Genomic DNA, 72,089 nt, shown 5'->3' with positions numbered 1-72,089 from the left:
CTTCTTCTAACACTTCCCAACTATTTTGTTCCTCTCTCTGAGCTGTGTCCTTCCTCATCCCCCTCAAACCCCTGCTGTAAATCAATGCTGCATTCTTCTTCTCCTGCCGCATCAGGAGAAGGGGTGGGTGATCTCCACCACTCCTCATCAATCTCACCCTCTTGAGTCCAATCCTTGACACTGCCTCATTGCAATTGCCACAACTTTGGCAGTTAAGGCATTGGACTGGATCCTTAGTTACAGATCCATTAGAGGGGACCACGAGGGGGTGACTCTGTCCAGGAGTCCACAGGGAGACTGATGGGCCAATACACATCTCCTAAAAATGGCCTTTGTCCCCCATGGCATCCATACCATGTCAGGAGCAACTCCCCAGCACAGGATCAACACCACTGGGTTCTTGTCAGGTTACAGGCAGACTGCCTGGTGCTGCACACATGCCCAAGGCCTTAGCAAAGCCTACTCTTTCCTGTAATCAATAAAGTTGTGACCTAATTCAACCCAATACCAGTCTCCTGTGTGCAGTCTTTCAGTCCTCTCTGCACCAGCTGCGGACATCATGCGCCTGTGGCAGTAGTTGCTGTCCCAGTGCTTTTGATTGATTTTATGGTGTAATTATGCTTTGTTTTATGGGTATGAATTGCACAGGGATTGATTGGTGACCAAGATAAAGATAATGCGTTTTACAAATAAGTACGATAAAATAAACAAATGCACACACACACACACACACACACACACGGCATGGCAATTTGTGTAATTAATTTGTTGGCAGAATATTATGCTCGTTGTCCTTCAAATGACTTTCAGAAGTGGTCTTTGCATAGGAAAACCTAAGAGCCAGCAGATCCCAAGAAGACCCAAGCTCCTCTTAAAGCAATGGTGGTGGAGAAACCAGCTTTTCCATGAACACCTCGTCAAGAGTTCTGCAAAAGCAATTCCTCATGTGGGGAAAATGAAATAATTCCCCATATGAAACTTGGAGGATAGAATTCATAGCTTGAGGATTCATTAGGCAGATCAGCACTACCCCACTCAGGAGCAGCTAGTAGTCAGAGAGATGTCTGACCAGTGTATCCAAAAAGAAAAGAAAGGAAAGGAAACAGAGAAAACGGCTGAGAGAATATATTTCCATTCACTAAGCTGTTATGCACACGTCTCCACGTCTTCTAAAGACATTGCAACTGCACAGGTCTGTTTTCCTTCTTTCTGCAAATCAAACTGACAAATCATTCATTCTATGGAACTCTGGTGGAATTCATTTATTCCCAGTGGTATTGCCAATATTTCAACATTTGTGCTCGGAAGATTATTTTTTTAAAAATGTACACATGATTTACTAGAACTCTGGAGTGATGCTATGTACTTTTCCCAGATTCCATGCTACTGTGATGTCCAACCAAGGTGATGCTCCACATGGAATTTACAAATTGAGAGGAAGGGGGAGTTCATCCTATAAGCAACCAGATGTTCCTTGTATCTATAGATGCACTGGTACTAGTTCACATGAATATTTCCCATGAGAGCTGTGGAAACAGCTGCAAAGGTGTGGCTCCAGGATTGTAGGAATGATTAATAGCCATGCATATATATAATTGTATGTTTAAAAGCCAGTTCCTGGATCCTGCCTCTTTGTCACACTTTAGTGTGACATGAGAAATGGAACTCGCTCAGGGCAGGACTAAGTAAATAAGAGACACATCATTTTTCCGTGGTTCACACTATGCCCCACGGGACCATATAAATTGGACCATGTAGAATTTGGGCCACAGTTTTGAGCAGTGTGTGTTTATGTGTGACAGAATTTGCTCCTGATCTCATACAAGAATTACCATTCATTCATCACCATTCATTCATTTTCATTCATTTAGAGGCCCCACATATTGTTAGATATTGTTCTCGGCACTCTGAACATGGGTCATCCTTGGACCCATTGAGTGCTTCAGCCCAAACATCTTATGTTTTAGGCCTACTGGATTATGAACTAGCCCTTCTGCATGGATGTTATTTGTTTGCTTGTTGTTTCCATCCTTGCCCAGTAGCCCTGTGTTCCCACAGCATTTGTCTATCTCACTACTTCAGGGAAGCTTAAGTCTCAAAAGCTATTTTCATATAAATGATGCTTCTGTTGTAGAGGAGCAGGGGAGAGCTGGGAAAAGGAGGGAGGCTAAGTTTGCACATAATCAGGCTTCAGACTATTATGCCCCGAGAGTCTGATTAAAATACTCTGGGTATTATGATTATAGCTTAAACTTGTCACGAAAGATAATGCATTTCCTGTGTTTGGGGGAGGGGGGAATCTCCGAACAAAACTTCTGAGTGTTAGCAATAATCGTGGAAATGTTTAAAATCAGTTCAGTATCTCTCTTAGCACACAAGGACTTTGTGTTACAGTCCACTGATCTAGTCAATCTAGTTTTAATTAAAACTCATTGCTATCCAAAGCTTAGACTAATCCCTGAGAATTTTAGATGCCAAACAAAAGAGGGGGAAAAGGAAAAAGACAGAGAGCGGAAGGGGAAAAAATGTTATTACCCTTGAGACAAAAACTTAGGTCTTTAGTTTATCACATGTCAGTTTTGGATATTTGAGGATGAGTGGATAGGTTGGTTTCCAATATAAGGCTTCCTCCTGATATGAAGTAACTGCCAAGTAGTAATATTTATAGTGTATTAAGCTGTTAAAAGTTAACTCCAGCTATGAGTATTTTAGAAGTACAGTTGGTCTGCATGTTACTTGGGGGTTTGGTTCCAAGGTTAACATGTACAGTGGTACCTTGGTTGTCAAACGCCTTGGTACTCAAACAACTTGGAACCCAAACACTGCAAACCTGGAAGTAAGTGTTCCGGTTTATGAACATTTTTCGGAAGCTGAACATGTTCTGTTTTGCGTGCCATACTTCCATTTTGAGTGTTACACTGAGGTCTGTCTGTTTTTGCTATTTATTTTGCGTTTTTGTTTTTGTGCCTTTTTTGTTTTGTTTTTGTGACTGTGTGGAACCCAGTTCAGCTACTGACTGATTGAGTGTGTGACTGCAGTACATTGTTTATTGCTTTCATTTTATGGATCAATGGTCTCGTTAGATAGTAAAATTCATGTTAAATTGCTGTTTTAGGGGTTGTTTTTAGAAGTCTGGAACGGATTATTCCATTTTGCATTACTTTCTATGGGAAAGCACACCTTGGTTTTGGAACGCTTTGGTTTTGGAACAGACTTCCAGAACGGATTAAGGTTGAGAACCAAGATACCACTGTAGAAGTGAAAATGTTCATACCCTTTGAGCTGCCCCATGGCTAACCAGCCTGCCTTTCATAAGACAATGCCAGACTTTAGAGAATCAGCTTCCTACTCACATGGCAGTAGAACAAATAAAGGAATGCCTTACCAGTAGAAACTTTAATACAGTGGACGTTTAGGTTGTGACCGTGATCCGTGTGGGAAGCACGTTCGCAACCCGCAGCATCCGCAACCCACAGCGCCGTGTATGTGCATGCATGGGTTGTGATTCGGCGCTTCTGCACATGTGCAAAGCATGATTTAGTGCTTCTGTGCATGCGCAAGCACTGCAACCAAGAAGTAACCTGTTCCAGTACTTCCGGGTTCGGCGAGGTGCGCTACCCGAAATCGCGCAACCCAAAGCGTCTATAACCCACAATCCTATAATCACAAAAAACACACCTCCTAGAAATGGCGGTGCTCCCAATTAAGGATCACACCCCCTTCCATCCCTATTAAACTATGTCGCTCCTACGTCTTTTAATCTGAGCCTGTAACCTCTGTGCTTTCTGTTCCAACACTTTCCGAGCTCTTCTTGACCTTGGGCTGAGCGGAGGAATGATGTCTAGAGACTCTGAATCTGTTAACCCTCTCTCATCCAGTGTTTCTTCTCCTAGCTGGTCCCCATCCAGTATTTCCTAGCTTCTGCCTTCTGAACTACAGTATGTCCCTCTGCAAACCACTGTTCCAAATCTATACTGTCCTCCTGCTCCTGGGAATATTCAGAAGCAGGAGCAGGGGGAGGGGGAGGCTCCCACCATTCCTCCTCAGTGCAGCCCTCCTCAGCACGGTCCCTGACAGACAGCTGATAAGGGTGGGGAAAGAGCATAGCTTTCCTAGGAAGCAAGGCTGAGAACTTAAAAGCTCCTTTCATGCCAGGTCTGCTTGGGATTACCCAGCATGAAAAGAGCTTTTAAGCTCTCAGGCTTGCTCTCCATGCAAGGCCTGCTCAGCTCTCTGGCTCTGGCAGTGGTGGGGATGATCTCATGAGATGTCACAGGACAGTCCGACTTCCTGCGAGATCTCCTGAGAGCATCCCCACCTTGGCCACATATAGTTGAAACTGAGCAAGTTAACTGTGCATTGGTTGCAGGAGTACTGTACAAAAAAGATGTCCGTCTTAATAGTTCTTTATTTAAGGGGTATCGTTATTTAGGCCTTCCAGGGCTGGATCCAGACACATCAAAAAAAGTGTTCAGGAAAATGCTTTGTAAACCTCAAAGGGGCAAATCACGCTGGCGAAAAACAGGACTCCACAGCGCCCTCTGGTGTCACAGTATTATAATGAATATAAAACGCTTTTTTTTATTAATGTAGCTGAGTCAAATGTCAAATGAATATCTCAAATATCTAATGGTTCTGTAACAAATATCAGACTGGAATGATCGTCATTCAAGTTAGGCCTCACAAACGTGTCTAAATCACTAAAGCAGCAATCCTTTGAAAATATAAAGGGTTCTATTGCCTTATCCTGTGCTCTGCTGAGCTCAAACTGTTGGGAGGAATTCAGGGTGAAGGAGAACTTTGTTTTCCTTCATTCGTTACCAGGCAGGACTTTTTTTTAAGTTTTAAAAGCACTTCCCCTTGTAAACAATGAGAAGAAAAATGGAGAGATTTGGTGAGCGGAATGACTTTTTTAGTCTCTTCCATTTCTTGGAGCTCCAACTCTGGTTGGGCCAGAGCTTTGGATGAGCTCATGGTTGGTGAGGAGTGAGGCTGCAACATCTGATCTCATATATGACATCAAGTTTGAGGCATCTGAACGGTCTTAGCAGGTGTCTACATTCAGTACATGGATGCCAGGAATGGGGTCCAGCACTACTCTATTCCCAACTTAAAAATGGAAAGTGTAATGCTGGTGGTCAACAAAAAAGGTTTAAAGATTCTCTCAAGTCAAATAATAATAATAAAAAGTAGTATAAACACCGACAACTGGGAAACACTGGCCTGCGAGTGCTCCAATTGGAGAACAGCCTTTACCAAAGGTGTCATGGGCTTTGAAGACGCTTGAACTCAGGATGAAAGGGAGAAACGTGCTAAGAGGCAGGCATGCTTGGCAAATCCTCACCATGATCAACTCCCACCCAGAAACCTATGTCCCCACTATGGAAGGACGTGTGGATCCAAAATTGGCCTCCACAATCACTTATGGACTCACTTTTAAAACCGTGTTTGCCGAAGAAGAAGAAGAAGAAGAAGAAGAAGAAGAAGAAGAAGAGAAGACATTCAGTACATGGATGTGAGGAATGAGTTCTGGAGGCATGGTCTCACTTCCCATCCACATGTTTAGCCCTCTCATGTGGAGCCGGAATTCCAAAGGGGGAGAACAACTCCATCCAACCAGGAGTTGGTTTTTAAAGAAAATAGAAGAGAAAAGATGTAATCACCAATCACATTTATGATAATACTTTCAGTCATTCAGTGAAGGTGGACATTGTTTCACCCCAACCAGACGAAACCCTTAAAAATAAAAAAAATGTCCTACAGTCTACAGGACAGAACACTTGCCTGCTGTCCCTTGGCATTACTGTCCCTTGCTTCTGAGAGATAGGACATGTCTTATTCCTGTTTTACTTCCTCTTCTGGCAGAGAGAGGCAGGGAGTGAATGCAAAAGAGGCCCACAGAGCTAGAAAAAAATGAGGGTAGCAACGTGAGGTCAAGGCACAGCCTTAATGCTTTTGTGGAGGTCACACACTTGACCTGGTAAAGTAAACAGCCACAGTTCAATTCACATGACACCACTCCTCCATATACAGAAAATACAAGGATTGTGTGTCTGTAACAGTACACCAGGCTTTAAAATTGTGGGTTTGTTTTATGTTTTTTTAAAAAAGACTATCATTATTCAAACCTCTTTTTGTGGCATCTTTCATATAGGGAACAAAACACAAAACAAATACATTAATATGAAATGGAGAACATAGCATAAGGTAGTCCCAGAACAGTTTGCTTTAAGTCAAACAGAGTTCAGACTACTCCTTGCTCCCCCTTGTATTCACTTTTAGCAGAAAGTGTGCACATAAGAAAGAACAACCATTTCCTTTGCATTTCCTTCTCCTGGCCGTACTTTATTTTAATTTCCATAGCACAATTTAGTTTCATATCATTAATAAATCGACTACTGTATGCTCACGACATGCACACATTTAACTTGCCTGCATTCAGCTTTACAGATTTGGTAATACAGGTAGTAGTAGTAGTAGCAGTAGTAGTAGTAATGCAGAAAGGGAGTGGGCAGCCAGGAAAAAAAGATCTTTGCAATCCTACCCACCATTGCACCCAGTATGTTTTGTCCATATGCAATTTTAGCTTCAGGTGCAATCCCTGGAATATAAACCCCATAGAAGTTGAGGGCTTAACTGTATATATTTTGGAAAGTGGTTTGCTTTTCTGTTTGCTGTGCATTTGCACACCTTTGAAGATACCAAAAGCCCAATTTACATGAAGGTTCCTGAGATCAAGGAGCAGGCTTTCGTCTGTGTTTGCATACTATTGGAAGCCATCTTGAATAAAGATGGTGGAGTGAACCTTTGGAAACTGCATCAGCTTTAACCAGATTTCGAAAATGAATTGATGCTTTGGTATCTTAGAATTCATAACAAACTCTGGGTACAAGACTGCTAGTAGTGTGTGTGTTTGGAGTGTATGTGTGGAGCACATTTCATGTTTAACCGACTTCTAAAAAATAACATATTTTATTAGTTTACACTGTTGCATTACATGAGCCTACTTAGCAGATTTTGCAATTCTTATATGTTCGGTTTTGCTACAGATATCTTATTCTGGTGACACACTCCTTTCACTTCTGCATATATGTCCATATGGCACAATGACCCATTTGACTGGAGTCTGAAAGTATATATTTTCTGCATGCCTTGGCTCCAGATTAAGCTTACAAGCTACCATGATGCCAGTCATGTCCTAAAGCTCCATACATTTCTTGAAAAAAAATCATTCCTAGCAGAAGCTTAATGCACGACCTCAATGTGAGGCACATTGTGTTCTGCATGATACGGTAGCTTTGACAAAATACCAGTGTCACCCATTCATCTTTATTGCCTGTTTGATCAAGTTCTCCAAAGACATCCAGGAGGGAAATGCAGCCCTTTTACCTAGTGATGCCAAATCTTTTTCATGTTCTAAGTGAAGTCATGCCAGACAGCTTTCATTCCTTAAAAAACAACAAGCTACTTCATTCCTCTTCTTCTTCGTTACTCTTCTCAAACCTTGAAGAAGTGCTGTTATTATATGGTTCTAATATTTGCTCCGGCTGGTTCAGAGAATGCTTATCATTATATCACACAGCTAAGTAAAGCAAAGCTATGATTTATTGCCAAATTCCTGGAAAGTTATGATGATTACAAACTTAATTGGCACAGGGAAGAGGGAGCACGATTTGCACTGCTGGGTTTTCCAGCTAATTTGTGGCACGAGAGATGCAGCAAAGAAAGCATCAGAAAGAAGGTAGAACATCATAGGAACTAACTCCATGGGGCCGAGGTCTCTTCGCACCGCCCCCTAAAATATTTGATGGACCTAGGCCCCAAAGTGGATGGGCATTGCCATTCAAATGGTGCACATGCACTGCGCTTTCTGATCAATTATGTGGGGCAGGGCTTAACACTCCCCCCCATATTTTATTCAAGTTGGCACAATAAGATAGTTATCAATATTGACAGGATCTATGTGTGGGTTGGGAGGGAGAATCCTGCATACGCTAAATAGTTAAGTGGTTAAGTAAGACAGCAGTCTGGCATCTAGAGGTATGCAGTGGGATCCTATTTATTTCAAGAAAAGGTAAAGGACCCCTGGACGGTTAAGTCCAGTCAAAGGTGACTATGGGGTTGCAGTGCTCATCTCACTTTCAGGCTGAGGGAGCCGGCATTTGTCCACAGACAGCTTTCCAGGTCACGTGTCCAGCATGACAAAACCGCTTCTGGCCCAATGGGACACTGTGATGGTAACCAGAGTGCACGGAAACGCTGTTTACCTTCCTGCCGCAACAGTACCTATTTATCTACTTGTACTGGTGTGCTTTCGAACTGCTAGGTTGGCAGGAGCTGGGTCAGAGCAACGGGAGGTCACTCCATTGTGTGGATTCAAACTGCCAACCTTCTGATTGGCAAGTCCAAGAGGCTCAGTGGTCACAGCGCTACTCGCATCCCTTCTTATTTCAAGTACGCGTAACTAGGCACACAATTGCATTATGCTGTCATTCCAGCACAATCCTATATATGTCTACTCCGAAAAAAGCACATTGACTTCAGTGTGATCTACTCTCAGATAGTACTGTGTGTTTTTCTGGGGGGACGCATACCGTTAAATATTTTGTGAATCTAAGTTTGGCCTCATTGAGGGGCAGTATTTCAATATGGGTAGGAAAATGAGAGTACTCCTAAACATTTTCTTAGAAAAAGAAAAAGCACTGGGTGTATATATTCAACAGCAGCAGCAGCAACAACAACCACCAGAGGATTCCAGGGTAGGCTACAACAATTTAAAATTTCAGAAAAATCAAAACACTTAAAACAAATTACAGTCACAGGAATTGGGTACCCATAGGTTGTGAAATCCCCGCGACAGGGTGAGCTCCCGTTGCTCAGTCCCTGCTCCTGCCAACCTAGCAGTTTGAAAGCACGTCAAAGTGCAAGCAGATAAATAGGTACCGCTCCGGCGGGAAGGTAAAAGGCGTTTCCGTGCGCTGCTCTGGTTTGCCAGAAGCGGCTTAGTCATGCTGGCCACATGACCCGGAAGCTGTACGCCGGCTCCCTTGGCCAGTAAAGCAAGATGAGCGCCACAACCCCAGAGTCGGCCATGACTGGACCTAATGGTCAGGGTTCCCTTTACCTTTTTTCTTTCTAGGTTGTGAAAACATGCATGCAGGGTGTTAAAGGGTTAAGTGGTAGTTCTCTGGGATTCTCCAAAAGCTGTATAGGGAAGGAGCCAGGTGCACCTCTGTGGAGAGGGAATGCCACAACTTATGGGGATGCCACAGAGAATGACATCTCCCAGGCCACCCCCATCCCTACTGCCACAAGCTTCTGAGGATGATGGAACTACCAAAAGGCTCTCCTTTAGGGAAGGAGATGGTCCCTCATATAATTGGGGCATAACTCGTTCATGGCTTTAAACACTAGCAAGAGTGTCTTAAATTGGACCAAGGAATGAACTGGCAACCAGCCCTGCAGACTATGGATTTCACGGAAACCTCATAAACATTAACCATCGTTATCTGAAACTGAAACAACACCCGGGTATGTGTAACTGCATTCTGTTTGAACCTTGCTTCATTCTCATTTTCCTTTGTCGTCTACCATCTCCATTACTGTGCCATGTTTAAATTTAAACTGTGAGCTCTTTGGGGCAGAGTCTATCATACGTTTATGGTACTCTATAAAGCATCACATAAGTGGATTGCCCTGAATTAATTCAATACCCTTTAGGGTGGCCATATTTTGAAGAGCAAAAAAGAGGATGCTATGATGGCCATTCAAAGCAAATATATCCAATTTGTCTCAAATTTTACCCCTGAAAAAGAGGACACCTGGCAACCCTACTTATCATAACTGTTTTAGAGTAACTTGGTGAATGTTGCGTTGCTGAATACTGTGGAATAGCTGCTTCACAAGCCTTGTATTGGTCTTAATGAGGGCATTTTTAAGCCAAAACAAAACACAGTCTATATTTTCACCCTGACTGTGCTTTATCTATAGAACTTACAGTGGTTTATTTCGGACAATTTTTTCCAGCTGCTGAGAATCAGTTGGGGTTTGGGGGGAGGGTTTTTTGATAAAAATTATTGGGGACACATATTTCAGTTTTGAAGTATTAATTTAATTGCCTAATGGTAAATGTGGAGAGATTTGACAATGGATATGGCCTAAAAAGGAAAGAGAAGCTGCCCTTTGAAGTTAAAGACAAAACACCCATTGCACTCAAGGGAAAGTTTAATTGTGTTTCAACTCATAGAACTGAAAAGAACATTAATTCAATATCTGTTACTTATGGTCACAGAGTGACTCAACCATCCATGTGCAAAAGGGTCACATTGAAAAGATCAATGAACCAGAGGATGGCTTCTATAACATGCTATCTGGCTATAATATTGAGGAAAAACTGGCATGACCCTGACTATCATACATATAATCATCTCTCCCCCTCCGCCTTTTTAAAAGGCTATGAAATAACAATATTAATGTACTCTAAAAGAACTGCCCGTTTCTCTGCAGACACAATGCTTGTTGTTGTTTAGTCTCTTTGTGACCCCATAGACCAGAGCACGCCAGACATTCCTGTCTTCCACTGCCTCCCGCAGTTTGGTCAAACTCATGTTAGTAGCTTTGAGAACACTGTCCAACCATCTCGTCCTCTGTCGTCCCCTTCTCCTTGTGTCCTCCATCTTTCCCAACATCAGAGTCTTTTCCAGGGAGTCTTCTCGACAAGGCAATGATCCATGAAGGAGACACAATGCTTATCTATTACCAATTATTGGAGAAAGCTGATAATAATAATAATAATAATTATTGGGCAGCTTCCAACAAAATATTAAAATATAGAAATGCATCAAACATTAAAAGCTTCCTTCAGGTGTCTTCTAAAAGTCTGGTAGTTGTTTTTCTCTTTGACATCTGGTGGGAGGGCGTTCCACAGGGCAGGTGCCACTACCGAGAAGGCCCTCTGCCTGGTTCCCTGTAACTTGGCTTCTTGCAGTGAGGGAACTGCCAGAAGGCCCTTGGCGCTGGACCTCAGTGTCTGGGTAGAACGATGGGGATGGAGACGCTCCTTCAGATTCATTGTTTGCCCCTTACCAAGATGTGGACACTGTAATATTAAATGCAGTTATGTTAAATCTGAGAACAAGGACTGCAACCGTTTAATTTGTATTCCTGAAAACATTGACTCCATTTCATATACAGTGGTACCTCAGGTTACATATGCTTCAGGTTACATATGCTTCAGGTTACAGACTCCGCTAACCCAGAAATAGTGCTTCAGGTTAAGAAGTTTGCTTCAGGATGAGAACAGAAATCATGCTCCGGCGGCTCGGCAGCAGTGGGAGGCCCCATTAGCTAAAGTGGTGCTTCAGGTTAAGAACAATTTCAGGTTAAGAACGGACCTCCGGAATGAATTAAGTACTTAACCCGAGGTACCACTGTAGAAGGACTCACTTTTGAATACAGTTCAGCTTTGCACAGTCTATTTATTAGTGAAATTGAGGATGGACAGAAAGTAGCTTGAGATGGAAGCCAGGATGGATTTGAATGTTCTAATTGATCAATCCATATTTAATAGTCAACTGATCATAATACATAACAAAGGGCAGGTCAAAAGAGGGGAAAAATACAGTAATAAATGTAACAAATAAATGGTAATTTGTATCCATCCTTAACCAAGAGGTTTTCCATTTGCAATCCAAGTCCATCCACAAAAAGTAAGGGGAAATGTGGATCTGAACCCCTTCAATGTTAACAGGAGCTTCAGCATAGTTTTTGCATTGTATTCAGCTCCAGAAGCCTATTTACCTCTCCCTTTGATCTCTCTGTCTCCTCTGCAATTTGTATCACTGCTCAGGACAGAACCTTAGACAGAGATAGAGAGAGAGAAAGAAGCAATTGTTCCATGAGCTTCCTACATGACATCTGTGGAACACTCTCAGGGTGGAGCTATAGCCAAAAAATGTCCTTATCTGGCTTGCAACTGGAATCGTTAGCAGTTTGGAGATATAAAGAGAGGAGGCAATGGACAGAAATCAACCGGGAAACATCAACAATAATTGTCCAGTACACAAAAAAAAATAAAAAAAAAATAGTGTTCCATTTTAATTTTACTTTGAATAGTTCCCCTCTTTTTTTGTGTGTGGGTATCATCAAAGTATATTTTAGTGTCGTGTATGGAGAAGAAAATGGACACAAAGGAATGATAAGTCATACAGGACTGGGCTAGAATTGGAAAGTCAGAGTATGATCAAAGAGCTCTCCCTTATCTCATCCTGAGAAAATGCATGAGAAGATTTTTTTCCCTTTAAAAAAAACCAACACCAAATATTAGTAGGTCATTTTCCCAGGGGGCTATGGCTGAAGACATTTGGCACACTTACAAAGAAACTAGAAACTTAGAAAGACAAACATGTTTAACAGGTGCCACAAAGTATTTTAATATTAATGGCGCCTGCTGGGTGCAGAGGAGAGCTATGTAAGTGACTCCTTGAGATGTGCTCCCCCCCCCCCCCGTCCCCATGGCGGCGGCATGAGAGCTATCTTTATTTAATGACAAATAGTATTCAAATCATTGATAGGGATGTGGAGACTTCTTGAAATGAAAGCACTGCTTTAAGAAGAAGATGAAAATGAAGTTTCTCATACCCTTTGGTTAAGAAAACTAGCCCATCTGCTTATCAAAGAACAGTATGGTTGTAGTTTTAATCAGGGCACAGGGAAATGATGGCCTGTCAGGAAGAAATGCTTTTTATGAAGGCCATATTACTACACCAAAAATTAAAGCCAAGCTCTTTTCTATTTGTTAACAATTCATTACTGCACTAATTGGAAAGGAACTTCTAATAATGTAGCTGATTATTTCTACTGTCTGAGTACGGCACTGTTTGGCTCAAATAACTCTTTGGTTTTGGAATATAAAGTTTCTTTGATTAAAAAATCTGGCAAGTCCAGATGATTGCTGACTAATTAAGGGAGACATTTACACACTATATTTTCGAATTCTGCGCATACATCACCTCCATTTATAAAATTGAACATTATACGGATCATTTTATTTAAATGTCTGTGCAAGTTGTGATTGGTTTACACATATATTTCTTTCTACACTTTGTTACCTATACAGTCATACCTTGGGTTTTGAGCAGCTTAATTCTCGAATGTTTTGGCTCCTGAACGCCACAAACCCGGGAGTGACTGTTCCGGTTTGCAAACTCTTTTTGGAAGCCAAATGTCTGACAGGGCTTCCGTGGCTTCTGATTGGCTGCAGGAGCTTCCTGCACCCAATCAGAAGCCGTGCTTTGGTTTCCGAATGTTTTGAAAGTTGAACAGATTTCCAAGGTATGACTGTACCTGAATGGGTGATGTGATTCCATCAAAAAGCATTACCACTGAGGGAAAGTAAGGCAACACAAAGGTTGCTGTCAGTGGTAGTATCTCTGATGACCCATTCAGACATGCCAATCATGTGTTGATCAAATTGCTGTGCCGGCTGGGAATGATGGGAATTGTAGTTCAAAACATCCGTAGGCCACCAAGTTGGGCAAGGCTGCATAAGAAGAAATGAACATGGGCATATTCTCTCTCTCTCTCCCCCCCCACCCCCCTTCTCTCTTTCTCTCCCTCCCCACTCCCACCCCAAAACAATTCAAGAAGCAATTTTGGACAGAAATAGTTAATGGTAGTGTTAAAGGTTCAATAAAGGAAGCCTTCAGAATGCCAGTGTATTCCCTTCCTGCAAGGTTCACCTGGTGGAACATGACTTCCTGAAGGAGTTCATGACCCAATTCATCAGGGAACAGCTTCAGGAGGAAGTTTTATTTACAGTACACAGTCTTCTGTGCCTCTCCACTGAATTTATTGACCAGATTCCTGCCTCCCAAAGCAACCGTCATTTCTTTCTGGTCCTCCCCCTTCTCCCACTTTCTAGTCCAATTCGCTAGTCCATGTCCCACCTGCACCAGGGCTTCTTACCAACCCCGACAACAAGTTCACTGCAGGCTCCAAGTGGGCTCTCAGATACTCCCTCTCTCCTTCTCATCTGTCTGCTATATATAAAGAATAATCACTTAATCCACTCCAATATGACACCCAACAAAACCACTTTCTATCAACAAACAAACAATGTCTCTTTTGTCCAAAGACCATCTTTCATTACAGGGGATTGAACTAGCTGGCCTCGAGTTCCTGCCCCTTCTGCTTTTCAGTTCATAATATTTAGATTATTTAGGATGGAGGCCATGTGGAATAAACTGTGTAGCAATCCCCTCTCTCAAGTAATTAACAATTATGCTTCAGGCAGTGACAAAAGTGAAGCTTATTATCTTCTTCATGATTGCAACACGCCCGCCAGGTTAGCTAGATCAGCATCATTATTCCCATTTTGCAAAGAATGTAGAGAAGCTAGTGAATAATGACTGTCCCCAAGCCGGTGGGTCAATTGCTGTAGTGCTGAACTCTGGTTTCTCAGCTGCATCCCATCCAATAGAGCCATGCCCTTCAACCTTGGGATACTATATGTTGTTACACTACAACTCCCTTCGTCCCTGTAAAGGTAAAGGTAAAGATACCCCTGACCGTTAGGTCCAGTTGTGGATGACTCTGGGGTTGCACACTCATCTCGCTCTATTGGCCGAGGGAGCTGACGTTTGTCTGCAGACAGCTTCCAAGTCATGTGGCCAGAATAACTAAGCCACTTCTGGCAAACCAGAGCAGCGCATGGAAATGCCATTTACCTTCCCACCAGAGCGGTACCTATTTATCTACTTGCACATTGACGTTCTTTCAAACTGCTAGATTAGCAGGAGCTGGGACCGAGCAATGGGAGCTCACCCTGTCACAAGGATTTGAACCGCCAACCTTCTGATCGTCAAGCCCTAGGCTCTGTGGTTTAGAGCACAGCACCACCTGCATCCCCTTTGTCCCTGACAATGGGCTAAATTGGTTGAGGATGATGGGTGCCAACTTGAATTAAATATTGGCAGGGGGGGTGAGATAATCCCCACCCTGCATAATCGATCACATGACATTGCACATGCACACTATTTGAAAGGCAACACCCATCAACTTGGGGGGGCAGCTCCCTCAATTATTTTATTGGGGTGTGCACAAAGACCCTTTGGCCCCTAGGAGTTGGCTCCTATGGATAGGGATTATAGTCTAACAACATATAGGGACCCAACGCTGAAGGACATTTTATGACAGTCTATACATCTTGACTGGGAGGAAGTCTGATGAGATCTACTTCTAAGCATGTATGCTATATAGCGGCTACTATTTCCGAGTAGGCATGTACGCTATAGGATTGCTCTGCTCTCAACATTCTACAATAGGGAGAGGAACCTACGGCCCTCCAAGAGTTGCTAGACCATAAGCCCTATCGTCTCTGTCCATCAGCCATGGTGGCTGAGGCTGATGGGAGTTGAAGTCCAACAGAACTCCAGAGGGCCACAAACTCCCCATCTCTGCTCTGTAACATGGATCCAAAGCAACTACTCTATTCCCAACATAAGAATGGAAAGAGTAATGCCGGTGGACAACAACAACAGAGGTTTAAAGATGCTCTCAAGGCAACTCTAAAAAAAAAAAGTAGTATAAACACCAACAACTGGGAAACACTGGCCTGCAAGCCTCCAATTGGCCGTCAGTTGGAGAATAGCCTCTACGAAAGGTGTCATGGACTCTGAGGAAGCACGAACTCAAGACGAAAGGGAGAAACAAGCTAAAAGGAAGGTACATTTGGCAAATCCTCACCATAATCAATTCCCATCTGAAAACCTATGTCCCCACTGTGGAAGGATGTGTAGATCCAGAATTGGCCTCCATAGTCATTACGGGAACACTGTGAAGACCATATTTGTGGAAGACAATCCTACTTGGCTACAAGTGATCGAAGAAGAAGAAGAAGAAGAAGAAGATGAAGAAGAAGAAGAAGAAGAAGAAGAAGAAGAAGAAGAAGAAGAAGAAGACCTTAGTTCTGAAGTATCAGATGAAACAGATTCAGCACTGCCTGAATGGCGGTCTGTTGTCTTTTCTCCAAGTGACCGTCTCTGGTCTCAGTGCATGCGCTGAGGTCCCTTGAAATTCTACATCAGATCAAGTGGCACTGAGGGAGACACGCATGCATTCCTGTTCCAGACCTGTTCTGAGAAAACCCTGCGACAAAAAGAGAGAGAGAAGAATGAAAAGAGGCCTGCATTTGTTTCTGAGAACATGGCGCCCGTCCAACAATGTGTCAGATTTGTCAAGTGTGTCTGACTGAAGCCCTTGATTATCATATGCTGCTGAAATGATTTGCCCGGAAGGGAAATGGATCATTAATGAAAGGGATGAAGTGCTCTTTGTTCTTATAGGGCTGCATTTCAGGCTGTCCTCCTGTGCCTTGTCCCTTCCAACTCCCATTCCAACTTCATTACCTGGTTGATAATGAGGTTATTAGATCACTAGAGTAAACCTGGGAGCAGGCACAAGGAAGCAAACACTTCCTGAGATATCGCACGGGAAATGAATAATGGCAAATCCGCAAGTCGGAATTGCTAGCCTGAACACAGCCAAAGCAGTCATGCCTCTCCAATCTGCTGTGAAAGATTATTAGCATCTGCTGAAACCTCCTCTCACCCTCTCAGAACTGGCAGCAACACTCGGCATAGGGAAGGCAAGTGAACATCTCTGCCCCCCCCCCAATCTGCTACCTGTGAGGGTCACAGAAGGAATGGTAGCTGGTGGATAAATGTTGGAGGGTATGCTTAAACAAGTCTCACCTGGGGTTGGATTTAGGCAATAATAATTGCCAGTGATTTTTGTTTTACCCCCAGAAAAACAAAGCACTGAAATGGGTGTACCACACCACAATTCAGCACAAATTTAGATCATTTTTTCTAGGAACCTCTATGCCCATTTCAGCATGCTGAATACTTCTGAGGAGGCTTGAACAAGAAATGACTTTGAATGCTTTCAGCATGCGAAGCAAATATTTACCCTTTGCAAGGCAGGAGAGTGGTGGGTGGCCCAATGAAAGTCATCTTTGTTCTGGCGTGGGTTATGTCAATGCTCAAAACATTCTACACATATTCCCACTTCCTCCGTAAAACATTTTCAGGATTCAATTACAGGACATCAAGTTGTCAGGGGAAGTATATTGTGTTCTGAGGCCTCTCTCATTGTGTAACCAGAAACCTAATGAAAACAGCACAAATTACAGGGTTCACTTTGTGACCAAACCCCCCACCCTACCCCTTTGTAAGATTTTGGAAGAATGAAATTAGCACACTTTGGAAGCATATAACTCCTCAAATAAGAACAACTTGGGACAACTCTTTTTTTAAAGAAATACTACATACCATACACCATTTCTTCAATGAAAATAGGGATACCCTATTCCATAATAGTAATAAGTCATTATTACTATTATTATTATTATTATTATTATTATTATTATTATACCCTGCCCATATGACTGGGCTGCCCCAGCCACTCTGGACGACTTCCAACATATATAAAAACAGGGCTATCTTCAGATGCCTTCTAAAGGTTGTATAGTTAACTTATCTCCTTGGCTCAGGGGGTCACATAACTCCATGTCCTCCAACATTTCTCTGATGAAAATAGGGATGTCTTAAGGAAAAGCAGGACATTGCGTGGACAGGCGGAGTCCCCAGATCCCGGGCGCCCCGCCCCCCGTCATGTGGAATAACGACTCAAGACAACGTGCTATGGAATTAAATTGGCCACAACTTTATTGTATTTCAGATGTGGGTAGACCTTGGCTCAGGCATTGGGTGTTATCCCTCCCCGGTCCCCAGCCAGGGACCTAGGGAACATCAGGGTTAGCCAGTGTGTTTGTGGGGGATGGGCCAGCTCTGGAGAACATATGTTCAAGCAGAGATAGCTGCCCCCGTTACGCCGCCGCCACAGGGGAGAGCAATGACGACCTCTCGGCGTACGGTCAAAGCCTCCCTTCAGAAACTCCTTTAACGGGGAACCCTGGTATCGCCGCTGGAAAGAGGAAGATAGACTAAAGGATTCTGCCCAAGGCCTGATACCGCCAAAGTTGTGACGTTTTGCTACGGGAAAGGCAAAACCCGCCAATGCAGGGGAATTCCTTTCCGGCCCTTTAACAGCGACCTTGACATAGCAGCGCCCACATACCTGTGAAGAAAAGTTAACTGCAAAATAAGACTTAACTGAGGGTGGGTAGGGTGACAGAAGCTCTGGAGCCAAGTGAGGATTCCCAGGTAAAATCCTCCCTCTATTGTGTGGGCAGGTAGTCCCTCCCCTACCTGGCATGGTCTCCTTGGCAACGCTTCCCCCAAGTGGGATTGGACAACTGGCTGAGGTAGGCGGAGACCTCCAGGTATCCCACCTGAGGGAAGGCAAAATCAAGCCTGTGTTGTTGGAGCCACTCCAGATCCAGGGGCTGCGCGCGTCCACGCAAAGGGCACCCCCCGTTTTATGTTGGGAACGGTCATTCTGGGTTCCAATCATAACTGGGATGAAGAGTCTGATACTATGATGATGGGGAACGCATACATTGAGAAAAGCTCTATGTCCTGTTCAGTCATTCATTTCTTAGTAGGATGGTGTGTACATGATTGGGGGGTGGGGGGAAGCTAAATTGGCCTCTTGCCAAACAATTTTACCTTCACCCTCAGCAATTTAAAGTATCTGAAATTAAACAAAAATGCCTACTTCAACAAGTTCCTTTCAAAATAAAAAAGCCCAATATAAAAGCCCAGCATGTGAAAATCTTAAAATACGGATCCTAAGGAATCATTTCTGAAGTTGTATGCCGGTCATCAATGTCATCATTCTGGAGTTTCTGTCTTTTGGGCAATTTTTATCATATTTTTTTCTCCATGTCTTTATCATAAAGATATCATGGTGTGACATCATGAAAGAATTTTGCATAGTCTTTACTTTGTGGTTATTGTTTAAAAGCACTTGCTGATCTCTGAGGTGCTTTGCAATGAGACCTTCCTAGCATATTTGAGATAGAGAGAGAGAGAGAGAAAGAGAGAGAGAGAAAGAAAAACTCATTGGCTTTTGTAATGAGAACTCTGCAGTGCATACAAACAGGAGGCATTTAACTATTAACCAGGCCTTGGGTTCACTCACACCAATTATTGCACCCACCAAAGTGTTGAGAAACTGCATGGATCTGAGAACATTCTCTGGAACAACAAGGCTGGGATTGCAAACTGGTCCCTACTACTCTCTGCAGAGTAGCCAGTCCATCTTTCTAAATAAATAGAAGAGACATCACAGTACATGATGTTCTTCACATTCCTCTGAAATTTATCTGGAATGTTTTGTGAGCTTTTCAGCACTGACATATTTCATTTCTGTGCTGTTATCTGGGTAAATGGGATGATTTGGGTGCTTCACATTCAGATATGAATCATTTTGTACATGATAGACTGAAGGCTCTTGGGCACATATTTTTGGACCTTCTCACATGACGCTTGGAGGCTTAATGTTTAAGCCAAGCAAAGGCATGCCTTTTGTCAGCCAGTACTGCCTAGTCTCTCAGATGCATTGCCATGAGCTGAATCGGTCATGTTATGGTCACTAGCCTATGCTTGATTAGCTCAAGCTCAGCACAGGCTGATGAAAACCCCAAGGGTGCTGAATGAACAGATGCCTGAGAAGAAGTCTATTGAGCCTCTCTCCAGGAGCTCATGCACACTTATGTTGTGCTGTGCCTAGAAAGCAGTTTCCCCCTTGTCTCACTCCTTTCCAAGGGAAAACCTGATCTTTAGTGATAGATCGGAACAAATGGCAATCAAGGGTGTAGCAGGAAACCCCCACCCCAATCATTCAGTTTGTACAAACTTCACACACTCACATTCACACACTACATATGCCACACTTCTGTTATAAATTCATAGAAAAATCAACCATGCATTGGATTTGCACTGTTCCATTTTTATTTTACTCCATATGACAAGGACTATCAAAGGGGGGTGGCTTGGTTCTGGTCAGCCATAATCCCTTCACCATCCCAGCACATCCACAGGAGCCCTGCCCAGTTGCTATGCCAACCCTGATGGTCCCAGACAGAAGACCATCAAGATCACAAAGAACTTGCATATGGGAGTGGATTCAGCATGGACTGAAACAAAGGACAATGATCAGATCTTCCCTCTGGGGGCAGGAAACTGCCAACTCCCCTTTGTCTCCTGGAAGTGACTCATGGACAGGGGGAAGGAGGAACCAGCCAGGTGACAGGACACTCAGGTTACCACCACAACTCCTCCCTCAACCCCTCCTTTCTGTAATGTATGCATGATGTTTCTGGGGGTGGGCTTGACCTAGAGGATGGGAATTTCAAAAGTTTTTATAAGGTCTTGCACACCATCTTTCTGGGTCTTTCCTCTCTCCTGCAAGTGAGGGGAACACCCTGTTGCAACAGTTCAATAAAGGCCAAGCCTACAGGCTGCTGTTTTGCTCCAAGTTATCCTGGTTGGTGTCTTTGTTTTTGTCCAAGGGAGCCCTCGGATTTTTCCGGTAACAAGGGAAAACCTGAATTGCCATTTGCTCCGACTGAGCACTAAAGAGTGGTTTCCTCCCGGTGGAAAGCAGTGGCACAAGAGGAATTGTGGATAAGCTCAATGTGTCATTAAAACTGAATATGCACAGCTCATTTCGTTAAGTTAAAAACCTCCAAGGAAGGAGAATCCACAACCCCGCTCCACTGTCAAGCAGCTCTTACTGTCAGAAAATACTTCCTGATGTTTAGTCAGAATCTCCTTTCTTGTAACTTGCAACCATTGATTTGAGTCCTACCCTCCAGAGCAGGAGAAAACAAGCTTGCCCCATCTTCCATGTGACAGCCCTTCAGATATTTGAACATGTCTCTCGCTCTCCTCTTTTCCAGCCTAAACATATGCAGCTCCTTCAAGTGTTCCTCATAAGGACTGGTTACCAGTCCCTTGATCATCTTGGTCACTCTGCTCTGCACACATTCCAGCTTGTCTATATCCTTCTTAAATTGTGGCGCCCAGAACAGGACACTAGTACTCCAAGTGTCTTCTGATCAAGGAAGAATAGAGTGGTACTATTACTTTCCTTGATCTGGACAATACGCTTCTGTTGATGCAGCCTGGAATAGCATTTTTTTGCTGCTGCATCACACTGTTGTCTCATGTTGGTCCATAACTGAGGTGCCTGCTGCACTTTTAAGACAAGGATTCACAGGTAAATTAGGTTTCAGGAGCCTACAGGTTGGCTGGATTCAGACTTGGCCAACCTTCCCTGCTTTTTGCTGTTGTTGGGTATTCCCTCTTTGCCATAACAAAAAAAAAACCCCACCTCCAGTTAAACTACTGAACCTACCTTGATAGATTGCCTCCCAGTCACTCACTTGAAAAGGTTGGCATTTTATTGGTTATTCTTCAGTGCATATTTTACCCTTCTTGTGAACTGTTAGGAAAAGCGAGGGTTGTGTGTGCATGTCTTCCTCCTGCTCAACTGACTTTATATATTGGAAGCAAAAAATTAAAACATGAAGTTACACTTAGCCAGACTTGGAGAATTTGATTTTATTCCTTGATAAGTGATTTTGCAAAAGTTCACAGTTCAGATATTCATGCTTCTGTAGGAATGAAAGAAAGCAGGGTGGTGTTTGGGGGAAGCTTTTTTTGGTGGATATATTCCTTTCAAAACAAAACACAATGGAGAGACCAGCCCCAACCTCTGTTTATTTATAATTGTAGGGAGGGGAAAAAAATCTACTGGCTCCAGTTATTTTCCCTCGTTTATAATGGGAGAGCTTCCCCCTTCCTTTGTTGTTGCAAGCTGGATTCTAAACCATGTCTAAAGCAAAGGTTAAGTGCTATGCATATTTCTCTTGAGTTTTTATCAGCATTAATTTTTTTTTAAAAGTGCTGGGCAGAATGTTCTTCTGCTCTCTGTCGCTATAGCAAACAACTATTTGGGTATATTAAGAGCATTCTATTACGTTTCTTCTTAATGGGGAGAAAACATCTCTATTTTAATGGACAGAAATGCCTGTTTCTCTGTTTTCTAAGATAAAAGCGTAACAAGGGCTGCCATATGTCTGGGATTTCCTGGACATTACTGGGACTTCAAAGGTCAAAGTGATGTCCAGAGGGGGATTCCTAACAAATGCTCAAAAACTTTTGGGGTATCCTGGTTTGAAATATGGAAACCCTCACCTAACTCCAGCTTGCTTCATGTTCTGCTAAGAAATAGGTTTTTAAAGATATGCAGCCAACTACATAAGCATATGAAGGGGCAAAACACAATCTCATACCCTCCAACATTCTTCAAATGAAAATCGGCACTGCTTTTCTTCTAGAAAAAAAAGGTGCAGGTGGGATTGCCACACATCCAGGAATTCTCGGACATGTCCTCTCTTTCTGTGTCCAGATTTTTACCTTTTGAAACATGTCAACCCTATTACCCTTGAGTATCCTTTGGAAAAAAGCACTGAAAATAGGGACATTTCTTTCTCCCCACAACTGACCCAAAATGGCTGCCATGCTCTTGTAAGAAGAAAATGGGAATATGGTGTCCAGGAAGATGAAGTTCCAGATTCTGTTGTCACAGTGTTGGAGGGTATGTTGTCACAATGTTGGAGGGACCCACTCATTTCCCCCAACTGGTTGGGCCTAGGAGCAACCTCTGGAATGCCTCAACGAACAGTGTGGGGAATTTAATGATGGATTCTGGTTTCACAGCACTCTGCTGATGATGTAGGAGAAGGGCCGTCACAGGTATCTTTGCTGAGGGCCCCTGCAAACTTGGAGCTGCCCCTGCAATGGGACACATTGCAGTCGTGTGAAAACAGGGAGCTCTGATTCCTATGGCTGCCTAGGATGGAGATGCAGGTCACATCTCCACTACATATGTGGATGAGTCCATAGTGCCATATACAAGGTGTGACCAGAAAGTTCGGAGAATGTTCACAGAAATCAGACAGTGAGAAATCTTTGAACATACAATTGGCATCAGAAACCCACGAAATGCTCACAATTACGTATGGAGATGACGCTGTAACCCGAAAGACAGTGTATGAGTGGTTAGGCGTTTCCGTGAAGGGCGGCAAACCATCAAAGATGACCCTTGGTCTGGCAAACTGTCAACAAGCAGAAAGGCAGCAAATGTCAACAGAGTTCGTGAGTTACTGATGCGGGATCGGCGTTTGTCCGTCCGAATGATGGCAGAAGAATTGCATATTCTGTGTGAAATTGTTACCGAGGTTACTGAGTTGTCCCACCCTCCATATTCTCCCGATCTGGCCCCACTGGATTTCTTTCTTTTTCCAAAACTGAAATCTGCACTGAAAGGGCACAGATTTTCCAACATTTCACATGTAGAAGCTGCTGTGATGAGGGAACTGGAAGCAGTACGAAAAGAGGACTTCTCCAGAAGTTTCCAACAGTTGTACGAACGTTGTCAATGGTGCATTGTATCAGAGGGGGCCTACTTTGAAGGCCTATAAGGCATGTATGTTCGAATATTTCTCACTGTCCAATTTCTGTAACCATTCACCTAACTTTCCGGTCACACCTTTTACATTGTGAACCAATTCTTATTCATCCCAATGTAGGTGAAACTGCTTTAGTGAAATGAAGCTGCTGAAAACTTTTCTATATCAAAAAGCGGTTCATAATTTGGGTCTTTGTTGAGGGAGGTGAGGATGAACTGTGACTCCTGATGTGCGAACAGAAATAGAGGTGAATAGGTCTTCTGCATATGACTTATGAACAACCTGCTGCAGAATAAACAGAGACTGAAACTTAAGCATGCCTTCGTATTCTCCACTTGCAGAGTTAAATAATTTTCAAACCTTGGAACTCAGCTGCATGAAAGGCCAAAAACAACATGCTAGAGTTTGAAAGTTTTCTATTTGAAACAAGCCAAATCCACACCCTTCCAAGGTATTTGTGTTCCAAAGAAAGTCTCATTTTCAGATCAGATCTTGACTTATCTTAGTGATTAAAACCTATAACTTTTTATAGTGCAGTTTTCTTTTTCTCACCTATTTAAACATTCAACAGTACATTTTTGGCTCTCTTGCATGGATTCTCCAAAGGTACCTAATTTTAAAGGCAAGGTTAGTAATTAGTTGGTAGATCTGTGTCTGAATAAATTATTTTGTGAAACTGGAAAACTTCTAGAAGCCGAATTGTTTTCTAAAAATATAATAAATGCAACAGACTTTTCTTTTGTCTTGATTGTCCGCCAGAAGTTGAAAAGCACACACTGACTTTGCCAAATAGATGTATTTTTAAAGAAATATTGTCTTATGCTTCTCAGACTGATGGTTATGAACTGATGGGTGGCGGATAAGACCCTAGCAAGGGCCTAGCTTTTTTAAAAAAGTTAATCTTTTTTAGTGGAGAACATTCTTCTGACCTATATACATATTACCCTATTGTATATAAGTTAACAATGGGGCAATGGAAATGGATTCCACTTGCTTTAATGGTAGCCAAGAGACTGATATTGATTAACTGGAAGAATAAACAAATGATACTCTCTAATAAATGGATCAACAATATGACAACACTCACAACTTATGAAGAGGCTGCTTACAGATGTAGACTTTGCTTGGATATATATGACAATATTTGGAATGAATTTATACAAAATGTGTAAGCTATTAATATTTACATATCATAATAATATCAACTTTACAAAAGAATGTATGGGTTAGAATATTTTATGTATATATTCATATATTTTTCTATCCACTTCAGTGCCTTTTTGGTTTCTTCTTCTTCTTTTCTTTGTAGCACTTTAATTTGTTTATAATTGAAAACTTTTCAATGAAGTATCAATGCCAAAAAGTAAAATATTTCATTTGGTACTTTGTGCAAAATGGAGAAAACACACTGTCAACTTGTTTTGTAAAATGTGTGCAGATCTAAGAATCAATCAATCAATCAGTCATTATATTTGTATGCTGCCTTTCCAAAGTTAAAATCACGCTCAAGGCAGCTTATAACATATAAAAATTACATAACTGTAAACATAACAAAAGTAGTCATAAACAATTTTTAAAAAACAAAAATCATAAGATCCAAAATTAAGACCCAAAAAGTTGCATCAATGACAGCAACAACTCCCTACAACAACAACAACCTGCCAAAGATTCTGTTCAGCAGCCTCAGCTTTTGTAGCTGGAGTCAGTCCGGGTACCACCCTCCCAGACCAGGTAAAAAGAGCTGCAAGGCAGGGAACAGGTCTTCCAGGACTCACAGCCAATATGGACTGGCCTCTTCAGCAGCCTGGGCTTTTGAAGGAAGCCAGAACTCCCTGTGCCCCAAGTAAAAGTATAACCAGCTAAAATGTCACACACTGCAACATTTCAAGTTACCTGGGATTCCTATTGATTGATGTCCTTCCCAAACTGCAAACCTTCAAGGGGTGCGCAGCTCCATCAAGAACTGGTTGGAACCCATCATCTATGGCACTGCAGTTCCAAGTCAATCGCTCTTCCCAGGGAACTCTGGGAATTGTAGGTTTGTGAGGGGAATGGGAGGTCTCAAGAATTCTCAGCACCCTTAACAAACTACACTTCCCAGAATTCTTTGGGAGAAGCCATGATTGTTTAAAGCAGTATGATACTGCTTTAAATATATAGTGCAGATTGGTCCCAAGTCACTTTCTATCAACCTAACTTAAAGTGGGATAAATTCCATGTACTGAAACCTTGAGCTTTCTAATGGGTGGGTAAAAAAAACTGGCTATATAAAAAATAAGATGTGGTAGCATTCCTGATCTGAATGTATGTCTTTCGTGCTATATTCTTCCTCCTCCTCCTCCTGTTACTACAGGTACAATCCAACTGTTTTCTGGCCACCAAAGGAACTGCTGGTGGTTTGTGATAGTTCCCATTCCTTACACACAGGGCTGCAATCCACACACATATTTAAAATGTTCTGAAAATTCTTTTTTAAAAAAGTGTTTGTTTGTTTTTAAAATTGAATTTTCCATAAGGCTCATTATCACCATCTAGTGTCACAATGTATATTCCACTTAAAGCACACAACGTTTTATTTGCAGCTCTATAGCTGAGCCTGGGGTTACCCAAGGCAGTGGAAAATTTATTCAGCTCCCAGTAGAAATTATGTACATTACTCCATTCGCAGAGCTGGTCAGGTGTGTTCCAAGGTCTCTGTGGCCTGAGAACATGTAATCTGAAATCATATAATCCAGGTAGACAAAGGTGAAGGGAGATCCCATGCTTAGACATGAGGCATACTTAGACTAGCCATATTGAGAAACTAACACACCCCACCCAGAACTTCAGGTGCCTCATCATTAAAATGTTTAAATAAAGATAGGCTGTCCCTTAACTGCTCTTATCTATGTGCAATCACTAGGATTAGCAGAAGCCTCGCTGCAGTTGCTTGTTTTAAGATGATTCTTCTGCACGCAGCCAGACAGGTTTATGATAATCCTTTAAAACCTGAGAATCTTTTAGCTTAGTTGAGGGCTATTATGTTTTAGCAGGTAGCAGTTCGAAAGCACGTCAAAGTGCAAGTAGATAAATAGGTACCGCTCCGGCGGGAAGGTAAACGGCGTTTCCATGCGCTGCTCTGGTTTTCCAGAAGCGGCTTAGTCATGCTGGCCACATGACCCGGAAGCTGTACGCCGGCTCCCTCAGTCAATAAAGCGAGATGAGCGCCGCAACGCCAGAGTCGTCCACGACTGGACCTAATGGTCAGGGGTCCCTTTACCTTTAAACTTTCAATACATGGTGCTTTTTAAAATTTATTTTTTAAAGTAAGCTTCAGACCTGCTCATCTCAAAGGTGTTTTGGTCAAGCAACACACACACACACACACACACACACACACAGGCAAATCAGAAACAAATTCCTTCACTTCATGGGGTTATTAAAAGCCTCCCACTTTTCCCTGTTAAAGTCAGTGACCCAAAAGCCAGCAGATATTGACTTGTTTTTGTAAGATTCCAAATAAGCAGGTATGAGTGTTCCAGACTTCAAATCCTACGTCTCAGGTGATTAGTATTTCCTAATACTAACAGTTTGCAGTGTTCTCACAGAATGAATGTGATTTTCCTCTGATTGTACTCACACAGTTGGCCTGAATACTCTTGCCAGGTGGTGGAGGCGAATCTTCCTGTTAAGCAGGTACAATGGTTAATGTAAGTTAGAATCACAACTCGACCCATAAAGTATGAGTTGAGAAGAGAAAAGGAAGTGTGTTGTGTTGGCTAGAGTAAAGGATAGCTCAGATGGCAAAGCGTGAAACCCTTAACCTCAGAGTCATGGGTTCGAGTCTCACTTTGGGCAAAAGAATCCTGCATTGCGGAGGGTTGGGCTAGATGACCTGGTCCCTTCCAAATCTACAATTCAATGACTTCTGCTATCGTATGTCCCCTGCACAACTGTTTGAAATCTCAAAGCCAGAGGCAGACCATGGGCTCTCAAATTTCAGTGGCGCCTTCTGCAATTCTAAAATCTGGCGCCTCCTGCCTCTCGCACTCCCTTCCACGGGGTTTTTGTGGTGCTCCCAGCAGCTGAACACAGAGCAAGAGGCCCTTCAGCACTTTTTTGTTTTGTTTTAGAGTTTGGATTTGATATCCTGCTTTATCACTACCCTAAGGAGTCTCAAAGCAGCTAACAATCTACTTTCTCTTCCTCCCCCACAACAAACACTCTGTGAGGTGAGTGGGGCTGAGAGACTTCAGAGAAGTGTGACTGGCCCAAGGTCACCCAGCAGCTGCATGTGGAGGAGCGGAGACGCGAACCCAGTTCCCCATATTACGAGACTACCGCTCTTAACCACTACATCACACTGGCTCCCATTGGCTGGCAGTGAATGTCAGTCTACCTACTCCCAGCTCTGTGGTCCACGTGGAGAGTCAGGGCTTTCCTGTCTTTGTGGAGACAAATACCGCAAATGGTCTTGGACCACAAGATTAACAATTACAAGTGGGGCCTGGACAGAAATGTTGCCATGTCACGTGCTCCTGCTCAGGGATTGAGCTCAGCAGCCAAGCCCTCTTTCCCCCAGAATAGTCTCTCCTGTTTCACTTCACCCTTGTTTCCCACTCCTACCAGATGTTCAGTGTTCACTGTGGTTACTGAGAATGCTCAGTCAAAGCCTGTTGACCCCTTACCATTTGTGTATGTGGGGCGTGCCATTTTGGTCGCATAAGGTTCAGCACTTGGGAAATCTGCTTGCTGTTGGAATATATCAGGGATGGGGAATCTGTGGGCCTCTAGATCCTCATCTCAGTGGCACAATGGGTCAGCACATCTTGCTTGGTGGTTCGAGTCCACCCAGAGATGGCTGCGGGCAGGATTCCAACTCTACAATTCTACGATTCTTTGATTTTATGACTACAACTTCCATTGGCGCCAATCAACAAATGGTCAGGGATTGCTGAACAACATCACTGTACAAGCCACAAGTTCCCTTTCCCTGGTGCATACAGTAGAAAAGAAAGAAGGTGTTCATGCATTTAAGGACTGGGTCAAACAATTTACATTTCAAACACTGCATGTATTTAATCTCTGAGATGGAACTACTTACTGAAGGCCAACTATCATGCCTAAGGAAGACTGGAGGTTGCACAGGAAAAGAAAGGACAAAAAGTTAATTACCCCAAATGCGCGTCGAGTTGGGGCTGACACGCCTGGAATGGCTAGATTTCCTACCTGTTGTTAGGTGCTAGATTATGGTATACAGTGGTACCTCAGAACTCGAATGGCTCTGTTCTTTAACGTTTCGGCTCCCGAACTCCAAGAACCCGAAAGTGCTCTGGGTTTTGAACAGAACATGAACGTCCACCGTGGCTTCCGCTGTGCAAAATCCTAGCTGTCAGCCAATCGGAAGCTGCACCTCGGAACATTTCAGAAGTCGAACGGTCTTCTGGAACGGATTACGTTCCAGTTCTGAGGTACCACCTGTACCTGTTTCTCAGGCCTATTGGAATGACTGAGAGATTTCAGTAAGACCTAGACTGCTTCTGGATTATTGACTTTTTCCTTTTTTTGATGGTCTGATGTTTTGTCTTTTAAAATTTATTAATTTATTAAAAACACATTTATTCAAAAGTTGCACTTCAGCTTCGTCCACTGCCGTAACACCGCAGAACGATCACTCCAGTCCTCAGTCCTCCGTCACTGTCATGTCGGCTCACCAAATATACTCAATACGAGACCACCTACTGATATGGCTTACTAGACATTTTCAACCATTATATCCCCCCCACAGACACCTCTGTGATGATGATGGCATTGAAATGCCCTGTTCTTCTTTAATAAAGTAGAAAAAGGAGACCAAATTGTCCCAGAGATATCTTTTTTTGGAGATGCCTTTGATTATTCACCAATTGTATGTGAGGCGTGTCTTTTTTTGATACTTGTTTTGATATTGTTGGTTTTATTTCAATAGTTTGTACACACACACACACACACAAATAATAATAATAATAAATATTTGTATATTTATTATTGTATAGTTTGTATACCGCTCAATCACTGTAGTCTCTATGTGGTTCTATGGTTCTTGTACTGATTCATGTATTTCAGTAGATTGATATGTCCCAGGGGACTTCTGAGTTGAAAGGTGGAGCATAAATTTAATAAATGATGATGATATTTATTATACATGTGGCAAAGAGTGCCACATGTATCATAAATGTGAAGTCCCACAGGGTGGAATCCAATGGCATTCATCTGCCCACAAAATAGATACCATTGGCTCAAGGGATTCCCTGTGCAACCCCCAAATTTGCCGCAGAGGATTTGGAGCCAGTTATGGGAATTGGGGAGCTGCAGGTAAGGGGGGGAGGGGGGAAATTGCACCATGTTAGCAGATGTTTCCCCACTGCTTTTGATGAGGCTTTGTTGTTGTTGTTTAGTCCTTTAGTCGTGTCCAACTCTTCGTGACCCCATGGACCAGAGCACGCCAGGCACTCCTGTCTTCCACTGCCTCCCACAGTTTGGTCAAACTCATGTTTGTAGCTTCGAGAACACTGTCCAACCATCTCGTCCTCTGTCATCCCCTTCTCCTTGTGCCCTCAATCTTTCCCAACATCAGGGTCTTTTCCAGGGAGTCTTCTCTTCTCGTGAGGTGGCGAAAGTATTGGAGCCTCAGCTTTAGGATCTGCCCTTCTAGTGAGCACTCAGGGCTGATTTCCTTAAGAATGTATAGGTTTGATCTTCTTGCAGTCCATGGGACTCTCAAGTGTCTCCTCCAGCACCATAATTCAAAAGCATCAATTCTTCGGTGATCAGCCTTCTTTATGGTCCAACTCTCACTTCCATACATCACTACTGGGAAAACCATGGCTTTAACTTTAATGAGGCTTACTCCCTAGTAAATGTGTTTAGGACTACAGGCTGAATTCTTGAATGATCTTCTATGTCATAATTTCCTGGTATGTGGAAAGCTAGTAAGTCAGGGGAAAGGGTTTGTGGTTTGGCCTTCTCGTTCGTATTTATGTATAGGTTTTTCTTTTTTTAAAGAAACAGATTCCCCCCTCCTGAAATGTGTGATTTCCATTCTGAAGTCAATAAGGCCCACGAGGGCGTTATCACATATTTTCTCTCCTGAATGTGTGCATTGGCTTTATGAGGAGTTTTGTGGCATTTCCTTCTGGCCCATAATAAGCAAACTCCACCAGTCACCATACTGCTTGGCTGTTTCCCTTGACAACTCCCAGCTGAATTATGAAAAAAGTATGTACTTATACCATTAGAAAGGGGGGGGGGGGAGAATTCTTTACCTCCAAATCAACAGATAATAGAAAGTGTTTTATTGTCAATCAGATGTAGAATTCAGCAAAAGTTCATTTCCACACTTTGTGTTGAAGTTAAAATTAATTTCCTTCACCTTTATATATAGATATATTTTTGTAAAAAATGGTCAAAAGTTATATTATAAAAGAGAAGAAAGAAAGAAAGAAATCACAGCAATAAATTAAGATGACAAAGAGAGAGAGAGAGAGAGAGAGAGAGAGAGAGAGAGAGAGAGAAGGAAAACCACACCCAGGAGAGGAAAACAAAATCTAGGAGCAACCGCAGAGAGACTAAAGCAGGTTTAAAATAGATCGTATTTTCAAAAGGTGCTTTCAAAATGCTTAAAACAAATAGCAGCATAGAAGAATCATAAATACAAGTGCACATGTGTCCCTCCTAAAGTTCCCCTTTCATCAACCAAAACAGTAGTACTCATCAGACTCAATCTTGGTATGTTTATGGAGGGACTGTGAGTCGTCTATAAGAGAAGAGTCACTGAACTGGTCCATGTCAGAAGGAGTACGTTGGCCAGGGACATCGTCCGCCAAAGTGTCCAGGTAGCTCCCCACGGAGATTCCATCCAGCCCATCACTGCCGTCTTGCAAACTGTTGTAGCTGCCTCTCAGTGATGTCTCCTGACTCTCTAGCAAGCTGCAGAGACTGCCACTCAAACTGCTGCCCCTGCTGGTGATTGTTCCTTTTTCTTCAATCAACCACTTGATTGATTCGATGCTTTCATTGATGATCAGTAGCTGCCGCATTAGTTTGACATCTGTGGCTCGGAGATCAACCTGCGTGCAGAAGAACAACTCATCAGTACACTGGATTCAGATCAATCTACTCATCTACGGACGCAAACTGACACACAATTGTAAAAACTCAGCACAGGCTTTTCTTAGTAATGCATTAACGTTCAACCCATTGGTTCGAGTCCTCCCTTCCAGAGCAGGAAAAAACAAGCTTGCTCCATCTTACATGTGACAGCCCTTGAGATATGGCTATCTCCTCTCAGTCTCCTCTTTACCAGGCTAAACATCCCCAACTCCCTCAACCGTTCCTCATAAGTGGGAATATAACTAGGGTTGTTGAGCTTTTTGGAGGAAACCTCCCTCCTCCCCCCCCCAAATAGTAACTTTAAGCTTCTGGAGCTTCCCCACCCCCCATCGTGTTGTCATACATCCGAGTTTTCCCTGACATCTGGCCAATTTGGCAACATTCCCCCCTGATGCCATTTGCACACCTGAAAACCAGGACACATCAGGAATTTTCCTGACGTACGGCAAGCCTAAATATAACTTTCTGTGAACAGGACACTAGACTTCTGTTGATGCAGCCTAGAACAGCATTAGATTTTTTGCTGCTGCTGCTGCTGCTGCTGCTGCTGCTGCTGCATCACACTGTTGACTCATTTTGAGTAAGAAAACTAATCTTAAAATGAGTATTTAAGAATAACAGATATGCACTAGATATGCTGTGATTCAGATACATGCACAAACACACGCAAACAATATTTTGTGGCATAGTATAATGGTACACAATACATGTTGATAGTCAAAACGATTTCAGTCAACAAGGTTTTTATATAAAAAATGAATACAAATTATTGTGTGATGTAGTCTTTTATACTATTCGCTTAAGCCTTCTGTTTTTCTATATATGAATATAACATCTGCATTGTTCACTCACAATGAACTGGAGGAGGAAAAAAACATTCCAGACTCTGAGGAAGTGAGCTCTTTATCTTGCTTTGGCAAGCCTCCTCCTTTTTTTTCTTTTTCATATAATTCTTTCCATAGATTCTTTTAAAATCTCAAGTCTGTCAAAATATCCTGAATTACACACTGCCTTCTTTTAAAAATTATTGCTCTGGTGGTTTGGATCAATGGTTCCTGACTGCTGGCCAAAGAACTGGTGCATTATTGCTGTTCCTCCACAATTCCCACATCTGTTGCGCTCCTTCCTCCCTTTATATTCCTCTCACATTTCACGAACCTTCCATGACTGTTCCTCCCTCATTTTCCCTGCCCCACCTTTGTCCTCTGCATCACCAACCCGCCTTTCTAAGGAACCTAGTTCCACCCTACAACTTCCTTCATTCGCCCTGCAAGTCCCTCCTGGATCTAGTCAGTCAGAAAAGCAGGGGTGAAGATTGAACCTCATGCTTAGGGACCCATTGTGGTCCCTTCCAGGTCTTTCCATCTGACCTCTGGACACTTGGTTGGCCAAGCACCTTCTCCAACCACACCTTCTACAGGTCACACCCCAAAATGGACTTGCATGGATGGAATGTGCTCGCCTAGTGGTAAGACAGGGAGGGGTATATAGAAACCAGCCTACTGCAGAAAGGTGACATTTCTATGCAGTTTTGCCCATGTTTGCCTCTGGGTCCGGCCACTGTTGGTACATGGCCCACAAAAAAATTGCACAGCTGGGAACACAGTCCTCAGGCTGAAAAACGTTCCCCATCCCTGTAGGTACTGTGACTGGTAAGGTAAAGGAAAAGGACCCCTGGATGGTTAAGTCCAGTCAAAGATGACTATGGGGTTGTGGCAGTCATCTCACTTTCAGGCCAAGGGAGCCAGTGTTTGTCTGCAGACAGCTATCCAGGTCATGTGGCCAGCAGGACTAAACCACTTCTGGCTCAACGTTACACCGTGATGGAAACCAGAGAGCACAGAAACACCATTTACCTTCCCGCAGCAGTGGTACTGATTTATCTACTTGCACTGGCATGCTTTCAAACCACTAGGTTGGCAGGAGTTGGGACAGAGCAATGGAAGCTCACCCCCATCACAGGGATTTGAACTGCGGACCTTCTGATCAGCAACCCCGAGAGGCTCAGTGGTATAGACCAGCAGTGTGACTGGTGCAGTAGGATGAGTGAGAAAGCAAGGAATTGGGATGTGGGACACTGGTGGAAATGCCTTTGAAGGAGAAACCTACATAATTTCCTTCTTCTACCTTACTTGTTACCATTATTTCATTAAACTGGGCAACTGAATCCTGAAGTCTTGTTTGGGAGACGGTGGCAGAAAGAGGAGCTACAGTTATGTTTCTAGATGCTTTCCCACCTGTTTCCTTGCCACGTAGGACTGGAAATCTTAGACTGCAGAATAATAATAATAATAATAATAATAATAATAATAATAATAATTTATTATTTATACCCCGCCCATCTGGCTGGGTTTCCCCAGCCACTCTGGGCGGCTTCCAAAAGAATATTAAAATACAATGATACATCAAACATTAAAAGCTTCCCTAAACAGGGCTGCCTTCAGATGTCTTCTAAAAGTCTGGTAGTTGTTGTTCTCTTTGACATCTGGTGGGAGGGCGTTCCACAGGGAGGGCGCCACTACCGAGAAGGCCCTCTGCCTGGTTCCCTGTAACTTGGCTTCTCGTAGTGAGGGAACTGCCAGAAGGCCCTCGGTGCTGAGGGCCCTCGGTGCAGAAACACAGATCTTTCAAGCATATCACAAATATCATTTGTATTTTTTTTTTAAGTGTCATTTTTAATTGCCTTCGAACCCTCCTCTATGGAAAATGAATTTTAAACTGCCAACAGGGCAACATCACAAGCACTTAGGTGGATGGTGGATTCCAGAGTGTTGTCAAATGTAGCTCTAATTGTACTTCCAACCTATCATTATGTTAGAAATGCAATGCTATCGTGATTAAAGACTCACCTATCTCTACCCATCTTGCCTAAACAGTCTTGCATGTGCAATCAGTAATACATGTAAAAGAGAGAGAGCGAGAGAGAGGCACCCAAGCCTAAAGGGTGATCATTATCACATTAGCAAATTTCCTCCCATTTGTAATAATAGCTTGGGAGCAACATGAGTACAGTGCATTCCAATACTTGCTTATTCAAAAGACAACCCTACTGAGGTTAAGAGGGCTTACTTCCAAGTAAGCGGGCATGGGATTGGAGCCTAGTTTCTCAAAGGGTAACTACTACAATAACAGCAGCCATGGTATGGCTAGGCAATTAGGAACTGATGTATCTTTTCAATGTTATAAAAGCACAAGAAAAGCCTACTGATCAAGCCAATGGCCCATCTCATTCAGCATCCTGTTCTCAGTCCTCTCCACACCAACTTTGTGTCCATTTCTATGATTAGCAGCACTGAGGGAAAGCCTCATACATGGTCTGAAGTAGGGCTGGGCAATATCACCAGCTAAACATGGTGATATATGAATATGTAACAATGTCTGAAATAAGGATGGAACTATGTGATTCTTGACTGTGATTCTATAAATTTGATATACAGTAAAATGACGCGGGTGGCGCTGTGGGTTAAACCATAGAGCCTAGGACTTGCCCAATCAGAAGGTCGGCGGTTTGAATCCCACAACGGGGTGAGCTCCCGTTGCTCGGTCGCTGCTCCTGCCAACCTAGCAGTTTGAAAGCACGTCAAAGTGCAAGTAGATAAATAGGTACCACTCTGGTGAGAAGGTAAACGGTGTTTCCGTACGCTGCTCTGGTTCGTCAGAAGCAGCTTAGTCATGCTGGCCACATGACCCGAAAGCTGTATACTGGCTCCCTCGGCCAATAGAGTGAGATGAGCACCGCAACCCCAGAGTTGGCCACGACTGGACCTAATGGTCAGGGGTCCCTTTACCTTTACCTTTAAAATGCCTTTCTATATCTTTAACACTAACAAAACAAGATATTCAATATTTTCTTCAAGTTGGTACCCTTGGCAGGGAGCATTTCCTAGCAGCCTTCTGCTGAGCGGCTAAGCACCAGTGAATCGGTCTTGTTTACAGGTGTGGAAAAAAGACTGAAGCTCAAGGTTTCAGCAGGCAAGTGTTTCTGTGGGAGTAGAAGGGTTGAAGAAGGCTGTCCTTAGTCCCGACACACACACACAGGACAATTCTGCTGTAGCAGAGGTATCATTTTAATATTTTATACAGGGTTTTCCCCCCCTTCGACTGTAGCTCACAGGAGCTCAACTCCAGTAACTCTCAGGTGGGCACCGTTGCCATTCTAAGAGAACAAGGCTTCACGGTGAGCTCCAGAGTCTCTTTTTCTAGAAAAATAGCACTGATTTTACCTATTCGTGCCAACATGCCTAAGATGGCTTGGCTTGCTAATATGAAGCTGCCAGGGTCAATTTCACAAAATGGCATGAAATATAGGATGCCTCAAACCAGCACACCCAAGCAGTGGTGGAAACCAAAAGGCAAACTTGAGTTACAATCCACTTTATCAGGCGGCTACTTCCTTGTCACCCTACAAGTTTCCCCTCCACTTCCCAAGTCTACAGAACCCTGCAAAACATAAGCAATGTTACGTTCAAAGACTGCATTTGAACGATAGGCACAAACTATTCAGGACTTCTAAGTCCTGATGATTTCACTTGGAGAGATTTAGGCACATGCTTCAATAAACTCAAAGAAACTGAAATGTTTTTAATTTTGGCTGGCTCATGCCGTGTTTTATTACTGTTTTCCATTCATATTGTTTGTCCATCAGTGCTTTATTTTCCTATTATTATGTTTTATTATTATGTTTTTCATTTCTTCTCTTATCTATATGGAAAATATTTCTGACAGCACACATGCAGAGTTCCAATTTTATTTTTATAGCTAGGTTGGACCTGTTTTGTGTGGAATATAGAATAAATTTTCCACACCTTAAAACACACTCACATACACACATGTAGGATGTGAGCAATAACCACAAGCTATACCTCTGCTGTTTTAGTTTTTTTGTTTTTTTTAATGCTTGCTATTCGTTGTATAAACACTTCTCTCATTATTGGCTGATTTTCTGCAGTGTGGACCATCACTTCTTTTTCTCATATTGCAAGGGACTGTAGGGACTGACTATTAACAGGGATCAGCAAACCTTTTTAGCAGGGGGCCGGTCCACTGTCCCTAAGACCTTGTGGGGGGCCGGATTATATGTATTTTTTGGGGGGGGATGAACAAATTCCTATGCCCCACAAATAACCCAGAGATGCATTTTACATAAAAGGACACATTCTACTCATGTAAAAACATGCTGATTCCCAGACCATCTGCAGGCTGGATTTAGAAGGCGATTGGGCGGGATCCAGCCCCTGGGCCTTAGTTTGCCTGCCCATGGACTATGACAATCTAAACAATGAAGCAACAACTTTGTGAAATCTGGATTAACTACAAGTGCATTAAGATGCTGAGTATCATTTTCAGTGGTAGCTCTATGTATTCTGGAGAATGGTGCATTCTGGGGTGCAGCATCTAAGATTTGCAGGAAAGCCATACAGAACCCTGTCACACATGTATTTCCTTGTTTTGTTCCCAATAAGGCTTGCGGAACATGTGATGAGTTCAATGGCGATAGTGTACACATTTGATGGCCAAGTGATGAGCAAGCATGTTAGAACTATAACCTATAATTACATAGGAAGGCTAATTGAAAGGGAAGCCAAATGGGTGCTGGGACCAACCAGGATATTGGCTTCAACATAGGTGGCTGCAAAGGTTTAACCAGTGGTGGAAACAAGGGCATGCAAGTCAACCCTAAAATACTACTATTACCAATTGATACATATTGATTATGGCTTCGCTGAATTAGATCTGTATCAGGGTGCTTCAATTCGAATCAGTGGAGCTGCATGAAAGTGGAGTGGAAGATCATACACAGAACAATAAGACTAGTCCTCTGGTACTTAGATCTTGGCACGGTATGGCAATTATTGGTACAGCTGCCTCAAATGAATGGGAAGGTTCTGCACATGCAAAACACCCATTTGAGGAGCAAACTGTTTTTTAAGGAATGGTTTCATGTGTTGCCCCATTAGCATTTCTTTTTGCTTATTGAAAGAGGTCTATGTAGCTCCTTCACATCTGCAGTGGCGTTAATTTATCATGGATTGGGGCTGAGCATCCTAGCATATGGAATCAATGAAAATCAAAGCTCAACACTGAGACTTAGGCCGAGTTGATGATAGCTTCTTTCCCTTCACTTTCAAACTAATGTGTGAACCAGAAGTATAGTCAGCTGCCTCAATGGATAGACTACATTTTTTTAACCCTATTCAACACTGTCAGCCACATGTAGTCATGTATGTGGGTATCTGCCGTTCATACGACAGATGACTAAGGAAGGCAGGTGTGCTGAAGACTCTGCTATATGCCTGCATCATGCCACAGATGATTTCACCATCAGATGGGCATGCTAGGGTCTAAGACTCCATTTGGTCTACCTCATTCCTATGATCTCAGCTTCAAGAAGGGCTAGTATTTTTCCCCACCAATTCCTGCTCTCTGTCTTTGAAAGTCACAGTATGATTCCCAAGGCCTCTTGTACATTTGCCTCCTTCTATAATGCCATGTATTTCTCTATGTACAGCACAATCCTACAGATGTATACTCAGAAGTAAGTTCCATTGGTTTCAATACCCCCAGGTAAGTGGGTGACAGCAATGCAAGCCTTCTTTTACTTGCAATGTTCCTGGTTTGCCATATAATGAGTTACATTTGGACTGCACACCTGAAGGAAAGTTCCCCTTGGCTCACGTCATCAACACCCCCAGTTTCTCTGAAAGGACATCAGGGCAAGGGGAAGGCCATTCTGACCCCAATAATCAACCAGGAGACTAACAACTGCCTGGTTCTAAGCTACCATAGGATCTTTCCATTGAAAGGAAGGGTACAAACTTTTTTAAGCAATGAGGCAGATGCCTAGAGTTGTTGTTGTTGTACTACTTGCCATCTTTGAAAAGTATGAAGCAGCAATCACCCTAGAGCTCTGAAAAGCACTGACAGAAGAAGGTGGAAGCTGCAGTGTGGACATCAAGACAAGGTCACTGGGAGAAGCTCTGGAGAAGACTGAAAGACAGCAGTGCTTTATACAGAGTCTGGAATGAGGAAAGGACTTAATCCCCTTCCTTATTCTGGAATCCAGCTCCAGGGTTCAGAGGAGAGAGGCCTGATTTAAGCATGGCTTGAAGGTTTGAGTACAACCTTTTTAATGTATTTGTTTATATTAATTAGTGAGATTTACAGCCCACCCCATCCTGAAGGCCTTTGAAAGGAAATACAAGGGTATTGTGCAGTCAGCAGCACATCTAATTTCTATGGCTACGTGCAGCGTGAACTCGCTTGTAGCTGGACAGACTGAATGCCGCCATTCACAGCAAGGACTGAAACATAAGCCCAACGTTTTCACAGCTGTGGACCAGTGTTGGAGCCATTTTGTTAATAGACCTGAACTAAGATAGGTGTGATTGGGGCCCGAATCACTGCAATCTTAACCTATTTAGTCCCCCCAAACATTCCAATTAAATTATATGATGCAAACTTCATAGAAACTCGTAATGATGGCTTCTGAGCCTCATTTTGACTCCTTTTCCATATAGTAAGAGGAATTACAGCTGAAGGCATACTAAATTACACAAAAATGAATGGGTAGGACAATGCTACTCATGGATTTCCCCATCCAATCAAGTAACCTGACATCTTCCTTGGAGTACTAAGTGTTGAAGCAACTGCTTCTTTAAAAAGAGCAGTTGTTACAGTTTCTGTCACAGCCTTTGACCTTCTTGGTGTAGGTATTGGGAATCTTTGGCCCCCCAGATGTTGTTGAACTCCAACTCCCACCATCCCTAGTCATTGGATGTGTCTCCAGGACTGATAGGTGTCATAGTTTCCACTATAGGATAGAAGTGACATAAAATGGAAGTAGAGTTATCTGTCCATTCCTAACTTAAAGCTACAGCAAGGAAGCACAACACCTGAAGATGGCACCCATCCAAACATCTGCCAACTTTAATATTAATAAATAATAATAATAATAATAATAGCATAAATGGCTCATAAAAACCTATGTTTTGCAATCAGAATAAGTGCTGTCATAGAGTAAAAATTCACTTGCAAGATATTCATCACCTATTTTAAAGGCAGGGACTGAGAACTTAAAAGTTATAGGCGATTCACTTTTGGATTAGCTAATGATTTACATTTGCAAAGAGATTAATAATGTTTTGCATTTCTGCTGGCACAGTGGCATACATCTACATGATACCAATGAAATTATATTCATTAAATACATTTCAGCCTTGGTTATATAAAAGATGGTTAATGAAGTTTGGCTTCAATCATCTTTATCAATTAACCAAGCCTTTTTCCCTGATACTAAACATCTGTGCAGCAAAATGCTATCCAACTGGAACTTACTCAAGTGTAAAGTCACAATCATGTAAAGTGGTACCTTGGTTCTCAAACTTAATCCGTTCCGGAAGTCCATTCCAAAACCAATGTGTGCTTTCCCATAGAAAGTAATGCAAAATGGATTAATCTGTTCCAGAAGGCTATAGCTAAAACTAGGAGGAGGAGGAGAACAGCAAAAACAAAAGCACCAAACTTAATCCGTTCCGGAAAGCGCAGCTTCTGATTGGTGCAGTACCCTGGAAATAATAGCTGACAGCCGCATCGGATGTTTGGCTTCTGAAAAATGTTCGAAAACTGGAACACTTACTTCTGGGTTTTTGGGATTTGAGAACCAAGACGTTTGAGTACCAAGGCGTTTGAGAACCAAGTTACCACTGTAAAAGGTTTTTTGAAAGGAAAAAAGCTAAAGGTCCCCTTGATGGTTAAGTCCAGTCAAATTTGACTATGGGCTGCGGACCTCATCTTGCTTCAGGCCAAGACAGCATGGCTGGCAACCCTACTTTGTCAGTCTAAGAGCTCTGAAAGAAGTAGTTTTGCAGCAATGACAGCACTTTCCAGGCTGATGCTATAAGAGTGCATCTTATCTCCTTTCTCTTCTATGAATTACATTTGCTGGCACATTTTTTTTTTTATCTTTGAAAAGATTCATAGACCACTTAATTATAAAACATGCTAAGTGGTGTACATAGTAAAAAATATAGATAAAAACACCTCTAAAATCAACTTTAAAACAACAACAGTGTTGCTTGGGTCTTTTGTTCTTGTGTAGTGCAGTTGCTGTTGTTAATATGTGGAAATTGTTCAGTTTGTTTTGTTTTGTTTATTGTTTATGACTACTTTAGCCCTGTTTGCAGTTGGGTAATTTTTTTTATGTGGTAAGCTGCCTTGAGCATCATCGGAACTATGAAAAGGTGGCATACAAATAAGATGATCGATCAATCAATTATACTCAATAAAATGCAGCAAAAAAAGCAATAAAACTTTGAAAGCTTAACACTGATACCGACATTATATTTCTGGGTAGGCTTGCTAGAATTGTAAAAAAAGTTTCACCAGATGCCTAAGACAATGCAGTGTCTACATCGGAGTAGAAAAGCACGCAAAAGGGATGTGGGTAGCACTGTGGTCTAAACCACTGAGCCTCTTGGATACCCAGTGTGGTGTAGTGGTTAAGAGCGGTGGACTTGTAATCTGATGAACCAGGTTCACTTTCTCGCTCTTCCACATGCAGTTGCTGGGTGACCTTGGGCTAGTCACACTTCTCTGAAGTCTCTAAGCCTCACTCACCTCACAGAGCGTTTGTTGTCAGGGAAGAAGAGAAAGGAGATTGTTAGCCACTTTGAGACTCCTTAAAGGGAGTGAAAGTCGGGATATCAAGTCCAAACTCCTCTTCTTCTTGGTGATCAGAAGGTCAGCAGTTCACAAATCCACATGACGGGGTGAGCTCCCATTGCTCTGTCCCAGCTCCTGCCAATCTAGCAGTTCAAAAGCATGCCAGTGCAAGTAGATAAATAGGTACCACTGTGGCAGAAAGGTAAACGCTGTTTCCATGTGCTCTGGTTTCCATCACGGTGTTCTGTTGTGCCAGAAGCAGTTTAGTTATGCTGGCCACATGACCTGGAAAGCTGTCTGTGGACAAACGCCAGCTTCCTCAGCCTGAAAGCGAGATGAGCACCACAACCCCATAGTCGCCTTTGACTGGACTTAACCATCCAGCGGTCCTTTACCTTTATCTTAGAAAAGCACGCAAAGGAATGGTTTCAAGCATAAGAGTTAAGAAACATGCTGTTACATGTCACACTGCTGCCCTGAATCTTGAAAAACAGATCTAGACCCAGTACCCCCATCCACACACCCCACCGAAGCATGAGTAATCTTTACATTGGCTTTGCCCATTCCCTATTTTAAAATGGTCTTGAAACACAATTGCAGTGCCAACCTGTCTGGTGTAGCCTGGCTACTGGGAGCCTTTCAAGGATAGTGACCCTTAACTACTTGGATAATTAGTTCCGTCCTGTTAACTTGTAGCTGTAGCATTCCTCATTTTAAATTTAATTAGTTTGTTCATGTCTGGGGAGGCAGGGTGGAAGGACTCTGGACCCAGAAAAATTGCTCCCTTAAAAAAAACCAAACAACCTGTACTTTTTATTATTGCAGTTGCAAAGATGCCAGGCACTTGAAGTCACAATTTGCCTAGGACTGGAAACGCTAGCTGTGTGAAGTGTGGACTTGAGCAGCCCTTATAGACTAACAAAATCCACGGATTTAAGAGCCCACGTGTAACGTCAAGGTTGCATCCGAGGTTTATTTAGATCTGTAGGAGAGGTTAGTTACACATGAAAACTAGTATAAACAGGGGTCTAATTCATTGCATCTATCCCTGAACGAGCCTGGACTGATTGTAATAAAAGACAGATGTCTAGCATATGGCACCAGAAAGATCGGCAGCATGAAAAGACAGCTATTGAAACTCAAATGTTTCCTTTCCCCCTTTCATGTCCTTGGGAAACAGGGATGAATGAAGTCAGGTGAACTGGAGATCTTCAAAGCTATCCTGAATTAGTGCCATTGACATTGCAGTTGTTTAATAATAAGACTAGGGCAAGGGAAGGCTACATTTTATGCGGCACACATTTCTCCTCGTAGGGGAGCAAGAAATGTGCTTAGAAAATCCCTAGTACAAACTTACCGATGTTGTCAGACACAGTAATACAAGTGTAAACATTTAGGTCAGTGCCCAGAGATAAGGAGCGGCTGCTGGTGTCAGAAAATTTTGGAACAGATGGCACACGATCAATTCATTATTATGTGTTCTAGACATCTGTCTCAAGCAAGAAGGCTGAATTGTGGCTGAGTCATATAAACATCCAGGGGATAGACTTTAAATCTGCACATTATCCATGCCTGCCTTGACATGAAATTCTCCCTAGCAACCCCCCCCCCCCGGCCCGGTAACATTGCTCATTCTTTGGAGTCACGGCACATACAATATATACCATATGTGTTATGAGTGGGGTAACTTTTCCGTGTGCCTGAATTTGGACAGGTGAGTGAGGATTTCGAGCTGCTGATCCCTCTTAATCCAATTGGTTTAGAGCCTTGCACTGTGGACTTGTGATGAGAGAGGGTTGGGTCATGACAAACTGCTAAATTAAGATGTAAAAATAGATACTTATAGCCACAAACGTTAGCAGGAGCGTACAGAACACAGCATGATGGTTGGAGGGATATTCCCAACTGAATATCCCAAGGAACACACACCTGGCCAATAAGCTCACACCCTCCAATATTTCTCTGATGAAAATAGGGATGTCCTATTCAACAACCACAACAGCAATTTTATTATTGATACCCCACCCACCTGACTAAGTTTCCCTAGCCACTCTCGGCATGTTTGCCCAAATGGCAACATGGTCCCACAGTTGGAAAAAACAACAATGCTGTTCTAATTGGAGATACCAGGGGCCATTTCACACAAAGCTTTTGTTTGTCAGTAATAACATCTCCAGGAAATAGGGTTGTTCTCCCTGCCCTCCAACCCTCTGAATCCTAAGGGTACTGGATCTATAATTTTCTTGGCAAGATTTTCCTCCGTGGGAGCATTACTGGTTAAGGGAGGCTGATCTAACTTCCTTTAGAAATGGCTGTAGAAATAGTTAATCCAATGTAAAGTCGAGGTGGGCCGCATAAAGCAGTGCGTGGTCAGTCAGGGGCCATATGCCAGGACCTGGGAGTGGACAGGGCCAGGTCTGGGGTCCCGCTTGCTTCCCCTCACACTTATACACATGCATACTCTCTCTCACACACATTCACTTGCACAATCTCACTCAGGCAACGTATTCATTCCTCATCCCCAATACCCATCCTCCCCCAGCCTCCCTCACACAGACATCCTAAACGCCTTGCTCCCTCGCAATCATACTGACGCACAACCTTCACACAGATACAACCTCTCCATATCTCTTTCTCCCCTGCCCTCTTCTCTCCCGCACAAACTATGTTTAAGCTCCCTTCCCGGCAATACCAAAGTACCATGCTGCTTGCCTGAGGTCAGAAATGAGGTTTGTTGGGGGCGCAAGGTCAAAGCCTCTGCTCTCCATTAAGACCTGGTGCAGCCTGAATGGAGCTTGGTCCATAGAGTATGAGCCTCTTTAGGGTCATGGGTTCGAGCCCCATGTTCCTGCCATGAACTAGATGACCTTCATGGTACCTTCCAACTCAACAATTCTATGATTCTATATCCCCATATTGCTGTCAGCAGCAAAGGGACAGTGAACCTGACTGCACTGGGAGTGCTGGGGGAGGCATATTAAAGACCCAACTTCTGTTCTTTTGCTGCTAGTAACAGTCCCTAAGGCTTGGTGGGCCACAGACCCCGTATGTGTAACATAAAGCATCATAATCTTCCTAGCAGAAAAAAATCTATTGCGTGCACATGTTTCTAGCTTTACCACACCTTTCTTATGTTATGTTATGTATTATTTCTTATATTTATATGTCATATTTTTTCCCCTTCAAGGTGGTGTACATGGTTATCTCTTTCAGCTTCGGCCTTCCGGAAGAAGGTACAGGGTTATAAAGAATAGAACTAGCCGCCTGAGAAACAGTTTCTATCCAAATGTGATTTTGGTTTTAAACGCAGCGAAAGGTAGTCTCTATGGGAGTGTATTGTATTTAATTATGGGGTATCAGAGTTTTTAGGAGGTTGACAAGGCTGGGCTAGCTGGGATAGGCTTGTTGGTTTTTGAATGTCTGATGTAGATTTTTTCAATTTCGTTGTTCTGTATGGGACAATGACAATAAAGATTATTGTATCGTATCGTATTGTATCGTATCGTATCGTATCGTATCCTCCTCCCCACTCTACCCTAACAACAAGCCTGTGAGGTAGGTTAGGCTGAGAGACAGTGACTGGCTCAAGGTTACCGAGTGAGCCTCGTGGGTGAGTGGAGATTCAAATCTTGGTCTCCTAGTCCAACACTCTTTATATCTTTCATAAGGGCCAATGGAAAACAAGCATGTTCAAATCATGGTAAGAAATAGCTCTAAGAATATTGCAGCCTACTCCCTCCTCTGCTCTTGAAATTTGTGCTTACTCGGTTGTTCTGTTAATGTGCTTTGCGAATGTACATTTTCTTGCTAGACATTACATGTATTAAATTGTTCTACCCAGAGGCCCTTGCAAAAAATTAGCCAAGAAAAGTAATACTAATTACTACAAGCACGGTATGCAATATTAAAATGCTAACATGAGATTGCTGATAAAAGGCTTGGAATAAGTCGGTGCATATTCTGAATGCAACTGAGGCGAACTAATATATGCAATTTGGCCTAATATATTTAGGAGCTATTACTGTTTTGGGCATGGTTTGGACATGGGATTATTTTATTTATTTATTCTGAAAACAACCTTAAGAGTTTTAATGAAGACTATGCATTACCACTGTAGCAAAGGAAATGTTCTGCAAGGCTTTGGACAAGTACGAAATGTTTTGCAATTCCTCACAGCAGCAATTACGGATTGGGAAGCAGCCACAAACCTGTTTGTTTCCCTAAACTACTACTGTTGACATTAAACTGGGAAGGATTAGGGTAGTTGAGTAACCTGGCCCATTTGCATCGTCAAGTCTTCTGGGGACACACCTGTCAGTGGAAATGTTGTTATGAATGAGCCTAAGGGGTTGGGAGATCATTGCAGAACAGCCAGAACGTATAAACATTATTACATTGAATATTAATAACATACAAATTAATTTTATAACTTTTTTAAAAAGTGTGTATTATTTCCAGTATGTTTGCACTCATTGGCCAGACAGCAGTAGGCATAGTACTTTGTCCTGAGGAATTGGGGGTAATATTGCCTGCATGCTTTGTCTTACAGCAGGGCTGGTTCCAAGTCACAGGGGCAACAAAGGTCCTTCAGCAAAGTGTCCTGGAGTGAGCTCAGACTCCATCAGTGAAGCCCCCTGCCCACCTGTTTCCTTTCCCAGATGCCAAGCCTAGGAAGTCAGCTGCCATTTTAGTTTTCCTGCAAGGCAACAGCCACTGTCCCACAGCTTTGTGGGAAAATCAAAATGGCGGACAGACTACCAACCACTTCCACCACATATCCTCCAACATTTCTCTGATGAAAATATTGTTACTCAATAGCAACAACAGCAGCAGCAGCAATTTTATTATTTATACCCCACCCATCTGACAGGATTGCCCCAGTCACTCTGGGCGGCTTGGCTCGAGGGTCGCATAACTCCACACCCTCCAGCATTTCTCTGATAAAAATTGGGATTCCCTAAGGAAAAGATGGATTATGGTGCTGGAGGAGACTCTTGAGAGTCCCATGGACTGCAAGAAGATCAAACCTATCCATTCTGAAGGAAATCAGCCCTGAGTGCTCACTGGAAGGACAGATCCTGAAGCTGAGGCTCCAATACTTTGGCCACCTCATGAGAAGAGAATACTCCCTGGAAAAGACCCTGATGTTGGGAAAGATGGAGGGTACAAGGAGAAGGGGATGACAGAGGACGAGATGGTTGGATAGTGTTCTCGAAGCTACCAGCATGAGTTTGACCAAACTGCGGGAGGCAGTGGAAGACAGAAGTGCCTGGCGTGCTCTGGTCCATGGGGTCACAAAGAGTCGGACACGACTAAACAACTAAACAACAACAAGGAAAAGGGGGACATTTCAAGATCAAATCAGAAACTAGGATGGCTTCTGTAAATACAGGACAGTCCCCGGAAAATAGAGACATCTGAAGAGTCTGAAGGGGTCCTCCAGCAAAGTGTCCTCGAGTGGGTCCAGACTCCGTCAGTGGTGTCCCCTGCCCACCTGCTTCTTCTCTCAGATGCCAAGAAACCTAGGAAGTTAGTTGCCATTTTAGTTTTTCTGCAAGGCTACATCCGCTGTCCCACAGCTTTGTGGGAAAATCAAAATGGGAGGTGGATTCCCAGCCGCTGCCTCATAAGCCTGCATCCAGGGGGCTGGGAGGAGGAGGAGACTGCCCAAAATCAGTCTGGTGAACCCTGTCCATGTGCTTGGGTCCCAGCTGCTGCCCAAGGGTGCTGCAGCCAGTCATTTCCCATACCTTCCCTAGTTAAAAAGCCAGAGACTTTTCTAAACGTGAAAGCTGAACATTTCAGGGAAGATCCTAAAGCAATCTTGGAGGGACCAGGCCTGCTCAGGACTATTGGCTGTGTTGGGATATCAACCTGTAAACTCACTTCAACCTCTGTCTTCTTAGGTTCAAAGAGGTGTTGAGCTGACGTGAGCTGGAAGAGAAGGAACGGCTCTTTTTCGTTCCAGGAAAGGAATTACATAAACAGTAGGAGGATTGTTATCTCTAAAGATGTTCATATTTAGAGAAACACAATGATATCTAAGAGGGAAGATTGAAATAGTCAGCAAGGGTGTGTACCTGAAACAACCTTGGATCTCTTGTTCCAGGTGAGGAGTCCTCATTTCAGCACAATGACTTTAGAGTCCTGACTATCAACAAACTCAAAGTAGATAAGCAAAACAATGGCCTGATCTTGAGATCCGAGAGCAGTAGCCCTCACAGGGGCTATAAGAATATGCAAATGCCTTGCTGGATCAGACCACAGAGACCAGCTTCTTCAGAAACCAGCCAAACATACTTAAGAAGACTATGAGCTGAACAGGGATAGATGCCCCAATTTTCACAACCTGGATCTGGTGTTTAAAAATATACTCTCATCGAACATGGAAGTTCAATTTTTTAGCTGTAATGGATAATACACACTGACAGACCACAATGTTCTCCTCAACTATGTCAGTGAACAGGAGGAAGGAGGTGATACCTTCAATGAATTCATACATGTCAATGTATGAGGAACAGAAACATTGTTGCCTGAATGAAGCCTTCTACTTCAATTTAAGAACAATGCCTCAAGTTCAGAACTACATGCACAAATGGGGCCACTAGGTTTGGGGGGAAGTCCCACTCAAACCAACTTCTTGAATCCAGCTTCTGCTGGACTGGGACTACTTCATTTCATTTGGCCTGCCTCTACTGGCGAAAGAGCTCATGGGCTATGCATTGCTGAGTTAATTTTCAGACAGTTCTGCGGCTGCTTGAATATGAGTGAAACCTGCAGCTGTCCAGGTCTGTTGTAAATAAAGTTTAGTGAGCTCCTAATAGAGATGCTCTGCTCCAGAGGAAGAACTTTCTGCTCATCAGGCAGTGGCTTGTCCACCTGCCCTGCCCCACCCTCCAGCCCTGGGAGCCTTTCCCAGACCAGGACTTTGAGAACAGCAGAAGCAGCTGAGAAGAGAGGAGTCCAAAAAATATATGTTGTGTGTCCTTGTTTCTCAATAATGTCCTTTTACATGGGTTTGTATGTTTTGCAGTATTTTATGCATTGTGATTTGCTGTTATTTTTATTGATTATAGATTAGTAATTGTAAAAGATAAGTGCTAACTGTTTAATTATTATTTGCTGATATTTAATTTTACTGTTTACTATTGGATTCTAATAGATTATTGAATATTGCCTTATTTGATACAAGTTGTTTATTTTAAAGTTATTGTGACTTTTGTGCCTGGAGGATGCGGACCATTTGGATCCCTTCCAATGCAGGCTTCATCATGGGACTGAAACTGCCTTGGTCGTGCTGGTTGATGATCTGTGACGGGCTAGGGACAAAGATGAAAGCTGTTTTCTAGTTCTGCTAGATCTCTCAGCGGCTTTTGATACAACTGATAATAACACCCTTCTGAACCGTCTGGAGGGGCTGGGGGCACTGTTATACAGTGGTTCTGCGCCTTCCTCCTGGGCCGTGTCTAGAAAGTGGGGGGGGGGGATGAGTGTTCAGACCCCTAGGCTCTCACCTGTGGGGTGCCTCAGGGTTCCATCCTGTCCCCCATGTTTCTAATAACATCTACATGAAGCCACTGGGAGAGATCACCAGGGGGTTTGGGCTGGGTGTCCATCAATATGCGGATGATACCCAGCTCTACCTCTTTTTCAAATCAGAACCAGTGAAGGCAGCGAATGTCCTGTGTGAGTGCCTGGAGGCGGTTGGAGGATGGATGGCGGCTAATGGATTGAGGTTGAATCCTGACAAGATAGAAGTTCTGTTCTTGGGGGACAGGGGGCTGGCTGGTGTGGAGGACTCCCTGGTCCTGAATGGGGTAACTGTGCCCCTGAAGGACAAGGTGTGCAGCCTAGGAGTCATTTTGGACTCACAGCTGTCCATGGAGGCACAGGTCAATGCTGTATCCAGGGCAGCTGTCTACCTGCTCCATCTGGTACACAGGCTGAGACCCTACCTGCCCGCAGACTGCCTCACCAGAGTGGTGCATGCTCTAGTTATCTCTTGCTTGGACTACTGCACCTTTGAAGGTGACCTGGAAATTACAACTAATCCAGAATGCGGCAGCTAGACTGGTGACCGGGAGCGGCCGCCGAGACCATATAACACCGGTCCTGAAAGACCTACATTGGCTCCCAGTATGTTTCCGAGCACAATTCAAAGTGTTGGCACTGACCTTTAAAGCCCTCAATGGCCTTGGCCCAGTATACCTGAAGGAGTGCCTCCACCCCCATCATTCAGCCCGGACACTGAGGTCCAGCACCGTTCTGGCAGTTCCCTCACTGTGAGAAGCAAAGCTACAGGGAACCAAGCAGAGGGCCTTCTCAACAGTGGCGCCCGCCCTGTGGAACGCCCTCCCATCAGATGTCAACGAGATAAACAACTACTTGGCATTTAGAAGACATCTGAAGGCAGCCTTGTTTAGGGAAGTTTTTAATGTGTAACATTTTAATGTATTTTTAATCTTTGTTGGAAGCCGTCCAGAGTTGATGGGGCAACCCAGCCAGATGGGTGGGGTACAAATAAAATTATCATCATCACCATCATCAGCTCTGTGGGGCTGTCAGATAAACTGCCAGAACACCAGAAGCTTTCACATTTGACTGCATCATTCCTTACAACGCAACACACATCTTCAGAGTCACATGACTGGGTACTACTTTCTATGGCTGAATGGCACAGACCTTTGGGGTGTTAAGGTCAGCAGAGAATGGTTCTACCACTCTCAGAAGTTCAGCAGGTGGTGGTCTGGAAGACAGCATTCTCTGCAGAAGCACCAAAATTGTGGAACTCCATCCTTCCCATAGAGGTCTGCCTGGTACCTTCATTACATTGTTTTTGCCATATGCTGATGACATGCCTCTTTACCCTATCTTTTGACACGTGAGAGGTACATTTTCAAGACTCACACTATTCCTGTGATTGGAATTTGTTACAAACTGTTTTTCCTATTAACTTTGAATTGTTGTGACCTGGCCTGCAACCTTCTGGTGAAGGGTGGATAATTATTATTATTAATTATAATACTGCCAATTTGGCAACTACTGCCCTCCTGGCACCACACTGCAGCTGCAATTATGGCCTGGAGTAGCATTAGCCACGCACCTGTCTTGAGCATGATCTTCAAGGTGCTCCTTTCTGTAGCCTGCATAAGAAGCCATGGAGAACTGTGGTGGCCTTGCTCAACCACATCCATAAAATATTGCTGCTGGCTCCACTACAGTCAGGAATCAATCTGGCAAACACGCTGCTGTTCCTCTTTCAGGTCATGGTGGATTGCTAAAGGATTAAATAAATGAGTGCGCACAGAACCAGCGCTGGGTGGAAAGGGAACCTGGGCCACAGCTGAGGGACAGTTTAGTTGGTAGTGCATGAGACTCTTACTCTCAGGTTTGTGGGTTCGATCTCCATGTTGGGTGAAAAGACTCCTGGGGTTGGACTAGATGACCCTCAGTGTCCCTTCCAACTCTGTGATTCCTTCCTGCCACAGGGGTACCTATTTATCTGCAGTGGTACCTCAGGTTACATACACTTCAGGTTACAGATTCCGCTAACCCAGAAATATTACCTCGGGTTAAGAACTTTGCTTCAGGATGAGAACAGAAATTGCGCAGCAGCGGTGCGGTGGCAGCGGGAGGCCCCATTAGCTAAAGTGGTGCTTCAGGTTAAGAACAGTTTCAGGTTAAGAATGGACCTCCAGAATGAATTAAGTACTTAACCCGAGGTACCACTGCACTTGCACTGGCGTGTTTTCGAACTGCTAGGTTGGCAGGAGCTGGGACAGAGCAACAGGGGCTCACCCCTTTGCATGGATTTGAATTGCCAACCTTCTGATTGGCAAGCCCAGGAGATTCCAGGCAGGGCTAGGACAACCCTGGAGAGTTTCTGCCAGTCATAATTCTGAGCTAGGTGGACCAGTGGCCAGACTCAGGAGAAGGCAGCTTCCTATGTTTAAGCAGTCAAGAGTACCCCTACTTTCCTGGAAGAGGTAAAAATGGTGTGAGTCTGAAGTTGAAAGGTCCACCGCATGCAATAGGGCAGCCATCCTGATGTCTTCCAGCTGTTTGGTGCTATCATCAGCCTTGCCAAACCATGGAATATTAGAGTTGGAAGAGACCCAAAGGACCATCTAGTCCATCTAGCCCCTACAATGCAAAGCCTCAGCCAGCTTAGCCAACGGTCAAGGAGAATGGGAGTTGCAGCAAAACAGCTGTAGGGTTTGGAAAAGCTGCATGAAAGCCTTGGCCAACAACTCGTTTGACCAAATAACCACTTAAAGCAGGAGCTGGAGAAGAGCGGCCCAAGGTCTGAGCCTCCCTTCAGCCAAGGTCTCCTTTCAGCGGCCATTGTTCTTTCCTCTCGTTTCTCCAAGTTTGTAGCAAATCAGGCCCACTAAGGTCTTGAGCAGGAATTCCATGCAAGCTCTGACTAAATAAATGGAGACCACCGAGGGACAGTGTATGGTGGGCTATTGGATAGCTACTAGTAAATATACAACTAGCCTCAAAAATATATTTAAATGGGAAAAGTTTTTCTTTTAAATTATAGCAGGATCAGATTTTTGCACATAGAAGCCAGTGCACTGATGAAAACAGTGGATTGTATCCAATCTAAGTTCTACTAAGTTCTGTTTAGGGAAGTTTTTAATGTTTGATGTTTTATTGTGTTTTTAATATTCTGTTGGGAGCCACCCAGAGTGGCTGGGGAAACCCAGCCAAATGTGTGGAGTATAAATTATTATTATTATCATCATCATCATCATCATCATCATCAGACCCTGTGAATTGAATGGACACAACCAGCCCAGACAAATTAAATTCAATGGGAGTTGGGTAAAATTCAGTCTTAGTGAGCACCTTGAGAGGTCTTATTTTTGAGAACCCATTAGGCTTTCGAAATTTCCACTGTCAGTTTTTTCCTGCACAAATGTGTAACATATCTCCCACATGCGACATGTAACATATGAATCCCTGATTCTGCATGTTCTCAGCAGTGCAGTTATCTATCCTCTTCAAAAGTAAGGTCCCGAGCGAAGTATGTGGCTGCAGGAGTTCAATGGAGGGAGCAGTATACTCTGCACGTGCTCGGTAGCACTTTTTCTTTATGATGACATCATGATATTCCAGGAACTAGCCATGGTACTGAGAAGAGATTCAAAATTAAGACCAAGCCCAAATCAAGACCTTGAGAGCAGGGCAAGGGGCAGGAAAAAAAAGGGGGGGGGAATGGGTGTGGGTGGGTGGAGTTCATTTCCAGGGGCAAAGGGATGGAATCAAGTGAATTCCAAACAAAGACAAAAATGTGTGTTGGCAGGCCTCTTCGCTGGGAAAAATCTGATTCATGGAATGCACTGCCTCTTTAAATAGTTTTTTTATCCTGCCCCTACCACATCTGACAGTGATATAAAATATGCCAAACCCACAATTGGGCATCATCCCTTACTTTCAAGGTATATTATTTCCCATAAGGACTGTTTCTTATATTTCACAGCATCCAAACTCAATACAGTATACAGAATCCTGTTTGAGTCAATACATAAATATTGAGGAATCCAGTAGCAGGCACAAATTATTGACAAATGCTACTTGAACACCCACCTCCCCTCTCTCTCTTTCTTCATATAAACCTATAGGGATTGGCCACAAGATCTGTTCCTCCACTCTTGATTCCATTCTTTTCAGAGCAAGACCGCAGGTGGAGCCATGCAACATGGAGTTTCCTGTGGAGTTATCACACCCACTTCTCACATTTTAGATCCAGTTGCCAGGCCTACAGGCAATTGCCTGTAGCTGTTTTGTGGGCAGGTGACTAGCTGTGCCTTATTATGAGGATTAAGTGCTGCAAATGAACACTGAGAGCACAGCCACGCTCTCCCACTCACGCCTACGCCAACCACACACAAGCACAGCACAGTGGCAAAAATAAAACACCTCCGGGATTCAGTTCTAAAAACAGGAATGCCGAGTCTCAGCCTTGATTGGACCCCCCCCCCCCCGCGCGCGCGCGCTTATCTTATGAGCAACAAAGCCTGGATATTTAACTCTAGGTCTGTAGGCTCCTGACTCCAAAAAAGGGGGTGCGAGAAATGCTTTCTTCACCTGCTCAGAGGCACTCTCCTTTTTTATTCTACTGCTTAAAAAGAAAACACCTCAAAAACGGGTCCTAGCTTGAGTTCAGCATCTTAAACAGCCCTAGCTCCAATACTTTGTAACGCATGTCACTGATAACTTTACTCTTGGTTTCTGACATCATTTATTTTGGCGGAGAAAAGAGAGGGGGGCGCTCCAAAGAGAAGGAGCGCGGCTCTTCGAATTGCACGAGAATCGCACCAGTTCGGCATGTCTCCCAGCAAGCGCAAAGCCAAGGCTTGCAGACAGCGAGCGGCGCGCAAAGGAGGAGTGCGGAGTAATGGTTAGATCCCTGCCTGTCCTTTGCTGTTGTTTCGCGGCGGTGCACCGGGGCGCTTGAGCTGCGTACTCTACTCACCATTTCTTGCCGGAGGAGGTGCAGTTTGGTCTCCAGTCTCTCCAAGGCGCTGGAACTCCTGCTGCGGAGCATGGCGGCTCTGGGGCCCAGGGAGGTGCAGAAGCCGGGGGTGGCAGGCCCTCCGGCGGGCCGCTCGGGCTCTTTTTCCCTGGCGAGGGAGACGGCGGGCTCCTCCCCGCGCAAGGAGCGCGCCAGGCTCTCGGGGACTTTGCGCCCCAGCTTGAGCTCGACGTCTCGGAGATCTGGCACGGAGCAATCTTCCATGGCTTGGCAAGCGGGAGAAGGAGGCTTTTCGGATTAAGCGAGCTGCACTCGGCGGCTAGGGGAGACGCAGAGAGACGAGCTTTTCAACCGCGCCGCCCGGCGCTGGCCGACCTCTCCATGCCAGTCCGCGTTCGGTAATCCAGGCGCGCAGCCCGCGGCAGTCAGACGCGGGGGCGCACGGCAGCCGAGCAGCGACAAGCCGGCCAGGTGACCCGCCGCGGGAGGCAGCAGCAGCAGCAGGAGGAGCCGCTGTCGCCGCTTCCCGGCAGCTGCATTATTTGGATTTTGCAAACTCCAGCCCTTGCGGTTGTTGCACCAGCTGCCTGCGCCGGAAAAAAAAACAAAAACCGCGAGCCGGGCGGCTGTAGAGTGCAGATCCCCCGCAATGAAGTTGCAAGGAAGCAGAAGCCAGCTACTTGGAAGATCAGGAGGGAGAAGGGACTTCTTGGAGAGTTGCTACTCTCCTGCTCCTCCCGAGCCCGATCCCTTCTCAAGTCCGGTAGACTTGAGTGATCAACTGGAGTGAGCGCCCTCCCGGATTAATAAGCACGCACAGCACTGCTCCTGACCGATCCCGGTGCGCGCGCGCGTGGAGAGAGCTCCCTCTATATCCCCCAGCAACAATTACGCAATAACTCCGCTTCCTCCTCCGATGCAACCGGTCCTACTGGCTCGTCTATACGGTGCAGCCAGTTCGATCCAAGTCGTCTGAGTGTTGTCGAAAGGCAGGTGTACCAGAGGAAAGACAGCCCTTTACCGTAATACTTAGAAAGGGGACTCCTCATATTCCCTAAACGTTTCCAGCATTTGTTAATTTATGGCCCTCTATATCTGAAGCATTGTTCAGCTCAGACACTGAGGTCCAGCTCCGAGGGCCTTCTGGTGGTTCCCTCAGTGCAAGAAGTGAGGTTACAGGGAACCAGGCAGAGGGCCTTCTCGGTAGTGGCACCAGCCCTGTGGGACACCATCCCTTCAGATGTCAAGAAAATAAACAACTATCTGACTTTTAGAAGACAACTGAAGGCAGCCCTGTTGAGGAAAGTTTGTAATGTGTGTTTTTTTTGTTTTTGCTGGTGCTTGGTTTGTGCCCTTTTGGATTCGTAAGGGTTCACAGGCAGACGAGTCTGTTATTAGTAAGGATAGCTCCGTTGGTACACAAGGAGACTCTTAATCTCAGGGTCAGGGGGTTAAAGCCCCATGCGGGACCAAAAAATCCTGCATTGCGGGGGTTGGACTAGATGATCTTGGTGGTCCCTTCCTGCTCTACAATTCTATGATTCTATGTGGGATCTAATCATTCAGTATGGGTGTTTCCAGACTCATTGGTGGGAGGGGTTCAATTGCATACTGACAACTTCACATTGCACAATTAAAATAGATTTTACACTTTTAGGCAATGAATCCACTTCCAAAATAATCTGGCATTTTGGGTGCTTCTAGACGACCGGCCTATTGAGCATTCATCCTGATTTGCTCGCAGGGAGATGAAACAATGCTGGCTATTTAATGAGCATCCATTCTGCTTTGTTTGCTGACAGGTTAGATGGTGTTACAGCAAAACAACAGTTATCCCACACTTTCCCCATCACTTTCCTTAACCACAAAAGTTCCAATCTTTGAGGTATGTAGGTTTGTTGCACAGGCCTCCCCACCCATTTTAAGTGTTCAAACCATATTTGCCAGTATGTGATTGAATCCCACCTGAAAATAGCAACAGTCTGGAAGTGCCCCTTGCAGGAAGGAAAGTGATTGGGAAAGGCACTGGAACGTGTGAGACAGCAGTTGCTTGATGTAACCTCTCTGCAGAAAAATTCCAATGAATTTTCAATACACAGTGGGTGTTGAATCACCCCCTGCAGACTTTGCACGAGCAAATCAGGATGAATGCACAGTAAACAGGTCATCTGGAATGACATGTACACAGATAGCCCCATTTTTTTAAAAAAATAATCCAGCAATATAAATAGGATTTTATAGAGCTGGTCACAGCAAATTTGTGCATGCAGCACACACACACAAAAACACAATTTATATGTAGCACCCTATTTTTTTTTGTAAAAATGCCCCAAAGTGGCTAACAAACTGAATACAACCCGCCTCCACAAATACCACTTTTTCAGTGCCACCAATTTTAATCTGGAGGGAGAACTGTCCCAGGGATTGGATCTGCAGAAAATACCACACATTACCAAATCAGCTCCTACTGTAACACAGGAATTGGGTATGACTGACAGCTAGCATCTTATTGAAGTTCCTCACACGAAACTATTGGTTTCTGAACTGCTGTTAATGAAAGAATCCTGGCCCGTAAGAAGGACAAGTGAATTGCTAGACGACTGAAAATCTTTAACAGAGAGTGTTGCCATTATTTCAGAATAGCAACAGGATTCTGGGCTTGCTAAGGCCATATTTGCTTGCTGTCTATCCCCCAGACTCCAAACTCCGGGCTGAGGAACAAGGGATGCCTTGGTCTTAGTACATTACTACTGGACTAGGGGGAACAGGCTAAACAGCTTTACCTGGTTTTATTTGCTTTTATCTTGCACACGGTATTCTGCTGCCCTTTAAAAGGACAGCCACTGACCTGCTCGGGGATTTTCTTTTCCTCTTGAGGCTTCTGCACCGTGTACAGATGGAACACGATATTGCCTTTGCCATGGAGAATGAAATACTGTAATCCAAAACATCACAGGGCAGCTAATCTCTTTACATAATTGAGGCACACGCTCATTGTTAAAATAATCTGTGATATCACATGTAAATGGTTAGGGCCAAACTACATGTGACATTCAGTTGCGTGCATAGCCTGATCCTAATTTTCTGCCTTTTCTTTTTTAAAAAATAAAAATAAAAGCCAAAGTGTAAGATCAGTGTGTGTGTGTGTGTGTGTGCGCGCGCGCGCGCGTGCATGCGAGCACGCTCTTTTATATATGCATTGATTTTAAAGAATTATATATCTATCTGTCTATCTATCTATCTATCTATCTATATAAAAACTTGTACACCCTGCCGATCACCTTTTGCTCCTTTCCTGTTTTCCTCTAGATATCACCCCCTCCCCAAAAAACCACACTTCTCATTGCATATTGCTCTTCTTTAGTTAGCTGCTCAGTTTGCAATTAAAACAAAAACAAAAAACCAGGGTCAGATCCCCCTTTTTGAGTCCATGGCTCCCTTGACCATCTACATTCTTTCTGTGGCACCTCTGTGGGGCTCAGGAGCCAAGTTATTCACCCTTTGCCTGAAGGGCTAGCATCCTCTCACCCTTTCCCAAACACCCTCCCTCAGCCTTCTCTCCTCTCTCCTTGGGAGTCTTCTGGGCAGCTGCTGCTGCTGCCCCTGGTCTCTGAGCTTCCCCCTCCCACTCCAAAGAAGAGGTACCTCCTCACACTGCCCCACAGGGGCCTGGGAAGAGAATACCCCCAGCCTTAGATTGGCCAAAGGTTAAAGTGAGGCCAGCACCTTACCTTAGGAGTCAGCAGTGGCAGCAGTGGGTGCCAGTGGGTGTAAAGGTTTGCCTTCAGCACCAGACACTCAGCTCCCAGGCAGGCCTTACACACAGCAAGCACAAGAAAGGCCAGTGCATTGTCTGTCCATTCCCAACAGCAAGGGTTCCAGCACCTCTCAGGTGGGCTCCATTGCCATTCTAAGGGAACAAGGGGGGTTTTCCAGTGAGTTCTGGCACCTCTTTTCCTAGAGGAATATCTTTGGCTACTGTAATGGGTTTAGGGGTTGCTCGTGCGTAAGTTGCCGCCACTCCTGGCTAGGTTACCTGGTTAAACCCTTTCTGACTGAACAGCCTCCAGCATCGTGACTGTCTCAGTCGCTGGCAGAATCCGTCAGTGGGCGTTTCTTAAACTTCTTCCAGCACAAAAGTTCCTTGACGCCAAGTCTCCTCCTACTCTCCCTGCGCGGAAGTCTTCTGCGCAGGGAGGGTGTGGGCAGCGGAGTACCCGTACTCTCTCCGCTGGTCTCCGGTGAGGAGTCTTGGAGCCTCCTCTCTGATTCCCCCATCTGCCCCCCTTCTCTACTGGTGTTACGCTGATTTCCTTCCCCAGCGGACGGGCTGCCTCTCTCCCTACTGGGACCCTCTCCGCCATCCCTCTGGAACCTTCCCTTCGCCTCTAGCTCCGATGGCAGTTCCCTGACAGCTACAGCCACTGCGCAAGGGAGGGTGGTGCTGTGGCTGGGATTGCAACCTGCTCTGTACATGTAGACACCTTGCAATATTTAGAACACATAATTCAAAGTCATACAGGGTTGGTGTGACCCCATTCTCTTCACCACACAATCTGTAATTGTATGAGGGAAGAGCACCCAAAGCTAGGGGTTGTTGTTGCTGTTGTTGTTGTTTAGTCGTTTAGTCATGTCCGACTCTTCATGACCCCATGGACCGGAGCACTCCAGGCACTCCTGTCTTCCACTGCCTCCCACAGTTTGGTAAAACTCAGGTTGGTAGCTTTGAGAACACTGTCCAACCATCTCGTCCTCTGTCGTCCCCTTCTCCTTGTGCCCTCCATCTTTCCCAACATCAGGGTCTTTTCCAGGGAGTCTTCTCTTCTGATGAGGTGGCCAAAGTATTGGAGCCTCAGCTTCACAATCAGTCCTTCCAGTGAGCACTCAGGGCTGATTTCCTTCAGAATGGATAGGTTTGATCTTCTTGCAGCCCAACAGACCTGTATATCAGTCTCTTGGGACTCCTTCCCAAGACATGCCTCTTTCTACAAACCCCACTTATCCCTGGCTCTGCTCCACAACCTTGTTGACCATTTTTGCCTGGCTGGATTTTGTCCTTGAACCGTGACATTGCCTTTTGGTTTGCTTACCTGGGTGGAGAGACAGGGGGTGGTGTTTGTGTGTGCAGAAACCTCTGCATCTGCATGGCAGGAATTTGGACTACTAAATAAAGGAAAGTGAAATATACTCAGAGTCGCAAAGTGATTTCATGCTCTTTATTCAGCTCATAGTGGTGAGGAGGAATGAATAAATGTCCCCTCACAGTATCTGCTTTATATACATTATTTACACAATGGGCTGCACATGATTGGCTAATTCTGGAATTCTACTGTAAGCCAATCAGGTTGTGGATTCACTTCTATCTGGAGCAGGATTGGGTGGTTCCTGCCAACCAATCATACTGCTGCATTGTTCTAGGACCAATCAGACTGCTGCATTCTGAATCCTATTGTTCTAGGATCAATCAGACTGCTGCCTTTTGGATCCTATTGTTCTAGGACCAATCAGACTGCTACAGTTTGGATCCTATTCAACTCAGTACATAACACCCCTCCCCTCTAAGTTCCAGTCCTGCCCGGGAGGTCGCATTCATAGTCCTCAAGGTATGCCGGCGGCCTACGTGTGCGTTGTGGCCTGGGGTGTTCCCTGGTCCGGGCTCCGGGTTCTGGCTCGTGTTCCAAGGATGCTGGCTGTGATGCGGCTGTTTGGTCTGGTGCAACCGGCTCGCTCAGTCGTGGTTCTGGTTCCGGTGTCCTTTCGGCCTCACGGGTCCTCTCTGTATTTACTGATTCTGCCTCTCCTGCTGGCCCCTCCTGCTCTATGGGCCTCACTGCCCCGCTGTTCCCTTGGGACTCCTCTGACCTGTCCTCCTCCTGGTTTTCTCCCGGGAATCGTCGCCGTATCTGGTCGCAGTGGCGGCGCCAGCATTGCCCCCCATCCGTTAGCACCTCGTACGACACGGGGCCAGTGACCCTGGTGATTGTGGCGGGTACCCATGCTGGGCCTGCCCCAAAATTCTTTGCGTACACTGGGTCCTGGGCCTCGAAGGTCCGGGGGTTCCTGCCTTCCCCCACCACTACCTCATCCTGAGCTCTATCGGGGTGAAGGCGGTCCAATCTGATTGCAAGGCGCCGACCCATTAGTAGTTCAGCGGGGCTCCGGCCAGTCGTTGAGCTGGGGGTGCTGTGCTGTGCTAGAAGGAATGTGGCAAGGCGGTACTCCCAGTCCCCTTGCGTCATGCGGCGAAGGGTGTCCTTGGTGGTCCGCACCATGCGTTCTGCTTGGCCATTGGTGGCAGGGTGGAACGGCGCCGAACGGATGTGGCGGATGGCGTTCTGCGCTGTGAAGGTTTGGAATTCTCCTGACGTAAATGCAGTCCCGTTGTCTGAGACGAGAGTGTCAGGGAGCCCATGGGTTGCAAACAGCCTGCGTAGTACCCGGATGGCTGCGGACGTGGAAGTGGACGGTACCAGTGCGACTTCCAGCCATTTGGTGTAGGAGTCCACCACTATGAAGAATGTTTTCCCCTGAAAGGGGCCAGCGAAATCCACATGCAGGCGTGACCATGGTGCTCGGGCGGACTCCCAGGACTGGACTGGGGCCCTTGGGGGATCTGGGCGGGATTCTTGGCAGGCCTGGCAGTGTTTGACCCAGGCCTCTATCTCTCCATCGATCCCCGGCCACCACACATAACTCCTGGCAAGGGCCTTCATTCTTACTACCCCTGGATGTGTCTCGTGTAGGGCTGTGAGGACCCTTTTGCAGAGGGGCTGGGGAACAACGACTCTGCTTCCCCATAACAGGCACCCCTTGTGGGCCGACAGTTCATGTTTGCGGGTTGTGTAGCTGGCGAATTCTGGCCCGGGGCTGCTGCTGGGCCATCCCCTCCACACCCAGTCCAGGACCCGGGAGATGACCCTATCTTTCTTGGAATGGTGTGCAACTTCTTGTGCCTGAATGGGGCGGTCGGGAAGCAGCTCCAGGCTCATAACCTCTTGTGCAGGTGCTGGGTCAGGGCCTGTTTCCGGTAGTGGTAGCCTGCTGAGGGCGTCCGCATGGCCCATCGTCTTCCCAGGTCGGTGAATCAGTGCATACTGGTAGCTGGCAAGGAAAATTGACCACCTGAGGACGCGAGGAGACAGCACTTGGGGGGTCTGCTTTTCGGGGGCAAACAAGCCAAGCAACGGCTTGTGGTCAGTCACCACGGTGAAGGGCCGCCCGTACAAGAAATCATGGAATTTTTTTACTCCCTTTACGATTGCCAGACCCTCCTTGTCGATTTGCGAGTAGTTCCGCTCGGTTGTGTTGAGTGTCTGGGAAAAGTACGCCACCGGTACCTCTCTTCCATCCGGGAGTTGGTGCCCCAGGACAGCTCCAATGCCATAGGGTGAGGCGTCGCATGCTAGCACCACCGGCAGCCTCTCGTCGAAGTGTGCCAAGACCGAGTTTGAGACAAGCAAGTCCTTGACTGCCTGGAATGCGGCCTCCTGGCGCTGGCCCCACACCCAAGGGGCCCGCTTGTCCAGGAGTCTGTGTAGGGGCTCCGCTACCGCCGCCTTGTGGGGAAGGAAGGAATGGTAAAAGTTCAATAGTCCCAAGAAGGCCTGAAGTTCAGTCTTGCTCTTGGGCGCTGGGGCATCACAAATGGCCCGTACCTTGTCCCCAGTCGGGTGGACCCCTTCTGCGTCCACCATAAATCCCAGAAAGTCCACCTGAGGCACTCCTAGTAGACATTTTTCCCGCTTCACCTTGAGACCCGCCGTCTGGAAACGGTGCAGAACGGTGCGGAGGCGGTCCTCAAACTCCTCTGGTGTGGGGCCGGCAATCAACACATCATCGAAGAAGGGGGTGACGCCAGGAATCCCTTTAAGGAGAGAGTCCATTATATTCTGGAATATGCCTGGTGCCACGCTGACACCGAATTGCAGCCGCTTTACCCTGAACGCTCCTCTGTGCGTCACAATCGTCTGTGCCTCTGCTGTGGCCTCATCTACTGGCAGCTGTTGATATGCTTGGGCCAAGTCCAGCTTGCCAAAAATTTTCGACCCAGCCAGGGTGGCAAGGACATGGCTGACCACTGGCACTGGGTATGCGTGGGCCGTGAGGGCCTTGTTTATGGTACATTTGTAGTCTGCGCAGATGCGGACCGAACCATTAGGCTTGACGGGTGTGACGATTGGGGTTTCCCAGGGAGCATTAGGCACCGGCTCCAGCACTCCTTGCTCTACGAGTCGGTCCAATTCCTCGTCTATACGGGGTTTCAAGGCGAACGGGACCCAGCGGGCCTTGAGCCTGACCGGTCGTACTGCGGGGTCAAGCTGTAGCGCAATGGGGGGGCCCGTATACTGTCCCAATTTCCCATCGAAAACCCCTGGAAATTCCTTGCATATGGCGTCCACGTCCACTTGTAAGCTAGTGTGGTTCACCCCGGTGACAGCTAGCCCCAGTGGTCCAAACCATGCCAATCCCAGTAAGCTAATGTAGGGGCCCTTGACCACAAGCAAGTCCAGTTGCCGCGTCCGCCCTCGGTATTGCACCCTGAAGGTCCCCACCCCCATTGTGGGGACCTTACGTTTCTGGAAGTCCCGGAGGGTGAATGGGGCCGGCCTGAGTTTGGGACCCCCAGTGGGACACAGTTTCCTTAAGGTCCTTGCCGAGATTATGGATAGAGTTGAACCCGTGTCAAGCTCCATGCGGCATGGGGCCCCCTCTATCTGTACCTCTACATAAATTTTCTCTACGTTGGGGTGGGGCAACTGGTATACCTGGAAGTCCGTGAGCTCCGTCGAGTTGCCTTGGTGCGTTGGGCCCCGGGACCTGGGGCTCTTGGATTGGTCATCTGATGCCTGGTGTCGGGTGGGCCGAGCCCGACACACCCGGGCGATGTGTCCCGATTTTCTGCACTGCCTGCACTCTGCGTTGCGGAAACGGCAGGTCCTCCTCTCGTGACTCTCCCCGCAGCTTGCGCAGTTCCCTCCTTCTCGTCGAGGCAGCTGTGGTCTGTGCGCTGCTTGAGTGCGCTGCTGTACTCGGTGCACCTCCTCCCTGTCGGATCCTGAGTCGTCGGTGAGGTCTTCATGGTGGACCCTCGGTTGGGATGGCAGGCTCGGCCGTGCCTCTTGGGTCGACCTCTCGGCAGCTTCTGTTGCCAGGGCCTCCTCCAGAGCGACCTGGAACGTTAGGTCCTTCTTAGCGTAGAGGCGCCGTTGCAGCTTCTCATCCTTCAGGCCACCGACGAGGCGGTCACGAAGCATGTTCTCCAGCTCTGAGAAGTTGCAGAACCGGGCGGCTTGGCGGAGAGAGGTCACAAACCCAGTTATGGTTTCCCCAGGGGCTTGCCGCTTTGCGTAGAAGGCATTTCGACGAGCCACCACTGAGGGCTGCGGCGAAAAGTGCCCCTTCAGCTGTTCCATTATTGTTTTGTATGGAACAGTAGCGACGTCTTCAGGCGCAAGGAGAGCCCGGGCGATTTCAAACGTCTCCTCTCCACAGACGCTGAAGAATATCGCCCTCTTCTTGGCGTCTTCTTCGTCGGTGACCCCTTTGGCTTCTAGGAGGAAGGTGAAACGGGAGGCGTACGCTTCCCAGTCTCCAGATGCTGGGTTGAATGGCGAGAAGCTGCTGTTGGCTGCCATTCTGAGTTCCTTGTGCCCCGGAGCTGAAGCCTGGATACACGGTGCGAGGCAGCGGTGCGGCAGTTGGCGGTGCTGCGGTGCTGTGTGTGGCAGTCAGCTCAGCGGGATCCCATCCTCGTCGCCAGTGAAATATACTCAGAGTCGCAAAGTGATTTCATGCTCTTTATTCAGCTCATAGTGGTGAGGAGGAATGAATAAATGTCCCCTCACAGTATCTGCTTTATATACATTATTTACACAATGGGCTGCACATGATTGGCTAATTCTGGAATTCTACTGTAAGCCAATCAGGTTGTGGATTCACTTCTATCTGGAGCAGGATTGGGTGGTTCCTGCCAACCAATCATACTGCTGCATTGTTCTAGGACCAATCAGACTGCTGCATTCTGAATCCTATTGTTCTAGGATCAATCAGACTGCTGCCTTTTGGATCCTATTGTTCTAGGACCAATCAGACTGCTACAGTTTGGATCCTATTCAACTCAGTACATAACAGAAAGAATCACCTCTATTGTTTTGCCTGCTTTTGCCCGTAGTCCTGCCCATCATTGGCATGTGGCCTTTGGAAGATTTCCCACAAGGGAATGCTCACACCCGGCTGAAAATGATGCCCCACCCTGGCTTGAGATAATTCAGAATCTCGCCTTTGTGGAAAATTCCCACTGGAATCAGTCAGCTATCTATTGTTTAGCAAAACTTTGATGATGCATGGGATATCTCAGAGCATGTGATAATACGACCAGAGGAGCATGATAGCTCCTGTTTACTCACACATCTCACGGGCAGACTTTCCAAAGAAGGAAGAAACAGGCATTGCCCAAAAAAGGACAAGATAAAGAAGGTAAGTTTGGACAAAGGACTGACACTAAAACCCTCCCTGATATCGTGAAGTGGCAGCTAGAAAGAAATGGATGGATGCGTTTTGAATTACCATACTGTCTCTCTCGGTTTAGTCTTAGCAGAAATTTGCTCTTTTCACAGCATTTATAACTATCCTTGTAATTGCTGATGCCATTAAACATTTCTAAGAACAGAAGGTGAGCTGCCTGAATCAGTGGCCCATCTGGTCCAGCATCCCATTCTCACAGTAGCCAACCAGATGCCCGGGGGGGGGGGGGGACACCCCAAGCAGGACCTAAGCACAAGAGCACTTTCTCTTCTTGCATTTCCTCACAACTTGTATCTAGAAGCATGCTGTCTCTGACAATGGGGATAGAACTAATATAATCCCTATATTCTGAACAAAATGCTTGTTTAACCTGGAGGTAGGCTGTATGAATTGTGTATTGCTTTGCAATGATTTGTTGGGTCTCTGGACCGTAATAAAGATTGATGATGATAGAACATATCCATCAGGTTTAGCAGCCACGGAGAGCCTTGCCCTCCATGAATTTGTGGGATCCCCTCTTAAAGCCATCCCAGTTGGTGGTCATGGCGGCTGACATTAATGCACCTGCTGCCCATTGGCTCACATTGTCTAATGGTAGAGCTGGCCGTGATTCTGAGTTTAACAGCTGGCCAGGTCATATTTGATCACTCCTCCAGCCTCCCCCATGAAGCTCAAACTCCCACATTATATATTCCTTCACTTTCTTTTCTCCAGCTGAGCTTTGGGTGCCCATTATAAAGTGATTTCTGGAAGATCCTTAGAGGCAAGAGATGAAGGGGAGTATAAACAGCAGGTGTTAGAATTGTGTCTTGACCTAACAGCAGCAGAAACACGGCTCCATGGAAGATTTTATTTCCCCTTTTTCTTTTGTCTGTTTCAGAGAAATTCCTACTAGTTTGGGGTCAAAGATTTTCTCAGATGATAGCTGAGTTGATATTTAACCTGGCATTACATCATGCTGAAATGGATACTGATAGGGAGGGGGGACTGGCTCCTTTCTGGAGGCAGCCTCTGCTCTTCAACTCTTCCTTTTCCCTCTGATGAAATCAAATAGACTTGCTTTGTGTGGCTCCAAATTATACTTGTTGACACTTATTAAAACTGTAGGCTCAGACCTAATCATTCTTGAATGAGGAAAAAAAAGATGTTCAATTGAGCAGGTCCCCAACCTTGCATGCAGGAGCCCCCAAATTCAGTTCCCAGCATCTCCTGGCAGGACTGGGAGAGAGACTGCTGTCTGAAATTCTGCAGAGCCATTGCCAGTCAATATAGGACACTGGTATTCAATTGGTGAGTCAAAAGCCATTAGTGGGTCAATTCCTTGGGTTCCTAAGAGGCCTTAGTTAAGCAGCCATATTTCACTAGTGGAAAGTGCCCAGCAAGGAAATGATGATGATGATGATGATGATGATGATGATGATTATTAATAATAATAACAACAATAATATTCAGTGCTATTTTTTTCTACAAAAAGAGGTGCCGGAACTCACCATGAACACCTCCCTTGTTCTCTTATAAAGGTACAGGTAAAGGACCCCGGGACAATTAAGTCCAGTCAAATTTGACTATGGGATGCAGTGCTCATATGGCAATAGCACCCACCTGAGTTCCCCCGAGTTCCAGCTGGGAAAAAATGCAATCATTGCTAGTTGGCCCAGCTACTCTGGATGGCTTCCAACACATGTAAAAGCATAATAAAACATCACACTTGAAATGCAGGAAGCGTTAATACACAGAGGTGCCAACCTCACATTTCATATCTAAGCAATTAATTTTCTTGAACTGATTTCTATCAGTTTGTGCTGAGGGCTTCCATCACAGATTTGATGTTTAAAACACTTAGAGAACAAACACCCTGCCACCTAGAGAACAAATATCAGGAAGCAACTGCCTACCAAACAAAAATATAGATTCATCTAGAAAGCCTGCCCCTAATAACTGCCCAGTATATTTCATTACCATAGTCTTACTGCACAGGGCAATCAGTACGTGTTGAGAAACATAAAGAAACTGGGAGTTTCTTTCTCCCCACATGTTCTGAAAGACTTGCGAGTCCCACAGTGCTACTCTTTCTACACTTTTGGATCTACCTTGGTTACCAGAGTTTCTTGTTTTTATCCCTCCATGCCAAGGTAAGGTAACTTCACATGTCAGGGGCACCAACTTGAATAAAATATTGGGGGAAGGTAAGCCCCAACCCACATAATCAATCACAAGATGTGGCACACCCCCTTTTTTCAATGGCAATACCCACCAACTTTTGGGGCCCCAGCCCCTTCAAATATGTTATCGGGGGGCCCAGAGGGACCCTGGCTCTTAGGAGTTGTCTCCTATGTCACAGGTCCATGCACACAACTCATTTCTTAGCAGCTGAATTCTCAACATGATGATTTTCAGCAGAATGTATGAACCAATGGAAAGCCCAGTGCTTTAGGTGAGGCACTATGAAATTCTGTCTGTGGTGTTTGATCTCCCCGATGACTCATTCACCCACGCAAGTCACTACTTGATGCCGAAATCTTCAGGTGATAAATATGCATCTCTGAAGCAGCCCTTAGATAGCTCATCATTCATGGCACGTATTACCTTCTGGATCAAATAGGAGTGGCCTTCCTCGTGAATAAACAATAACCAGCCCATCCTGACCTGGAGTCAAGATGTCTGATGCCAGTTTGAGTTGTCGAGAAGTGAGGAAGCAAGCGTGTGCGACTTGCAGTTTTTCCTTTTCTCGCTTCTTCTCCAAATCCTCTAAAGGGATGTGAGCTGCAAGAGACTCATCGTGGCATTGCAATGATAGTGGCACAACTGTGAAATTGGGATGGAAATGCTTCACTGGTGCTCAGTAAGCCAGAAGGCCAAGTGCTTGGGTGAGATGGTGTTTTAATAGGAATCGTGTTACGCTGGTGACATCTGGGAGGATTAGGAAATATGTATCTGGAAAGGAGCTTAGTCCAGAAGGCTGTGTGATCAACCATATCTATCTTTTCATGATGTGGATATGAAGCCACTATACAGATTTAAGGGCATATCAAGGAAAATGGCTCCATGTGAAACAAGCTTCTAAAAGCCTTGAAGGGAAGCCAAGCTGCTCTTTGCAACAGCAAGACATGGGAGTGATAGTATGTGCTGTTCATACAGTAATGGTCATCTCCAGGCTGTCCGTATTTTGCAGGAGGGATTCAGCTTCACAACAGAAAAGTAGGCTTGTGCAAGAAGTGGAAAAAAAATTCTCAGTCGCCTCAGTGCCACAAATCTACTTAAAACAAACAAGCAAACAAACAGACTTTTTGCAGCTAGGAAAGTGAGGGGGAAATGGGCAGAAAAGTGTGAGATGGACAAATGATAAGCAGGAATATTTATAAACACTGTGCAAGCAAATCAGAATAACATACCGTCCAACATTTCTCCACTGAAAATAGAGACATGCTATTCCATGCCCTCCAACATTTCTCAGATGAAAATAAGCATGTCCTAAGGAAAAGTGGGACATTCCAGGATCAAATCCGAAACTGGGACAGCTTCTGTAAATCTGGAACTGTCACTGGAAAATAGGGACACTTGGAGGGTGTAGAATATATACAGACCCTCCAAGTGTTCCTAATTTCCAGGGACAGTTCCAGATTTACAGAAGCCCCCCTGTTTTCAGATTTGATCCCAGAATGCCCTGCTTTTCCTTAGGATGTCCAACATTATCATCGGAGAAATGTTAGAGGGTGTGGAGTTATGCAACCCACAAGCCAAGGAGATAAGTAGCTATACAACCTTTAGAAGACATCTGAAGGTAGCTCTATATAGGGAACTTTATGATGTCTAATGTTTCATTATGTTTTTCTATATGTTGGAAGCCGCCCAGAGTGGCTGGGGCAACCCAGTCAGATGGGTGGGATATAAATAAGAAAATGATGATGGTGGTGGAATAGGACGTCCCTATTTCCCTATTTTCCTTGGAGAAATATCGGTGTCTTCAGTTTTTTGTCTGGGAAATCTCAAGCAACAGCAGAAAGAATTCTTACACCCAGGGACTTAACTTTCATACAAGCTCCTCCACCGGAGGGTGACAGGCTTTTCAGCTTGCTGAAATTGGCCGACGCCTATTGAATTCAGGAATGGCATTTGCTGGGTCAGATAAAATTTTATGGCTGGAGTCTATCCTGAGTAATACCAGATACTACTTAACTCTCTGAGTCATCTCGGTTAAGTTAATGAAAGCATTTTCAGCTTAAAGGAGAGTTTGGCACGGGAACGTGTTCTGTGTTGGAGATAAGATCTCATTCCAGATATTTAAGGTCATCAAAGCTGCTATATTAGTTTTGGTGAAAACATCATTACCTACTTTCTTTCCTTCATTGCGGTTTTTGTGTTCTTTTTATTTAGCAAAAGAGGGTGAGAGAGCTATCATGTGTACCCATCTTTCATGCTTTGTTTATCAAGCCCGTGGATCTGTTCACACCATCCAGGAGAAACGAACGATCACACCTCATCTGGGAATATCTTTATGCTGTAAGAACTACTTCTGAAGAAATATCCCAGACTGCCCTGTGATGCACTAAGCTCTGGTGCTTATTCCTGATGAAGTCATCTGTTGAAGCTGCAGCCTTGCCCTGTGGAGGTACTGCAGTTCAAAAAAGCAGCAACTCTACATAGGGCTGGGAAAACTTCCCTGTCTGAAAGTCTGGAGAGATGCTGCCAGCCAGTGTAGATGGTCAAATGATGTGACTCGGCTTCCCATGTTCCTCAGCTGCAGCAGTGACCCAACTTCGCATGGCAAGCTTAGGTCCTTGAGCAAATCTCATGATAGATCTGCTCTCTCAGCTAGTGGATCTCTTCCAGCCCACCATCAGGAGCATGGCTGGGAATGGCTCCACATGCTATTCCAGGAGGCAGACACAAGCCCATTCCTACCTAGTCTCTGTAGGCCTCCAGTCGATTGTGCTGAGAGGTAGAGGTAGAGGAAAACACGTGAGGTGATGGCAAGGGGCAAACATCCAGTGGAGCCAATCCAGGACACTCTCTCTCTCTCTCTCTCTCTCTCTCTCTCTCTCTCTCTCTCTCTCTGCCTGTCTCTTGTGCCATTGCACCATGCCAGCTTCTACCTCCTGGTAAGCAGCAAAAATGCAGCCAGCAGAATGCCAGATGAGTGTCGCTGTCCAGCCATGCCATCCGTCCACTATTGTTATAAATAGACTTTGTGTGGCTGATTTATCAAAGGCAGCTATTGACTATTACACAATTGCTGCCATCGCTACCATTGAATTACTGCTCTTCTGTATTGTTCTACACCCACAACTCTGTATGGCTTCACAGACCATGAGGGAGTTTTGTATTCCTGTCGCTTGCAACAACAACAACAAAAAGGGAAAAAAGTGCTTTTGCTGCGCCACTGCTCATATCTGTTTCGTAACTCATTGGTAATAAGAATAAAAGAGGAGTGTGTGGAAAGACTCAGGGGCTCTAATGCTCAGTACAACTATATTTTTGTGAGATGGGCCCACCTCAGGAAGGCATTGTCAACCAGAATGCATTGTTGCTGCATGCAGTGGCGTAGTGCATTGCCAGCACCTTGGGCTGTGTGGAGGCTAGAGAAACGGATGGAGTACACATGTGCATTCAGCTGTCTAACGGTGTCCGCATCACTCAGGAGATTGCAGCCACAGAGATAAGAAAAGGAGAGTCATTGCATTGTCGGGAGAGGTCACTTCCTGGTTCATATGGAGAATCCATTTTCAATGGAGCCCAGTGACAGAAGTGCAAAGCTGTATTGAGGCAGCACTGGATGTTGAAATTTTGCGCCCCAAACAATTTTGCCATACGTCCTCTTTTTCCAGGACATGTCCTCTTTTTCTGAGTAAAATTTCTGTCCGGGAGGATTTTCTAAAATTTGTCAAAATGTCCAGGGGTGTGGGAGCGGCCTACTTTTTATGTTGTATATGCAGTGCTAGACAACCAAGTGCACAACATATACATATTGTGTGAGTTTTGCACAATGCAGGAAAGGACTGGGTCCTTGCTTTTGTATATTTTGAAGGGAAATTGTAGAATGCGCCCGCTCCTGCCCCCATCCCCCCCCCCCGTGCCAGCAGTTGTGTCCTCTTTTTTGCTCTTCAAAATATGGCAGCCCTAGAATATTTGGCTTGCAGGTGATATTTCATTAGGTGTCTTCCTGTGAGTGCAACAAAAGGAGGCAGATGAAAGAAGAGGGTTAGATCTATTGGTGACCCTCAAGTGATCAAAAGTAGACTGATCCAGGAGAGGCTCCCATCAGCATAAAGGGGAGGGAGGTGATCTTCCTGGATCTCTGGATCAGATGAAGGGCAGACGGTGCTGCAAGGGGTTAACAGCAAAAATCACCTCCCTCCCTGTTTCACTGGTGCAAATTTTCATTGGATAAGAATGGCTTTCCTACGAGCAGAGGGATGCCTGTTGTGTCTGTCAGATGCTGTTGGATTTCAATTCCTAGTAGCCCCAGTCAGAAGAGCTGATGGTCAGAGATGATGGGAGTAACAGTCTAGCAATATCTGGAGGCCACCGTGTTAGTGACCCCTGGGGCAAAAATAATCTAACATATTGCTACATATACCGTATTTTCCCATCTATAAGACGCCCCCTTGTATAAGATGTCCCCTATTTTGGGGGACTCCAATTTAAGAAAATGGGGGGAGATCTATCCGTGTATAAGACACCCCTAAATTTTGGACATTATTTTTTAGGGGGAAAACCTAGTCTTATACACGGAAAAATGCAGTACTCCCCTTTACCACCAGATCCAAACTGAAAGTGGTAATAAGAGGAGCATCTATGGACAAAGAGCTCACAGTCTCTTGACCAAATAAGAATGGGTTAGAGAACCAACCAGGAAACACCCCCTTACAATATCATCAATTAAGTCCTGAATTTCTGAAGCCAACATCCACATTTAATAATAAACAGATTTTTAATTTTTTTGAAAATTCACCTGAATTTTACAGGAAGCAAGCTATCCTCTAGAGCAGAGGCAGCCACAGCCATACCTAGGCTCCTTTGTACCCTTGGCAAGATGATGTATTGGTGCCCCTACCCCTTGAGCCCTTGGCAAAGAGATCTTGGCCACACAGTGTGGTGGAGGAGCAGCCTTGGTAGGCATCATATCAAACGGTCGGGTATGATGGGTTGTGGTCCACAAATCTCGTGACCACAACATTAACTTCAGAATCTAAGGGACAGCAGCTTTCTGTAGTTCATGTTCCATTAGATGCTGCTTTAACACGTTCCTGGAGAAATGGTGAGAGTTGTCTGTACCAGACGCTCTCCACTTGCTCTTCTCTATTTAAAGTGGCTATAATGTTGCTCTGCCAGGTGACTATTCTGTCACTTCCAATTGTCGTCAGTAACAATATACAATTACAGGTGGCCAGCTGGTGTTATCAATCCATGAAATTCACTCAGTGCAGCCTATGGGGGGGAGGTATCAATTGGAACAGTTCAAATGTGCTTTTGAAAAACATCAATAAAATCAAATCTATATAGCATAGTATGTGTACCCTCTGCATGATAACCTGGGGGGTATTTTCTCAAATGAAACATAAAGCAGGAACAAGTTCAGCTGTTTGGGGTGGGGATTTAGAGGACAAAGTTGTATCTTTATTTCCTACACAGATGTTTATAAAATTAATGGTGCATTAACCTTACTCCAGTTTACATATTTATTAACTATACTTAAACTTTCAACACCTTTAGAGAAAGCGATACATGGTACAGAATGTTGTGGTACCATTTGCACCCCAGCCTGATTCATTTGGCCCCAGTGATGACAGAAGCTCAAATCTAAGGCCCAATCCAAACAGGGCTATAAATAATTTGATTTCTGCATCG

At 44.8% G+C, this 72,089-nt stretch overlaps 1 protein-coding gene across 1 annotated transcript; it reads right to left on the bottom strand.

The window, feature by feature from the left end:
- Positions 1–30,741: 30,741 nt before the first annotated feature.
- LURAP1L (leucine rich adaptor protein 1 like) lies at positions 30,742–54,912 on the bottom strand. Its single transcript, XM_080987591.1, has 2 exons — positions 53,718–54,912; positions 30,742–31,530 (listed from the first exon to the last, which is right to left on the bottom strand). The coding sequence occupies exons 1-2, from the start codon at positions 53,979–53,981 to the stop codon at positions 31,153–31,155; spliced, it is 642 nt and encodes a 213-aa protein (XP_080843717.1). The 5' UTR covers positions 53,982–54,912; the 3' UTR covers positions 30,742–31,152.
- Between the last annotated feature and the right edge of the window lie 17,177 nt (positions 54,913–72,089).

This window comes from Podarcis pityusensis, assembly GCF_964106645.2.
Source record: "Podarcis pityusensis genome assembly, chromosome: 17".
Taxonomy (NCBI): domain Eukaryota; kingdom Metazoa; phylum Chordata; class Lepidosauria; order Squamata; family Lacertidae; genus Podarcis; species Podarcis pityusensis.
Note: the sequence above shows the minus strand (reverse complement) of the source record. Positions and strands in the feature narration are given on the sequence as shown.

Bases quoted from the DNA above. Each gene is read 5' to 3' on its own strand.
- LURAP1L (XM_080987591.1), bottom strand. From the start codon at position 53,981: ATGGAAGATTGCTCCGTGCCAGATCTCCGAGACGTCGAGCTCAAGCTG. The intron at 31,531-53,717 runs GTGAGTAGAGTA...TTCTGCACGCAG, and splicing joins ACCTCCTCCGGCAAGAAATG to GTTGATCTCCGAGCCACAGA.